This window comes from Castanea sativa, chromosome 5 (assembly GCF_040712315.1).
Source record: "Castanea sativa cultivar Marrone di Chiusa Pesio chromosome 5, ASM4071231v1".
Lineage (NCBI taxonomy): Eukaryota > Viridiplantae > Streptophyta > Magnoliopsida > Fagales > Fagaceae > Castanea > Castanea sativa.
Window position 1 is genome coordinate 79819089 of NC_134017.1, and position 61983 is coordinate 79881071.

General features: G+C 34.3%; 2 protein-coding genes and 1 long non-coding RNA gene across 5 annotated transcripts in view; 2 read left to right on the plus strand and 1 right to left on the minus strand.

The window, feature by feature from the left end:
- LOC142636230 (cuscuta receptor 1-like) overlaps nucleotides 1-513 on the plus strand; it is a 10279-nt gene extending 9766 nt beyond the window's left edge. Inside the window, exon 6 of the mRNA XM_075810374.1 lies at nucleotides 1-513. This exon is cut by the window's left edge and continues 379 nt beyond it. Within this exon, the coding sequence (XP_075666489.1) occupies nucleotides 1-413 (413 nt within the window). The 3' untranslated portion in view covers nucleotides 414-513.
- Nucleotides 514-13072: 12559 nt separating this feature from the next.
- On the minus strand, nucleotides 13073-16581 carry LOC142634175 (uncharacterized). Its single transcript, XR_012844067.1, has 3 exons — nucleotides 16341-16581; nucleotides 15292-15923; nucleotides 13073-13390 (listed from the first exon to the last, which is right to left on the minus strand). It is a non-coding gene; the product is annotated as an uncharacterized LOC142634175 (long non-coding RNA).
- Nucleotides 16582-33928: 17347 nt separating this feature from the next.
- Nucleotides 33929-57877, plus strand: LOC142636231 (receptor-like protein 14). 3 transcript variants are annotated; one of them, XM_075810375.1, is made up of 8 exons: nucleotides 33929-34428; nucleotides 37861-38016; nucleotides 38095-38169; nucleotides 50168-50323; nucleotides 50405-50479; nucleotides 50866-51012; nucleotides 53023-53094; nucleotides 55603-57877. In XM_075810375.1, the coding sequence occupies exons 1-8, from the start codon at nucleotides 34005-34007 to the stop codon at nucleotides 57750-57752; spliced, it is 3255 nt and encodes a 1084-aa protein (XP_075666490.1). In that variant the 5' UTR covers nucleotides 33929-34004; the 3' UTR covers nucleotides 57753-57877. The 3 variants fall into 3 exon arrangements, with proteins under 3 accessions (XP_075666490.1, XP_075666492.1, XP_075666491.1); XM_075810377.1 differs by lacking the exons at nucleotides 50168-50323; nucleotides 50405-50479 and having other exon boundaries at nucleotides 33930-34428; XM_075810376.1 differs by lacking the exons at nucleotides 37861-38016; nucleotides 38095-38169 and having other exon boundaries at nucleotides 33931-34428.
- The last annotated feature ends 4106 nt before the right edge of the window (nucleotides 57878-61983 follow it).

Consider the following 61983-nt stretch of genomic DNA (forward strand, 5'->3'; position numbering starts at 1 on the left):
TTATTGCTCTTCATTTTTTGGAGGTGTTCAGTGTTGCTCATAACAACTTATCAGGTAGGACACTAGATATGAAAGCACAATTTGGAACTTTTAATGCAAGCAGCTATGAAGGAAATCAATTTCTTTGTGGATTGCCATTGGAGAAAAACTGCACCATTAAAGATGATTCACCTCCAACACTAACAAAATCCTCAGATGTAAATGACGGGAAATGGTACAAAGTAGATCAAACAGTTTTCTTCACTAGCTTTTCGGTAACTTACATCATGTTTTGCCTAGGAGTAATTACTGTTCTTTATATCAACCCTCATTGGCGATTGCGATGTTTCAATTTGGTTGAGGATTGCATGTATTCTTGTTATTTTTTTGTGGTCATTACTCTTCGTAAGTTAGCAATCCGTTTGTATAATTAGCTATGGTTGCTTTCTCAATATCTGGGAACTCTCATTGTAGCAAACTTTATATCTATGCTTATCAATAATGGACCAAATAAGTTTTCTTTCCCTGTTTTCATCCTCATTGTAGTCTCATTTATCCACTAAAAATGTATGAAACTGCTATTATGTGAATTCTCTTTGTTGTGCTGAAACAACCTTACCAATAGTTATCCAAATATTGCGTGGGTGATAGGCTAGTTTTTAAGAAATCGAAGAGCATTACAAGATTTACACAATGATAGAATATCAGTTGAAGTAAAGCTTCTGAGTAGAACAAAGAAATTAATCGAAGAAGAAGATGAAAACAAAGAGTGATAAAGTGGGAGAAAGAGAGAAACTAAGAGCTTTAGAAGTAGAATTAATTACTGTGATTGATAATTTATATGAGGCTTGGATGAAGATCTTTTAGGCTATTAAAGATTGTAGTCTCTTTCTCACAAACTCATAATTGCCTAAAGCTTGTAGTCTCCTTAACAAGTTTCACCACATATATTGACAAAGATCTATAATTACAGTTTAGAAAATGCAAACGAAAAAGGAATAAGAAAACTAGACATAGAAACCACAAAAAACCAAAGATTAGAATCCAATCAGATTGTGTCACCCGCAAGAAAGAAACTCTATTCAACACCATCAAAAGTGTGACAACCAAAGTTATTGACTTATATATGTAGGTAATGCAACACTAATACAATCACTCTGCTCTTAAGCATAAATGGTCACAATTTTTTCCCCTTCTCTTCTTTTCATTTTTGTTCATATTCAATCCTTGTTCGTTGAATTATTACTTGGGACTTGAAAATGCAATTTGGAGTACGATAAACAGCATGTCTCCATCATAGTTTAAATTATGGATTGACATGATATGGATTGATTAGTCTAATCAATCAGTATCATGTTTTACAATTCAATAGTTGGGGGAGGTTTTATCCTTATATACCTCCATTAAAAATGACATCATGTGTCAATGCTAGAAGAATAGAAGCATAAGAAGTAAATTTTGCTTCAAAATCCTCTAAAATTCTTATCATAATCTACTGTAATGTTTTACAAAGAGACCATTCCGTTCCGCAATATGGTCACATTATCCAAGATGCTAAGCCATTGACAAGCTCGCTTAGTCCATATTTACACCCTAAATTAAACAAATGCAAATATTTTCTTTTCTTTTTTCCAAATAAAAGAATATATACTAATGCACACAATGTCAATCTCATTAAAATCTTATTCAACTAGAATGCCTTTAAGTCTAATAACCACTCTTGAGTGTAATGGTTGAGCTTAATAACGTAAGCTTGTAACCAATTTCTCACCACGTAAGCTTGTAACCAAGTTGGGACATTAAAGTGGTCAAATGTATGTTATGATTAGTTAGGTAGCATGTGGTTAGTATGTTTGATTTCTCCCACCGTAGAGCCAATATTCAACATGCGACTTGCTCTTGGATTAAAGGGCAACCCACCCAAAATGATGGCTAGCCCACTTCTCAAAAGAAAGAGAATGAATAATTAGGCCTTTTGGATGTTCCATAAAGGTCAAATCAAGAGCAACCAAAGATTACATTAAATTCCATAAAGCCAACAATAATCAGAGAGCAACAGAGAATAGAATTAATTAATTTACCAATGAAGAATGCTGGGTCCTATGTTTTGTCAAACTCTCATCATCCCAACGGACGAAAACGTCAAAATTGAATTCGTTAGAGTTGGTTCCCATTATAAAAGATCACCATAGTCCCTAATGCTCATCTTCCTCCCTAAAGGAGCAAAAGATGTGCATCATCCAGCCCCCACTTGCAACAAATGAGGTAACATCAAAACCAAATATCAATCGGATTGCTAAAGTATGTCCACTCTATCACTGGGAAAGGAAAAGACAATCCAAGAAAGCATCCTATTTCAACACAGCCCTATCCACACCTTCTCTTCTCAACCCTACAACAGTGCGTGTATTTCAAGCGGTGTCTTGGAAAGAAACTTGAATTTCCAGACGGGATGGCGTTTTAACAATTGAAGGTTGGGGCACTATTGTTCCATCATAATCCAAAAATATTGCTCTTCTATTCGTCCTCCTATATGTGGAGATAATGTGATCAAGATAAAACTCTAAAACTCAGACCAAATCCAAGGTCCCAGCAGTGATCTTTGCATGCTCGATCCAAATCCTGCACAAAAGTGCGGGACCAATAAGCCACACCATGAGTGCTAATATAGCGAAAGTGTTTCTCATGCCGCAACTGCTTCTTTAAATCAGGAATTGTGATTGCCAAATACAGTGCATTGGCTACAACATCAATATCCTATGAACTCTGAAACAACAGATGTACTAGCACGACAAGAAGCAGAGGCAATTCCCAGAGCTAATAAGATACTTGCTACGGAACATAGCCAGGGGAATCCGAACAGTGCCAACCACCCTCACTAGCTTGTGAGACAAACCAAACTACGAAACAAGATTTTGATTAAAAAAAATCAAAATCAAACACACAAAATTAACCAACAGAACAATCATAATTAAACTAGTTAGACTCTGAGAAATTAATTATAAAATTATTCAGACTCTACACAACAACAGAATATATATATATATAAAATAAATCAATGAAAGAATCCTCACCCCACATTTCCCCACATCCCTCAAAACCTTCAAATCCCACCCACCCATCATCATCATCATCATCATCCCCATCCTCCCAAAAACCAATTTTGTCACTAATTGAGAGTAATTTCTCCCACAGACCAATCATCAAACACCTTTTGTGCAATGGAGAACCACAACAACATTAAAAAATAATGGAAGAATAGCTTGTGAAATCTCTCGCCAACCCGCCCAATTCCCACATCATTCCAAACACATTTGGGCTGGGCTAAGGTCATATTAGATATTCATACCCACTGACTTCATTCTTAATTTGTGCTGGGCTAAGATCATATCAAATTTTTTTTTTTTTTTTTTTTCATTTGAGAAGAATAGCTTGTTATGTTAAAGTGTGGTTTTGGTGTCAATAGGGTCTATTCTATTTATAGGCTTATTGGGCTTCCCAAGTCCCAAGTGTAATGGCCTCCAATTAACAAAATATTGGTTCAGTTTGCTATGTTTAATGAGGCCCATGATTCTAAGTTGTTGGAATTTCTAATAACTACTACTATTATTTAATCAAATGGGCTAGAGTTTCATGTACAATCAGATAAAAGAGTTTCAAAGAGAGTTCATGGGCCCAATATCTAAGTCCATTTCTCCCTTTCTTCTTCTTCTTTTTTATTTATTTTATTTATTTTTTATAACAAACTCAAGCGTTTTTTTTTTAGGAACACTTTAAAAGTGATGAGGTGGATAAGTTGAATAACAAAGTCAAGCTTGAATGAGTAAAGTTACACTTTTCAATCCATAAGTAGACAATGTTAAAATTGCCAAATCCATAGTGGTTAAAACATAATTAACCCAAGTTAAAAGAACAAGCACTAGAATTTTAATGGCTTAGAGTTACCAATTCATGTTCTCTTTAAGACCATATTTGTCTCAACACAAGAATCGCTGAAAGGTTATTGTAAATTTGTATTCATGATATAACCAAGACAAGAATTCTTCAATCTACAGATGAAATTGCATGCCTTGCTCCAACATTTCCAGCCATCGAGCGCGCCTATACAACATGCATTACTGATATTGCCCTTGGGAGAACCAGTCTACATACCAATTTATCTGGTTCATCCAGTGAGCTTAAAGGGACTGCTTTAACAATAGCCGTATCGATTGAGTCAAATATTTCATCCATCAGCTCTTCCTTGGGTCTATTTGGATAGAAAGACATTGATTTCAATTAATTTTTACTTTAAATCAATCATATAAAAGACATAGAGTATTAAACACTAAAGCCTTGTAGCTCAATTCATTGACACATTTTGATATTTTAAAATGTCCAACATGACACACACACACACACACACACACACACACACATATATATAGATAGATAGACACATATAGTTTAATAGGCAAAACTAAAAGAAAATCCAATTAGATTTTAAATTGGAATTCAATTAGAATCTAATTTTGTGTCATGTATTTTATCTAATCTAAATTTTTAAAATTTTGTGCCAAGTTAGTTAATTCAGTGTAAAAATTGAAATTCAATTAGAGTTTAATTTTGCATCACATGTCTCATAGTGTAAGTTTTTTAACTTTTGTGTCAAATGAGTTAATTCAATGTATAAAACAAAGAGTTTAATTTATATAAACCATAAAAAACCTAATCATATATATAACACTAATGCTTAGAGAAAATTTAATTAGATTCAAAATTGAATTTTGCTTTTGTTAGCTTTTCATACAAATTAAATTGTTTAGATTTTTGCTGTTATTTTTTCTCTGAACTAATGAGCATATTTGTTGTATTGTTTTTACTTAGATATTTTGTATGCTAAGATCTTGAACGTAACAAATTGTAATTGAGTTGAACGATCCCATGCACCTATCTCCATTCAATTTAGGAGATACTATCGGACCAATTTATTGTTTTATTTTGTGTTGTATTTAATAGAATTTTACGAACAGCGATTGTAAATTGATATTATTAATTATATATTTAGTATCCGATAGTGATTTTCAAAATTATATACATAATAGCCGTGTAATGAGAAATGTGGCATAACCAATATCATAAAAATTGCAAGAAAAAACTATTTTAGTACTTTCAAATGTCTTGGTCGAACTAATATCCTATATGTTTTATAACCCAAGTTAACATCAATAGCACTACTATAATTCATTATTCTTGTGCCTAAGCACGGGGTACATACTAGTATATATATTAATAGCCCAAACTCAGAGAAAATCTAATAGATTGAAGAGTTTGTTTCCAAAAATCATTAGTGAGAATTAGAGTGCATTCATGTCTGAGCGTCTTATTACTGATAATGTGTTGGTTGCTTTTCAAACAATACATCATATTAATCAAAAGCAAACGGGGAAGGTGGGTGAGATGACTGTCAAACTTGATATGAGTAAAGCCTATGATCAGGTGGAATGGGGTTGTTTGGAGAAAATTATGCTCAAGATGGGTTTTCATGTCAAATGGGTTGATATTTTGGCGAGGTGTGTGTGGTTTGTCTCATATTCGATCAAAATTAATAGGAGGCCAAGAGGGCACATTACTCTTACTCCAGGTTTGCGCCAAGGGTACCCTCTATTGACGTATCTATTTTTGATCTGTGCAGAGGGTCTTTCTGCAATGTTAAAGAAATTTGTGGGGGATGGCCAAATGAAAGGAGTAGCATTTTGTTCAAGGGGACTGGAAATTTCACACTTGTTCTTTGCTGATGATAGCCTTATTTTTTTGCCAAGCCACAAGGGAGGACTACTTTAGTCTTGAGAAAACTTTGGAGGCATATGAGAATGCATTAGGCCAACAATTGAACCAAGAGAAGACAACCTTATTCTTCAGTAGTAATACACCACAAGATATTCAGGATGACAGCAAACACAAGTTTGGGGCATAGGTGATCCATCAACATGAGACTTACTTAGGTTTACCATCCTTAGTAGGTAAATACATGAGTAATACCTTTTGGCAATTAAAAGAGAGGTAGGATAATAAGCTATCAAGGTGGAAGGAAAAAATGTTGTCACAGGCGGGAAAGGAGATTCTTATTAAAGCGGTGGCTCAAGTAATTCCTACATACACTATGAGTGTTTTTAAACTTCCAAATATTCTATGCAATGAGATGACTGGCATGGTTCGAAAATTTTGGTGGGGACAAACAAATGAAAAAACTAAGATGGCTTGGCTTAGTTGGGATAAAGTTTGTATTGGGTTAAAATAGATTGGTCTAAGTTAATTAATTCAATTACCTGAGTTGATTAATTAGGTCAAATTACATAAAAATCGTGGAGGCATAAAAAAATCACCAACTAAACTACATGTAGCGGAAAATGAATTAACATGGTAATTTGTTGAGAAATGGGGAAAACCCCTTGCAAGGCAAAAACCCCATGGGATGAATTTAAGGTCAACACTTCCAAGAATCCACTAATCAATAATCAAGTGGTTACAAGTATGATAAATCTAGCACTACTCTAGCCTATCCCAAAATACCAATTGGACTTGATATTGCATCGGCATTCTTTCCTTTGTTGAAAAAATCTTCAATCTATGACTAACTTTTTTGCACGGATCCTAATACGTGAGTAATTCTAGCAACTTGATTGATTGTTGTTGGTTGCAAAGTTCTTCACTTTGTAAACAATGAAGATCAGGAAACATTTAGTTACAAAGTCATAAGGCGTACAAACGCAGTAGCTTCACACAAAGTATATGAGTTATAGGTCTTTGTTTCTGTACTTGATGACTTTTAAAATAAGCCTTACATATGACTAAGGTTGTGAGAAAAGAAACTCTAATCATCCAAGTCATCATGGGCCGAATTTCAGATTTGGAAATTATCAAATTGTAGATCTCGATAGATCAAGCTTGTGTCGAGCTTGTGTCGAGCTTCTCCATTAAACTTTGATAGAAGCATTTGTCGAGCTTCTGTCGAGACTTAATGAAACAACTTTTCTTCACTTGTTTCTTGGATCAAGATTCATATCTTTAAAAGATACCACTTGATATGTTTGAACTACATACTTCTTGTTATATTAAGCCTAACTTAAATCTACCTAATTACAAGTAAAGTGCGTTTTGTCAAAGGATCAGCCAATTACATAGATAATATGACTCTAACAGTTTGTACCCCAAAGGAGGAGGGCGACTTAGGCTTCCATGACCTTAAATCTTTTAATCTTGCACTTTTAGCCAAACAAGGATGGAGTCTTCAAACCAATACATCATCTTTGGTTTATAGAGTTTTAAAGGCTAAATACTTTCTAGATAGTGATTTTCTTGGGGCAGAATTGAGGTCTCATCCATCCTATGCATGGAGGAGCATTTTGGCGGAACATAATATTGTTTGGAAAGGGTGTAAATGGCAAGTGGGTAATGGAGCTACAATTGATATTTGGGCAGATAAATGGCTCAATGGGCCAGCCACATTCAGCGTGCTTACTAGACCGAATACCTTAATAGATTAGGCCTCAGTTAGCCAACTCATTGTCTCGATGACTGGTGGATGGCGTGATGAACTAGGGAGATAGGTTTCTCTTCTGGCCGATGTTCAGTCCATCTTGAGCATCCCTTTGACTGTTCGCATGCCATGGGACAAGTTGGTATGGGCTTTCACCTCAAATAGAAACTTTACAGTTCGTAGTGCACAAGATTACAGTGCCTAATTCTATGGTGACACGCATGGAGGGAACTTTGAATGGTGAGGATCACAAAACATTTTGGAGGAGACTTTGGAGTTTAAATGTACCAAACAAAATTATGCCCTTTGCCTGGCAGGTGTGCCGAAATATTATTCCAACGAAGGTGAGTTTGTGTCATAGGCAAGTTATTGATGATGATATGTGTGAAGCATGTGGGTTGGGTAAAGAAACCAGTGGGCATATTTTTTGAGAGTGTGAGGCAGCTCATGAAGTATGGGTCTAGTTTGGCATTAGCTTCGAAGTACAAGGAGTAAGGTACAATGAATTTGTTGATCTGGTTTGGTATCCCATTTTTATCTAGTATGTGGGGAATGAATTTTTTAGAGATGCTATTTATGATTGCATTGAGTATGTCGTATAATCGAATGCAGCTTGACATGGGAGCCCAAGACAATCTGCAAATCTGGTAGTGTAGAAAGCTCGGGTGTTGTTAGATGAATTTCAAATAGTAAACCACTCACCAAAGGAAGACGTGCAGGAATTTTGGGCAGCTCCAATTGCACCTAGCTACAAGGTGAATGTGGATGAGGTAGTTTTTAGTTAATCTTGCCAAGCTGGGGTGGGTGTTGTGATCCAAGACTATGAAGGAGAGGTAATAGCAGCTTTATGCAAACAAATTCACTACCCGTTGGGACCTTTGGAATTTGAAGCATAAGCTATGGAGATTGGGGTTTTGTTTTCATGGGATGTGGGTATAAGGGAAGTGATCTTTGAATGTAACTCCAAGATTGTATCTGATGCTCTTTTGCTGATAGGTACACTGCCTATGACTATCTCAAATATCTTGGCCGGGTATATTTTAAGTTTCATGATTTTTGATTACCTCAAGTGTCTCATGTTAGGCATCAAAGCAATAGGCTAGCACATATATTGGCAAAACATGACAAAAATATAATCAATAGTAATAATTTTGTAACATTAATAGAAGAAAATTCATCGCTGATTGAGTCAATTATTGCTTATGATCTACTGAATTTATCTTCGTCTTAATAAAGTTACAAGTTTCTTATCAGAAAAAAAGGTGTAAATGCATTTTTGGTCCCTACATTTTAGGCCATTTCTCGATTTGGTTCCTAAACTGATTTTGCTCCTAGGTTAGTCCTTGACTTTTTAAAATAGTTCCTACTGTCAACCTAGTTACGAAAATAGCTGAGGTGGCAAACAGTGTGTCCTACTAACTAACATGGCAATGACGTGGATTTTAAAATATTATTAAAAAACTTATTTAGCATTTTTGAAAATGCCACGTCAGATTTAAATTAATAAAAAATTAAAACAAAAATTCAGGTCAGAAATTTTAAAATAAATAAATAAACATTAATTTAATTAAATTAAGAAAAAAAAATCTTTTTCAGTTTAAAAATTTGAGTTCCTATAACAAAAAATCCCACGAACCCCAACCCAAATCAAAATCTCTCTGCCCATTCTATCTCTCTGATTTCTTTTTCATCTGCTCCAAACCTAGACAACCAATTAAATTAGCAGCATCACGACCCTTAGCCTTGCGGTTGAGAAGCGACTTGCGGTCCTTGTCGAGGCGGAGCTTGGTGACGACCTTGGAAGGGTTGACACTGACGTTGACGGTGGAGCCATTCACTTTCTCTCGGGTGACCCGCTCCATGTGGATGACCCCCTTGCGACAGTACACCTGGACAACCTTGCCCTTGCGACCCTTGAAGGTGCCGCGCACGACCTGGACCTCATCGTCTTTACGCACCGGCATGGATCGAACGTTGTATTTGGATCTGAGCTCGGTGGAGACAAGCGTGCTCAAGAGGACTCGCCTCACGTTTGATGGGGCAGTGAAGTGAGCCTTCCTGTTCTTGCAGCAAGAGCTCGTGACTCTTGGGTTGTACTTCATCTTTCATAGCTTCGAAAGCTTTTTTTCTCTCTCTAAGGTTGATTTGGAAGTTTTTAGCTTAGGATTTTTGTGGATTTGATGTTAAGGCTTTGCTGGTTGCTGGGAAATTTTGGAAGATTTAGGAAGATTTGATTCGGTGGTGGTGCTTTGCTGGTTGCTTGGGTTTATGGATTTGATTGCTGGAGATATGGGTTTGGGGTTTGGTTGAGATTTGGGTTTGGAGTTTGGTTCTTTGCTCTGGAGATTGATTACGGGGAAGAACACAAACAACAAGAACATGTTTAGAAAAAATAATGAAAGGAATTAAAAAAAAAAAAAAAAAAAAGACAAGAAAGACATTCAATTAATTATTTTGTTTTGATGTATTTAGTTATAAAGAAAGCACCAGAAAGATGCAGAAAATGATAAGAAAATAAATATTAATTTGCTAAGAATATGAATCATACTATGAGCAAGAACACAAAAAACATAAATATATTCTTCTTAAAAAAAAAGATTTAATTTTTTTTTTTGGGATAGAAACTCAATTTTTTAAGCTGAAAAAGCTTTTTTTTTTCTTAATTTAATTAAATTAATGTTTATTTATTTATTTATTTTAAAATTTCTGACCTGGATTTTTGTTTTAATTTCTTATTAATTTAAATCTGATGTGTTATTTCAAAAATGCTAAATAAGTTTTTTTAATAATACTTTAATATCCATGTCAGTGCCATGTTAGCAAGTAGGACACTCCGTTTGCCACCTCAGCTTTTTCCGTAATCGGGTTGACAGTAGGGACTACGTTAAAAATGATTTTAAAAAGTCAGGGACTGACTTAGGAGCAAAATCAATTTAGGGGCCAAATCGAGAAATGACCTAACATAGAGGGACCAAAAATGAATTTACGCCAAAAAAAAAAAAAAAAATTCCAAACGCAAACATTACTCAAACGTAAGAGTAAACTAAATTGAAATGGAAGGAAAGTAGTACTCCAATCCTACCATACTTCCATTCTTTCTCCATACATTGTTCTTTTTACTTTTTCGGCTTGGCTTGACTCAATATTAAACTCCAAATGAAGTCCTACCTAATACCTTTGTTGCTCTTATTAATCATAACTTTTGTTAACCTCTTTCCACTATTGACTAGACTTAATATTTAACTTCCTTTATTTAGCTTTTTGTAAGACTAAAATATATTTTTTATTATAAAAAGTTCAATGAAAAATAATCTTTAAAAATAAGTTATATATATTTTTTTTTTGACAAAATAATTTTGACACATTTTTTGATGCTATCAAACATTAAAAAACACAAAAAACTATATTTACATCTTATTTTCCAATGAAAGACGACGAATGTTTATATACTGAACAATAAACAAGTAGGTGTATTGATTCTCAAAAAAAAAAAAAAAAACTAGTAGGTCTATTCAAATATAATAAGTGCAATAAAACCCGCACACAATAATGCTAATATATGTTGGTGGCGCCGACATTCTCTCTGTTGGGCTGTGTGGTTCGGCCGAAGCCCATCAAAATTTTTTTTTTATTATTATTTTTTTGTCTCTCATAACTATTTAAAAATAATAAAATATGAGGAATGTATAAATGGTACAAGAAAAGGAGCAACGTTCAACCAAGCATAAATTGACATATGTACGGCCACAAGGGTCAATAGGAGGGCATGATTAAATGTTAACAAAAATTAAAGAGTAAATATGGTTTTTACAGTTTAGCCCTTCTTTTATATATATATATATATATATATATATATATATATATATATATATATATATATAGATGGGTTCAAATTGGCAAGAGTTACACCATTTGTAGATCGTAAATTTGTAATTGATCTAATGGTTAAAAAAATAGTATTAAATATTAATTGACTTACACTTCATTTACTTAATTAATAGTAATATTGTTTCTCTCTTTTTATTTATTATTTAAAATCTTTTACATATATTCATTTTTTTGCCAATGACTTTACAAATATATTTGTAATACTTTTTTTTTTTTGGTTGAGTTTGTACTACTTTTTTTTTTTTCTTCTTTTTCTTCTTTTAAGCCGGTCATACTCTTATAGTTTTATCAATTGTGACTATATATCTTGTCTCCTTAAAAATAAATAAATGACCAAGTGTTGTTTAATGACTAGCCAAGCTTGTAATTTTTTTATCTGAGATAGAATTTAATCTTCACAGAGACAATGCGAGACCAAGGTACTCTGTATTTCCCTTAGCAGTTTTTAATCTAGTGACTGACCAAGCTTGTAGTTTATCCGATGCCACTAGTGCTAATCTAATTTCTGTTAGATTTTTGGTGCCTTCAGAAGATGTGTTAGATTTTTTGTCCCTAGTGTTAGATTTTTATCCGATGCCACTAGTGCTAACCTTTCTATATTTAAGTGAATATCAGACGCATGATAGAAAACTTGATAAAATGTTGGTTATGAATTTTCTTTGTATGTCATCACCAAGTCATTTATCAAAACATTTTGACTGTACAACATTTAACAAAGCTTTAGGAGCACTGTCATGAGCTTCTTTTAGCAACAGACTTATTCACTTTAATAATTCTAAAAACTTAAAAACTATGTACCAATGTAGAAATATCATACAAAAGAGGAGCAATTTCATTTCTAGTGTTTTCTCTGAATTCCAAAAGCTAAATCAAAGCCAATGAGTATGTACAAAAGAAAATGTCTTTACATCTCACTTGCAGCAAGTTTTCTTAAAGCAAGCATCATTGGCCAATTTTTTGACATCATCAATAGAAAGGAAAGAAAATGCAATGACAACCAAATTGAACCCTGCCTACACACAAAAACCAACTATAAACCATAACATCCAGAACATTGCAGCATCACAAAGTGTATCAAGAACCCATGTACCTCCGTAAACGCAATGCACAGACTATCAATTTTTGGTAACAAAAGACCTTTACATTTTAAAATTTTAGCAATTGAACCCATGTATCTTCTTTTTTTTTTTGGTGGGTGGGGTGTTTTCAATGGACATGCTATGCTTCAGTTAAATCCCTCTCCACACATTAGGTTAAGGAAGGATGGATTATCTAAGGTCTTTGTTACAACCCTAACAGTGTATAGATACTGGCACCTTCTACAAAATATCCATATCTATCAATAAACATACTCAAGCTCTTATAGCCAAGAGTCTTGTAGCCAAGAGTCTTGTAACTCAACAACACTGCCTGCTCTTTTTTGAGAAAATCAGGTTCAAATCCCACCCTAACTATCAAGTAATTAATATATATATATATATATATATTTGAGATTTTATAACTTATTCATACATTCCTATGAAAATCACCAACAATATTCATGTCTAGCGTGTGGATCATCATATGTGACGTGATTAAGTGAGCAGACACACACAATGTCTTCCTTTAGTTCATGTGTTTTGAACAAAAAACAGATGCATAATTGCGAAGTAAAGCTGCAAAACCATTTAGTTCGTAAGCATTCAGTAAACACCAGAAGGCTAAAGTTAAATGCCTTTGTATAACAGAGGGGCTGAGCATGAATTTTCTGTGGTTAATTCATGCTGATTCAGCAATAAGTTTTGGACTAGATACAGTTTCACTCAATTCACAGCCCTTGGTTTCAAAATTGAATGGCAGTATACAAATACCTAAAAAGATTACAATCTCAAAAAGAACAATAGTTGCTGTTTGATGACAATCATGTACAGAACCCACTGCCACAAGAGGACATAACATTCCATCAATTATTCCAGCTGAGCTTGCAATTCTGATGCCTGTTGTTCGAACTTAGGTTTGGAATATCTACATTTCAGTGAAATAAATAAGCATTAAATTCTTGCCACTAATTGAAACACTTTCAAGGATAAACATGAAAAGTAACACTAACAAACAAGAGTAAAGAAACAAACAATCCAACATATTTTTCAACTGCTCATGACTCAATTTTCATAAGAATGTCACTTCCATAGGTTAAAACAATGAGATAAGACAAATTAAAAGTTAACAAGTTGTGAAGACCTTAAAGGCTAAAGCATCTGGATGATATTGGATCAAAATGAAGATTTCAAATGCAATCATCAGAATTCCACAAACAAAAGTAGATTAAAAGAGGTAACTTAATGAGATCCATAACAAAAAGTGATGTAAGGGCTACTTGATTTAGGAAATGGTAATATGCAGTTTTATGTAGGTAGAGACAACATAAAAGATAAACATTTGTTATTCCATATAGCAAGGAAAGCAAAGATAAACATTTCCCATTAGTGTTAATATCTTTAAAGATTGTTATTATAAAAATAAAAATAAAGACATAAGCGAAAAGTCAGTGTCTTTTTTCAGTGAAAGTCAGTGTGTGTACACTGTGCAATGAAGAGTTTGTAACAACAATTAGCCTATTTTAACTTCTCCTGCACCCACTCAATGCCACATATGACATAACTCACAAAAAAAAAGACATTCCATATATACGTGTCACTCTCCAATGAAAGCATACCATGACAACCTCATCCCTAGCATGACTATTCACTACAAAACTATATATGTATATATAATGCTAAGTGGTGATAATACTGCCTTGGTCCTTCCATTGCCTTCTAAAGACACAAAAATCACATCAAACATTGGAATTAAGACAACCCCATCTCTGACAAGGACTCAAAACAAAGACCTTGACAAAATCAGTTCAAGCAAAAAAATTAGACAGTCACATAGATAGATAAATCCCATGGGAGAAAACACAACCATTAATAATAAGAGTACTAGCAATAACAAGAACACCACTACCAACAAAAACAAAGATGGTAATTCAACTTCAACGTTAGTGGACCAGCAAGAGCCAAAAAGAAAAAGGAAAAGCAGCAAGGTATATCAGAAGGGAATACTAGTGATATGGGTGTGACTATTGATATAAGAGAAAATTAAAATTATTTCCAAGACTTAAAGCGATCGATTTAGTCCCTACCTAAGTTAAACTGATGTAATTTAGTCATAATGAAGCCATAACATGTTAGTTTTTAGTTTGACCAAGTTATTTCAGGGACTAAAAGCCATCAATTTGAACTTATGGGACTAAACTCTCACTCATGAACTAAACTGTAAGGTTTTTTTTTTTTTTTTTTTTTTCTCCAAGCAGATTGTATACATTTATCTGGTTTTGCTTTTGCACAGATGTTCAGCTAAAACAGAAAATTTCTAAATTCATCAATAGGATTTAGAAAGTAGGATGAGATAATGTAAATGGATAAACAGAAAAGACTGAAATGCTAAAGGCGAGGTGACTCGCCTTTCCCATAATGAAATTTATAAATTGGCCTGCATTACTTTAGTACTTTAAAAATTACTAACACGTTAAGAATACAAAGAATCTAACATATTTTCAACTGCACATGACTCAATTTTCATATGAATTGTCTCTTCCATAGGTTAAAACAATGAGTTAAGTCAAATTAGGAGTTAAAAAGTTGAGAAGACGTTAAAGCATCTAGATGATATTGGATCCAAATAAAGAGTTCAGATGCAACCATCAGAATTTTCCACAAACAAAAGTTGATGAAAAGAGGTAACTTAATGAGATCCATAAGAAAAAGTGATGTAAGGGCTACCGGATATTATAGGAAATGGTAATATGCAGTTTTATGTAGGCAGAGAGAACATAAAAGCATAAAGTATAGAAAAGAAACATCATATAGCAGGTAAACATCTACCAAGCACTAGCAGGCACTTGTCTCCATCTTCTCTCGGATTTCTGCAAACATGCGAGAGTATTTCTTCTGTAGCTCTTTCCGAGCTATTTCTTCTGGATCTTTCTCTAGCTGTTCCAGATGTAGCGCTGCAATGCTCTCTACTCCTTCAAATCTTTCATTGCTATAATCCGCTCTTTCAACACCAAAGAGATTTTCTGCTTTAGCCCTTCATCTATTTCTTCTAGATCCAGCTCTTCCATATCTACCCAGATGATTGATCCCTCCACATCCAATGCTCTCTTCCAGTCTTCCCCATAATATCTTTCATTGTACTAATCTGATCTTCCAACACAAGATATTCTCTGCTTAGCCTTTCAAAATCTATTTCTTCTAGATCCAGCTCTTCCATATCTACCCGGATTGATCCCTTCTTCAACAATCCCTGCCCCTTCAAAGATTTCACTAGTTCCTCTGGCAGGGCTTTCTCCAATGCAGGCAAATGCAGAACCTGAGTCCACCAAAACGTTCGACCGTCTTGACGAAATTTTTTGTGGGCTTATCCTCTTATGATTTTGCTGTTTCCATGGAAATAAGATACCAAGCAGAGTACAAGTGGCGCCAACAACCCCCACAAGTTTGTAAGGCAAATGAAACTACAAAACAATAATTCAAAGAAACACATAAATTAACCAACCAACAGAACAGCCCTAAAAAAATCTAACAAGAATATAAGAAATTAATTAATAAATATTAACATTATATATATATATATATATATATATATATATATATATATATATATATATATATATATAAAATTCAGATTCTACACAGCAATATAAGAAATTAATTAATTATAATTCAGATTCTAATTCACAAACAGAACAGCTCTAATTAATTAAGTAATTAATCAAACTAACTAGTTAGACTCTAAGAAAGAAATTAATTAATTAAATAAAAAATTACTCAGTCTCCACGCAAAATAAATAAATAATTGAGACTCAGCGCTAATTAAACAAAAATTTATTGGCGAAAGAACAAAAAGAAAAGAAAGAAGAATGAAATTTTACCTTCTTATTCCAAGTGAATTGAGCCACAATTTGAATCTTTGGGTGGATAATAGCCCCAAATGTCCGATCACCTTTAATCACATTCCCATCCCCATAATATGTCTCCAATATTTTGCGACCTTCGTCGTCAACCGTGCCTATCGGCATCAGCCGACCTTCGTCTTTAACCGTGACCATCAGTATCGTCCACATATTCTCTCTCCGATTCTCTTAAAACCCTAATCTGTCAAATTCTCCCTAATATTCTACGAGTATCTGTTTATATAATAGTAGTATATGATTTCGCGGTATTATAAGTCGGTTCGGTTCGGTTCGGCTGGGCTTTTGTCTTTTCGAACCAATTTTTTTTTTCGAACCAATTTTTTAATTGGGCTGGATTGGGCTTTTTCTTTTTAAAAAAAAAAAAAAGATGAATGTAGCTGTCCATTGAATTTCTTGTTCTATCAATATGTTTGTAATTTGTAAATTCCATTATTCTAAATATGTTTTCATAGACCTGTAATACCTGCTTGATTTCAGAGCACTCCTTCACTGTTGCCCTCCCAAAAATCAAACTGTCATCGGCAAAAAATAAATGTGAGATTCTAGGCCCCCTTGTCGATGCCGCAACATCCTTTAACTTCTTATTTCGAACAGCCTTGTGTAGCAGCGTTGACAGTCCTTCAGCACAAATCAGTAATAGATATGGCGACAAAGTGTCCCCTTGGCGTAGCCCTCGCGTCGGAACAATTTGTCCACATGCATGTCCATTGACCCGTATTGCATAAGTGACTGAGGAGACACATCTCATGACCAGGCTGATCCAGTTCTCATGAAATCCCAGTTTGGCCTTGATTTGTTTCGAGCAACCCCATTCCATGTGGTCGTAAGCTTTGCTTATGTCCAGCTTCAATGCCATCTACCCACACTTTCCTTTCTTCAACCTGTTGATGTGATTCATCATCTCATGAGCCACTAGCACATTATCAATGATGAGCCTTTCAGAAATGAAGGCATTTTGATTTTCACAAATTGCATCCTGCAACACCAGCTTCAACCTGTTTGCCACCGCTTTGGATGCTAACTTGTATGCCACATTGCACAGATTGATTGGTATATAGTTAGTCACTCTTTCTGGATTCTTACTTTTTGGGATAAGGACAATATGTGTTTCATGAAAGTTAGGAGGAGCTGCACCATGGTTAAGAAAATCCAAAACAGTACGTGTAACAATAGAATTTACAGTAGGCCAAAAGTGTTGATAGAATCAGGGAGGCATACCATTGGGTCTTGCGCCTTTATGGGATGCATCTATTTTAAAGCTTTCTTTACCTTTGGGGCCTGAAATTCCTGTAACAGTCTGGCATTCATTCTATCAGTCACTTTGGTCTGGATGGCATCTAACATTTCTGCACTGACCTCTGGTTGAGAAGTTGTGAACAGGTTCTCGAAATATTCCACAAAAGCTCTGCCAATCACTTCCTCATCCTCTTGCCAATTATCTTCTGAATCCTTGATCCTGAGAATAGTGTTTTGTTGGTGTCGGTTGGATGCTTTCGCATGAAAGAAAGAAGTATTACGGTCACCCGACTACAGCCAACAGTGCCTAGATTGTTGATGCCACATATCTTCTTCCACCGCCAGCATTCGATTCAACTTCACCCTTGTTTCTTCACCTCCTCCATATTCACAAGACCATCCTGTTGCCCTTCCAAATAATGAAGCTTTTTCTGGAGTGTTGATATCTTTCGACCTACGTGTCCAAACGTATTTTTATTCCAAGAGGATAGTGACCTTCTACATTCTTCCATACATTGCGTAAATAGGTGGTGAGTACCCATGCTTTTACCTCTCTCCCAAGCTTCGGACACCACTTCCTCACATTGTTCATCCTTAAGCCACATTGATTCAAACCTAAACATTTTAGATCTCTAACGCAATCTTCGCCTTGTCTGTGGAGCTTTGAGTACCAGCATGCAATGGTCTAACATTGATGCTGCCACATGGTGTAATCTCAAACTTGGGAACATTGCCACCTAGGATGATGATACTAAGGCCCTGTCCAGACATTCTCTAACCCAGCCTCGTTTGCCCAGCCTCCTACTCCAAGTAAAGTCAGATCCTATATATCCCATATTTCAGAGGTTGCATCGGTCGTCTCCCTAAAGCTCCTCATCTGCCCTTCAGGCCTTAAGTTACCTCCCACCTTTTCTCCTAGATGTAATATTTCATTAAAGTCTCCCATGCAAATCCATGGAAGAGTACTTCTCTTACCCAACTCTTCCAATAATCTCCAGGACTCCTCTCTTTTACTAGTTTCTGGGTGGCCGTAGAAACCGGTAAATCTGCATGTCCTGTTACCATGTTCTTCAATAACTATAGCATCGATATTACGAGGCGAACTTCTCCATAAGAGTGACAAACCTCCACCCCGCCTTATACTATGGACTACCAGACCCTGTTGCTGATCTAGTTTACTTTTGATACCTTCCATTTCTGACACTATGAACTTGGTCTCAATGATGTAGACCAAAATAGGATCTTCCTCCAAAACCGCCTTATGGAGAGCTTTGACTGTACAGGGGTTCCCAAGCCCCTGACAGTTCCAACATATGACACTCATTGCTCCTGGCGGGGCTGTCTAGCAGCTGTTGCCGATCCAAGTTGTGTTGCCATTATTTTACTAAGCGCCAGAACCTCTCTTTCTATTTTCTATTTTTCCCCACTTCCTCTCCCATCAGAATCTCTTCTAGAGGAACATGTATCTTTCGCTTTAGCCCTACTTTGTTGTCTTCAAAACTCATCACCTTATCAGTGAGCTCTTCATCCCGTTTGTTCATAACCTGAGCCCCCTTCCATGCATTCTCCTTCCCCGTCACATTACTTTCTTTTTTATTCTTTTTCTAAGTCGGGCTCCTTAACTTCCTTATTTTTGTCTCACATGGTGGACTTGGATTATGAGGTCCTATAGAAAATAGGACTTGGGCCTGACTTAAAACTTGGCCCAGTGAAGTATTATTAGGAGTGGGTAAGGCTGGGTCCAAATCTATAAATGCCTTGTCCACTTTAGACGTGGGCCCAACCCAATAGTCCACTTACTTCTTCAGCTCATCCTCCTTTACATTTAATTTTTAAAACTCCAACAATCTCTCCTTGTTTTCCTCACAATCTGGTGTATGATCTGGTAATGGAAAATCTGCCAGCTTCGTATCAGTTTCTGAGATTGTAGCGCCAATTTCTCTCAGCTTTTCTTCGAAATTAGAGAGCGCTGGATTTCTTGGGATCTTCTCCTCCCCACGTGGGCGCATGGCAGCTGTACTTGCCGTTTCAGTCCTAGTGGGGTCCATGTCATCTCGCACTTGCGCCTGACCCTGGTCGGCCACTTTCAGATCTATCGCATGGGCAATCCGTGCAAAACCCTCACTAGAACCATTTTCACTGATTGGACCCTCTTTACCTTCATCACTCCGCTTTGCTGCAAGAACCAGCTGTGGTCTTTGAAGTCGATCCTGTGATGCGTGCAACCAAGCCCCGAACTGTTTATCCTCCGCCATTAAGGATTCTTTACTCCGTAGCCATTGAGTGCAGTTGCGTTTGTCGTGATCAACCTTCCCATACCAGTAGCAGAAGATGGGTAGCCGCTCGTATCTGAAATCTACCCACTTAGGCGGTGCTCCTACTATGCGAACCATCCTTCCCCGACACAATGGTTGAGTTATGTCTATTGTTACTTGGATGCGTAAGTACCTCGCCAAACAGAATCCTTTCGCATCCACGTCAACTTTCTCAACCTTACCCAGTATGCTCCTTATACGTATTCCTGCTTCCCTAGTTTGGCTCATGGTGGGCAGCCTGTGAATCTGAACCCAAAACGACGCCCGGTTGAACTGGACTTTGTTTACCGCTTTGCCTGCACCGAGTTTATGGAGGAGAACCAAATACTTATCGAAAGCCCAGGGACTTAGCAAAAGCACTCTGTCAAGGTTGTTCTCATCCTCAAACTGAAACAAGACTTTGTTTTTGCCCATATCACTGACCTCGAACTTCTTTGCAGTCCGCCAAATCGACCTTAGCACTCACGCCACCGATTCAAGGCTAACTTGGCGTTTCTTACAAAATTGGCCCACCAGAATGTGTCCTGTTTCCGTCACCGGTGGCATCAGGTCCACCTCACTTTCTTATTTTTCTGTCAACTGTAAACCCACACACTTCGTTGCAATCTCATCCATGACAGTCACAGAGGGTGAGATGCGTTGGAATTGTTTTCCATTGCCGAAATGGAGAGAACTTTTTGCCAGGAGGCAACCCTTTTTTCACCTCTATGGTTCCGTGAGAAACCTAGAGAGAAAACTCTGCCATGGACACTAATATTGATTAGGTATAACTTAAAATTTTGAGGGTAGAATTAAGAAATGGGTAGATTGATCTTATACTTCAACTATTCACTGGTTTTTGCTTTTGGATTTGGAAATCATTGGTCTTCTGTTATCTCCGTTCATAGTTCTAGTCTTTCTACAGCGAAAGACTAAAACCCAGTTTTTTCTTTCCCGATTCAATGAAACATATTTTGTTTTTTTCTTTATTTATTTGTGCATTCACGTGAGCAAGTTAGTGAATCTAACGGTAGACTAACGAAAGTCTTAATTTGGCAGACGTGAATAGTTCATGGAGTGAATCAGCTGAAATAAAAGGTCGATGAGTGTAATAACCACCACTTGAAAGTTCATGGGGGTGTCATAGCATTTTTCCCAATTATTAACCTTTACCCAAAAAAAATAGAAGAGCCTCTGAGCATGCGTGCTAGCACATGCTCAGAGGCTATTCCTATATATAAGAGAATTTTGCTCTTTGAATTAGACTTTTATAAGGTTCAAAAATATCCTCATTATGTTATCAAAAAAAAAAAAAAAAACCTCATTAATAAAGGGTAACTTCTTTAAAAAGCAGGGTCATAAATATCAAATAACAAAATTAATTTTAAATTAAAAAAGAGAACTCCTAAAATTAGGATTTTTCCCCACATTTATCTTTTTATTCCCAAAAATTTAGCTTTTAATTTTTTTTATTTTTATAATAGATGCAGATTATTAAACTTTACCAAAAAAAAAAGAAGAGCCTCAAAGTACACGCAACGCGTGTGCTTAGAGGCTAGTACTATATATAAGAGGATTCGTCTCTTTGAATTAGACTTTTATGTGATTCAAAAATACCTTTACTAATGAAGGGTAACTACATTTAAAAATAGGGTCATAAATGTCAAATAAAAATTTTCATTTTGAATTCAAAAAGAGAACTCCTAAAACAAAACAAATTCGTATTAACCCAAAGCAGAGTTTTAAAGAAAATAAAAAAATTTCAACCTAAAGCAGATATGCAAGAAAAATTAAAAAAAAAAACCCCGCCAAAAATGAGAGAGAGAGAGAGAACATTTTTGTTATGAGGAAAAACTATGCATAGAATGGAAGAGATAGTGAAAAATTTATAGTAAGAGGGTGTGAATAAGGAGAGACAAAAATAAAGGAAGATGAAGGGAAAGAGGAAGAAGATATTAATTTAGAGGGTAATGGGGAGATGAAAAGGTAAGGAAGGGAGAAAGGTTGGAGTACTGGGGAGATGAAAATGTAAGGGAGGGAGAAAGGTTGGAAAAGTGTAAATATTAAAGAAAAATGTTAAAAACAATTATAGGAAAATTGGAAAGAAAAAAGATAATGACGTAGACGCTAATGTGGCTCAATTGGAGCGTAACAACAATAAATACTATGCTTTAGCTTTTAGAAATATATAGATATAGATGTGAACCGATGTCGTGAACATTAAGTGGCACAATATTATTTTGTTGCTTGAAGTTTGAACTCTTGAGCAATGGTCACTACTCACTAGCTGTGGAGCAGTGCCGTTTCTATGTAAATATTACAGTATGTTCTATCGCACTGTTGATGTGGATGATCACACTAGATATTACTAGCTATCATAGTTCTTTTAAGTACTTTTGAGCTAATAAAGTCTAAAACATTGGCATGGATACCTAAAATTCAAGCAATTTACTAGTCACAGATCAGTAAACACGAAATGTGACCCTACTAATTCTTTTGTGCTCCTCCTTAATCACCCTTCCCATTTGTGTGCATGGAGCATGAGTTCATTTGTCAACTTTTAAAAATCATTTTTAAGGTAAGTAAGAAATTTTTATTCAACAACACCTACTGTGTCTAACAGGACACTAATATTGTCACCGCTCTCCTAGGCATAAACAGTTAGTCTAATATTACAAAAGCATTTTAAATTACAACAATGTTTCTAGATAGAACGTTATGTTTAAAGTAAAATATGCACATGTTTCTTCTTCCTCATTTTTGTGTGTAGTAAAAGTGCAAATTACACTCCTAAAGTTTGAGAGTTTTTGAATTTTACACCCTAAATATTTCAGAATTTGAATTTTACCCCTTAACGTTACATTCTATTTGCATTAGTAGTCCATCTGCCCATATTTTCAGTTTCATGACACACAAGCTAGCTTGTCATGCGTATTTAATTCGTCCAATAAAATAATGCCATGTAATATAATGAAAATGACGTGACAATATTTATTGGACGAACTAAACACATGCGACAAGTTTATGTGGCACTTAACAGAAAATTTGAATAAAATGACTATTGATGTAATGTAACCTCAAGAAATAAAATTCAAATTCCAATTATTCATTCGTTGAATTATTGAGATGCAATTCTTTTTCATTGAATTATTAGTTTTTTTGAGGGGCCATTGAATTATTAGTTGAGACTTAAATTTGCAATGTGGAGTATGCTAAACGGCATGTCTCCATCAAAGTTTAAATTATACAAACCATGCATGTGAATGCGGAGATTTAGAAATTTTCCTAGTTACCTCTAATAATGCATCGGTTGCTTTCAACAAGGCAATGCATGCAATAAAGGCCTAATTAATCCATATCATGTCATTGTGGAAATAGAGTCCTAACATTAAATTCATGCGCTAAACGCTAAGTCAAGTTTTGCATTTTCCTCTTCTTAAAAAAAAAAAAAAATTACATTTTCCTTCAAGTTTTCACGCGCATTCGTTCTCTAGTCTGCAAGTATTCTATTGTATTGTGCAAACTATGTTGGGGTACTGATGCACTCTCTTTACTGCACAAGTGCATAGGATTAGTGTTTTCAGTATCGTATTGCAAAAGAGATAAAGGGTCTAATCAAAATATGAAATTGGATCGGTGTTTTTGAACTATCACGTCAATGTGGAAATTTAAGGCATCCATATTATTTAGGACGTTTTTCGCAAGTTGTAGGCCAAATCAGTCTTTGTCATTACAGAAATTTAAGTGAGTGGGTTATCTTCTTCTTTATTGTCCTATAGCATATAGCCTCTGGTCAATGGTGTGTTGTATGGTCTTTTTCGCAAGTTGAAGGAAAATTAAAAAGGATGTAGGCCAAATCAGTCTTTGTCATTACAGAAATTTAAGTGAGTGGGTCATCTTTTCTTTATTGTCCTATAGCATATACCCTCTGGTCAATGGTGTGTTGTATGGTCTTTTTCGCAAGTTGAAGGAAAATTAAAAAGGATGTAGGCCAACTCAGTCTTTGTCATTACAGAAATTTAAGTGAGTGGGTTATCTTCTTCTTTATTGGCCTATAGCATATACCCTCTGGTCAATGATACCCTCTGGTCAATGGTGTGTTGTATGGTCTTTTTCGCAAGTTGAAGGAAAATTAAAAAGGATGTAGGCCAAATCAGTCTTTGTCATTATAGAAATTTAAGTGAGTGGGTCATCTTCTTCTTTATTGTCCTATAGCATATACCCTCTGGTCAATGGTGTGTTGTATGGTCTATAATGGGTAATCCTACATAGGGTTATGGATATGCTTGTAGCTTGGCAGGGTGTCCTTGACGGAAAATTCTTAGGTAGTCTCGGAGTATAGTGAAATGGTGTTCCTTCCTCTCACATTCATGGTGGACCCCATCATAAATTTAATGAGTGGACTCCACCATGAATGTGTAAGAGAGCACCATTCTCCGTGCTCTGGGAGTACCTAAGAATTACTCACCCTTGATAGGCATTAAACTACAGATTTTTGGAAGGTTGTGCAACATTTTCAACATGTGATGGCTTTGGAGGGAATAAAATACTACGCGTTTTGAGGGAAGTGAACGGCCTATCCTTCAAATTAAGTCCCTTTTCTGCCCTACTTTGCTAGCTAGGCCTTGTAGATGTTGCATAAGGGTAAAATCAAGAGCAACCAAAGATTATATTAAATTCCTTAAACCAACAATCAGAGAGCAACAGAGTTAACTTTGGTATTACAAAATAAAAATCTACTGTACTATCTGAGTAAAACCAATAGGATGAATATTCTTGTAACAAAATATGGTCCCAATTTTGTTCATTTAAATCCTTGGCCTCTAATGAATTATGGAATTGCTTATTATTACTGATGTTCATGATAATTTACTACTATCGGTGTTAACTGTTAAGTGAAATTTCACAACTCATCATATTCTCAGAAGTCACTCTATCTTGATAATTCAAAAGGAAAACAAACTTAATTGATAGAACCAAAATGAGCAATAAATCCAAGAGACATGGTATCATCTAAATCCCCCTAGCTAATACTAGCCACTATAATAATATCTCAGTCAGTTTTATATGAGTGTAAAAGTTAGCATTTAGCAATTCTAAATTAATTATAAAACGGTGTAGCATGGGCAGCGAAATTTAATAAGCTTATGTGAAACGACGTCGTGTATATAGTAAGTAGCACGACATCGTTTTCTTGTTTGAATTCTTTTTAAGTCTTCCTAAACTGAAGCTTGCCTAACGAGTTTCACAATATACATAGACAGAGATCTGGAATTAACCCAGACATGGAAACCACAAAAATCAAAGATCAGAATAATTTGTATCTTCTCATCAAAAAAAAGAAAGAATAATGTGTATCTCTTAACTACAAAATATGACTCTCTCCTACTAATCTTTGTTTTTAACGCAAACTCATCCAAAATTTTTAAAAAAAAACTTCTCAGTCCACTTTCAAAAATTGTTTTATTTATTTATTTCTATCTAAATAGTTTAATCTCTCTAAATGAGAGCTCTAAGGTTTTTATTTTTGGATTGTGTCATAATCTAAAAACTAAAATGAATGGAAAATCATGACGCTAGACTAAGGGTTTGTTTGGGATTCACTTATTTTGTTGAAATTGAAAACTTTTTGTAGAAAGTACTGTAGATAAATGTAAAAGTTAGCTGAAATAGTACAGTGAGACCTATGAATAGTACAAAAAAGTGCAGTGTGACTCATGAATAGTAGCAAAAATAAAATTTGAATAGCGAAAATAAAATTTGAATAAGAAAATGTAGCAAATTTCATCCATGCCAAAGGCACACTAAGCATTTGAAATTAGACCATGTCACCAATTATAAAATCCAAATATAATATTATATTTTAAGTAAAATTAAAATATGCAGATTTTTTTTTTTTTTACTTCATTTCTCATTCATTTTTGTTGAGATTCAATAATTCTTGTTCATTGACTTATTACTTGAGAATTGAATATGCAATTTGGAGTAAGCTAAACGGCATGTCTCCATCAAAGTTTAAAAAATTACACCAATTCATGTGAATGTGGAAATTTAGAAAATTTCTTAGTTATTTTTAATAATGCATTGGTCGCTTTCAGCAAGGCAATATATGCAAACGATATAGCTCTCTGATCAATCCATATCATGTCAATGTGGAAATAGAGTCCTAACATTAAATTCATGTGCCGAATGCTAAGTCTAGTTTTGCGTTTAACTTTTTAAGTCTTTCACGCACATTTGTTCTCCACTATGCAAGTATTCCATCACTGTGATGCGAAACTATGCTTTTGTATATAATTTTTCAGATATTATTGACACAAGGGAGAAGTCATTTTTGGGGGAGAAACTAGAAATGGATTGAGAATTTATAGTGTGACCCTGCCGTATCATCTAGCAATTCATTCACCCTGTCATTTTCTCAATTCCTACTGAAAATTAAGAAAAAAAAAAAACTTAAAACACTTATAAATTATAATAAATACTCTTTCTCTGGATCAATGCAATTTTTTATACACAAACTCTCACTTCTTCTCTTTAAATAAAAAATTCATTTAGATCATTTTTATTTTATTTTTTTAAAATTGATAATTGAGAGGGAGAATTTGAACTCTCGAACATCTTTTTTACAAACACCAAAAAGTGCCATCAGAAAGTGCTTGTTGAACTATAATATTCTTGACATTTAGGAAAAAAAAATTTAAATGCCCCATCAAAAAATTTAAATACCCAAAACGAATTATGCTTTATTAGTGTACATTGGTTGTGCACAGATTATGCCATATTAGTGTACTTTACTTTTTAATTGCAGGAAAAAAAATTTGTTTTGATTAAGCATAATATATATTTCAGGTTGCATTTTATAAATTTCTCTCTTTTAATTTTAGATATAATGGAGTTATTACGGAAGTTTTTCTGGACTTATATCAAATATAGAATGGGATAATATTTATCCTTTACAATCACAATAATTAGTATCTATACTAATTCATTGCTTTTGAATGACATTTTTGTTGAATATTTCGTTCTTTTGTGGTTCTTACTCCTATATATAGGTGATACGAGGTGAAATCACTCAGTACGTTCTTGAGCGATAACCTCAATGTGGAAAATTAAGGCATTGACTGAGTCATATTAATTGTTTAGGTCGTTGTTTGCCAAGTTGAAGGAAATAATAAGGATGTTGGCCCGCTCAGTCTTTGCCTTTAAAGAAATTAGAGTCTCTAATTTGAAAGTTTATTTCTTTACATTGCAATTTTCAAACTAGATCACTTTCAAGTTCTTGTATTTATCTTTTTCTTCTATACTATCTATAACAAGATTCCTCTCCTTATGGCAAAAAGACTTTGACAACCTGTATTTTTGAAACACTTTAAACAAAACTCATCAAGGCATCTTAGTGTGAAACATAAATAATATATTGCATACATTATATAAGAAACATGTGCATAAAGGGAGAAAAGAAACAACACATGTAAAGATAGGTGAAAGAACTGTAATAACAACCTTCAATGTATAGATCAACAAGTACAAGGTTTGCTATCACAACATGATTACAAGATCTAAGGTACGTGAACAATGCATCTAAAAAGAGAGAAAAGAAAAAGATACATAAAGTCCTCACTACATCGCTCAAAATATGAACACTCCCCCTAACAAAAATCTCTTATACTAACCCTCCCCCTATGAGTATGACTACTCTCATATCCAAAACTACTTCCCTCTGTTTGTCACGAGTGACAAAGGGTAAGTACATCAAGTAGACATCTCATCAGCACTAGAAGAGCTAGCATCATCATCCTCACTAGCATCAAAAGCATCACCATCACCATCACCATCATTGTCCTCATCCTCAGAAGCCTCTGGAGTAGGAGGAGGAGAAGCAACGAAGCCACCTATGACAGCCTGTTGTTGTGCAATACGACCAACACGAGTGTTCACCTGACACAACTCATCACTAAGAGTGTGAGGCAAGCATCCATGCGCACAAGCTGTGCCATGATGTCCTCGAGAGTCACACCGCCCATAGAAGAAGAAGGAGCAGATGTGGATAGGGCTGTAGAAGTTGGAGGAATCGTCGTCCTGGACCGCCTCGAACGTAGTTGCGCCTCGCTTCATTTAACTGTAGCGGCGTCTATGGCACACATGACATGGAAGTGTTCGAAAACGGGAAAGGGGACAGAAAAATGGCGTAGAATCCTCGTGATAGCCGAAGGGAAGATGAGCTTATTACGGGTCGCCGTATCCCTATATACATCTATGAGGAAAAGAATGAAATGAGAGGGAAAATCTATAGTAAGATGCTCTAAAAGGGAAAGCAAAAATCGAGCACGAGGCTCTGTAATGGAGTTATAATGAGATAAAGGATGCAAAACAAAAGTCATAACCATGTTAATAAACCTAGGACCTTTAGCAAAGGCCGAACAAGGAGTGAAGTGATGATCACCCCAATCAGAGGGATGCTTACAAAAAGAGGATATAAGCTCGTCTTTAGACACGGTCTTAAGACAATCACGACGAGTAGTTAGGATGCGCTACCCTAGGGACATGGAGCACGTCAGATACAATATTCGGAGTGACCATAATGCGCGTACCTCGGACTCGAGTGACGAAGAGAGGTACTGAATAATCAAATCCATGCATGTTGGAGTAGAATTCCTGTATAAGCACGAATGGACAAGTAATCGGGACGTCACACAGTGACTCCCAACCCCTACTGTGAATGACAGTGGGTAGGTTAGTATCGGAGAAGTTTAACAAAATGACTTGGCGTTTCGAATGAATGCCTCGTCCAGAAAAGTTCTCCGAAAAGTCTTGTTGGGCTTTATCATCAAAGAACCGAATATGAGAGGGAGTAGGATCAGAAGAAGAGGATGCCCCGGAACGAAGAGGGTTCTGGGACGGAGTAGATTTTCATTTAGATGCCATAGAGCAACTAACCGAAAGAGAGAGAGAGAGAGAGAGAGAGAGAGAGAGAGAGAGAGACGTAGAAAAGCACCAATCACAATCAATATATAAGAATATAGAGAATGTAAGGTACGTATGCATGAAAATGCATGAGCATGTGATATGCAATAGCAAAAACATCATGGGCTTAGCCCAATCCAATCCTACCAGCACATAATCATTTCAACAAAGTAAACACGCATCTAAAATGCATGAAACATTGTTATTATGCAAATGTGATGCAATGCATGATGATTTAAAACCATTTTTACAAAGCCCATCCCAAAAATTTCACTAAAATTCCATCAATTTTGAAAAAAAAACTCAATATTTTTCAAAAATCCCAAAAAGTTAGGTCAAATGCATGAAGAATGAGTGAAAAGGATCATACCAGATGAAAGAAGATGATCTTTAGGTCGAAAAACTCTTGGGAAAGGTGTTTGAAGTGAGAGAGAGGTTTTGGGAGGTGAAGAGTCAACAAGAGTCGAGAGAGATTGAGAGAAATGAACCCGAAATCACAATCTTGGGTTCAGGAACGGTTTTCCCAAGATTAAAAGCTGAGTTCACTATGTCCTTGAGCTTGGCATAAAACTCATCAAATGACTCATCCTCCTCTATCTTGATCTCTTCAAAGCTTGTAGTGTGCCTCCGAAGCTTTGAATCCTTGATAGCCTTGGTTCCTTCATAGATTGTTTGGAGAATGGTCCATGCTTCCTTAGTAGTTTCAGTAGAGGATATCTTTTTGAACTCCTCATTTGTGACATCACTGAATAGAGCATTCAATGCCCTGATGTTGAAGTTTGCCGCCTTGATCTTGGCATCATCCTAGTAAGTCGGCGCTTCCGTAGGCTTGGTCCAGCCTATCTCCACAGCTTGCCACACTTTCTCATCTAAAGATTGCAAGAAAGCTCTCATGCGTATTTTCCAATATGCATAGTTAGTGTCATCAAATAAAGGAGGTATAATAAAATACTGTCCTTTATCCATGACAAACAAGGGTCAATGGATCACACAATAATGATTAAAACCTAATCAGAGTGTGCCTGCTCTGATACCACTTGATAGGCCAAAAATGTATTGACCCCTTGTGATATATTAGTTGATTAATTAGTAAAGTTTAATTAATTAATCAATTTAATATGCAATGTACGTGACAGCACGAACAAATAACCAATTAAATAAATATGCAGCAGAAAATAAATTGACATGATGATTTGTTTACCAATGGGGAAAACCTCTGAGGCAAAAACCCCACTGGATGATTTTAAGGTCACCACTCCCAAGAATCTACTATTATCAAAACAAGTGGTTACAAGTAAAGGAATCCCAATACCTTATATCAATCTACAGCTGAACCCTTACTCCAATACCCAATTGGACTTGTTCTGTAGTGACAATCTCTCCTTTCAATGCACGGCTTCCAGTACATGACTAACCAATAGATGCGCGGATCCTAGTACGCGACTTAATCACCAACTTGAGAAGGATGTTGGCTGCAAAGTTCTTTTGTTCATCACACGATGAAGATCATGAAGTTGCTTGGTCACAAAACCCTATAGTGTATAAACACAATAGCTTGTTAAAGAGAAAGAAGAACTAGGGCAAATTAGGTTTCCGGTCACACTTTTCTTCACACTTGTGGAATTGTGCTCTTGTGCAACCTGTGATGGCCCTTAAAATAATCCTTTTATATGTTTAGGGTTGTGAGAAAAGAAAGCCCAAACATACATTCACGAATTAGATGAAAATCAAGCGGTTACAAGTAAAGGAATCCCAGTACCTTATACCAATCTATAGTTGAACCCTTACCCCAATACCCAATTGGACTTGTTCTGTAGTGACAATCTCTCCTTTCAATGCACGGCTCTCAGTACATGACTAACCAATAGATGCGCGGATCCCAGTACGTGACTTAATCACCAACTTGAGAAGGATGCTGGCTGCAAAGTTATTTTGTTTATCACACGATGAAGATCATGAAGTTGCTTGGTCACAGAATCCTATGGTGTACAAACACAACAGCTTGTTAAAGAGAAAGAAGAACTAGGGCAAATTAGGTTTCCGGTCACACTTTTCTTCACACTTGTGGAATTGTGCTCTTGTGCAATCGTGCAAGCTGTGCAATCTGTGATAGCCCTTAAAATAATCCTTTTATATGTTTAGGGTTGTGAGAAAAGAAAGCCTAAACATACATTCGCGAATTGGATGAAAATTAGCTCTGAAAAGCTGAACTTCATAAATCTCGATAGATACCCTATCTGTCGAACAGCTGTCGAGCCTCGGGCTGAAACAACTCTTTTAAACCTCGATAGATACCAACTGTTGAGCTAGCTATCGAGCTTTAATGAACAACACTTCTTCACTTGATTCTTGGACAAACTTGCATGACTTTAACACTTGAACTTGAAACCATGTTTCTTGAAGCATTAAACACATCCTAGATCTACCATATTACAAGTAATATGCGTTTTGTCAAATGATTAGCCAATTACATAAAATGTTGACATACGTTCCTAATGTGAATCACATATGTCCTAACACTTTCCAATCACAAAAATTAGTATCTATACTAATTCATTGCTTTTGAATGACATTTTTGTTGAATATTTTGTTCTTTTGTTGTTCTTACTCCTACATATAGATGATACGAGGTACAATCACTCAATACATTCTTGAGTGATAACCTCAATGTGTTAAATTAAGGCATTGACTAACTCATATTAATAATTTAGGTCGTTGTTTGCCAAGTTGAAGGAAATAATAAGGATGTTGGCCTGCTCAGTTTTTGTCTTTGCAGAAATTAGAGTCCCTAATTTGAAAGTTTATTTCTTTACGTTTCAATTTTCAAACTAGATCACTTTCAAGTTCTTGTATTTCTTTTTCTTCTATACTATCTATAACAAAATTCCTTTCTTTAATCTGTACTTTTCTACAGGACAAAAATACCCCATCCAGTAACTAATGACTTTTCCTACAAATGTTTTAGGAATATAGTGAATAACGTCTAAAATTTCCCCATAAAATTCTATTTCTTGAACTGAACTTTTATGTGTTTCAAAAATACCCCTATACCCTAAGTTTAAGCATGACAAAACTTGAGGTCAACATGGAAAAAATACACCTCTAATTCCACCTAAAACTTTGCCTACAAATTGGACCACTCTCCCAACACTGTGAACCTCTCATATCATCTAGCATATTACCGAAAGTACATCAATTTGTTCACCCTATCATTCCAATAAGGATGTACGCCTGCTTAGTCTTTGTCTTTGCAAAAATTAGAATTCCTACTTTGAAAAAGTATATATTTCTTTACGTTTCAATTTTCAAACGAGATCACTTTCAAGTTCTTGTATTACCGACTGGTATCTTCTATTAAGAAACACATATAATTTATCAGATATTATTGGCACTAGGGGAATATTGGATTGAGAGGTTCAACTTGTTAGGTTATTTGGTACACTTGTTCCTCAATTCATAGCATGGCACTGCCGTATCACCAAGACACCAAGCAATTTGTTCGCCCTATCATTCCCTCAATTCCTACTGAAAAAAAAAATTTGTACAACACTTGTAAATTATAAAAACTAATAAGGACTCTTTCTCCCTATCAATGCAGTTTTTTTATACACAAACGCTCACTTCTTCTTGTTTATTGCTTTTTTTTTTTATAATTAATTCATTTAAATAATTTTATTTCATTTCATTTTTTCATTAAAGAAAATGATAGTTGGGGAGGAAAAATTTGAACCATGTTATCTTCACTAGAAGCAGTAAGAAGTATTATCAGAAAGTGCCCATTAAACTATAAGGATCTTGACATTTAAAAAATAATAATGATTCCCCAGAAGATGCCTCTGAATTATCCCTAGTCAATAGGAATAACATGTACAACTAAGTGTATTATCATATGTTGTGTGAAATTCAGGAAGGAAAAAAACTATCAGAATATATACTTGGTCTAAAATAGTAGGGAAGTGATACTTGTGGCCGTGGGGCAGCCACCTTTACTCCCAATCTTCATTCTCCATCTTTACGCCGCCATTGACTTGACTCAATGTCACTGGGTTTTCTAGAATTTAATTCAATTTAGACAATGTAATTTAGACTTTTGGCTAATACTTAATTTTGCATAAGAATTAGCAATTAGTAGGTTGGATATTTACTTAAATCCACCAAAAATTGTTGCAAATCATTACTCAAAGGCCACAACTCTTATTAGTCTATCTAAGTAATTATTTAATATTCACGAATTACAAAGATGTGATATTTCTTCCACTCGCATAATAGAGGATTTGACTCATTAAATTCTTGATGAGAGTCATCAATCATGTGGGAAATGGGAGTTTTCATATACTTTTGAGTACAAAATAATTTTTCCTCCAGGAAAGACTTTGGGAAAAATACATAATAATATAAATTGAATGCATTTACATTAAGTTGTGCTTAGTTTTCATCAACAATAAAAAAAATTTCATATATAAATAGTATTTGAGTTTAAATTAAAAAAGATTCTGAAAAAATTTTATTCATGTGTGTATGTTTGGGCTAATCTTGTTGTTTGGGCTAATTTTTATTATTGTTATTTGGGTTTTTACTTTTTATTTCTAGTTTTTGTTTAAGAATTTACGGAATATGTTTAGGGGGGTCAAGATTATTTTTGTTGAGCCCAAATTGCTGAGATCCTTAGTCAGGTTGTTCAATATTATTTTTTAGAGTAGACAAGACATATTAGTTTAAAAGTAATTATATATATTTTACAAGTATAATTTTTTTTAATTTATAATTCAATACGTGGAGGAGAGTGGATTTAAATTTTAAGCACTAAATGTGTTTTTTAAAAATACCAAGAGGTTTCAGTTAAACTTCAAAGCTAGTGACAATTGAAAAAAGAAAAGAAGAGATTAAAATGCTCCAAAACATGCCTGTGAATAATCCTTAAGCAATAAGCATATATAGTAAAACTCAGCATAAAGACAAAAATGCTATATGAATACTTGGACTAAAATGCCACCGCCCAGCTTTACTAGTCAAACCCATAATGAATCTTCGCTCTCCTTTTTTCCACAGCCATTGACTTGACTTGAATCTCCTAACTAATATATAAACTAGTGTAGCAAAAAAATTAGAGTATTACTACATATTCACAATGGGACGGTCCTTGGTGAAGTGCTTATTGTGGGGTTTGATAGTTCTAGTTCATCTTCATGGCCACAGAGGTTGCTTTGAAGAAGAGAGGATGGGTCTGTTAGAAATCAAGGAGGAGTTTGTGAGGTCCAACCCCAATGCGACCATCAAAGATCATCTTTCCCCTTCATGGGTTCTCCCTTCATGGGTTTATGACCATAAGAGTGAGTGTTGTGAGTGGGAGAGAGTCACCTGCAACTCCACCACCGGTCACGTGACCCATCTCTCTCTCCACAATATCTGGGAATTCGATGTTCATTTCTATTACACTTTCGGTTTCAAAGATATGGTCTGGTTTCTAAACGTTTCTTTATTTGAGAGTTTCAAGGAGTTAAGAAGTCTTGATTTATCTTTTAATGCAATTGGTGGTTGGATTGAGCATAAAGGTATGTGAATATATATTATCTCTCTGTTTCTAATTATCTGTAATGACTGTAATTTATCCTATGTTAATATCAGTTTCGGCCAACAAATAGATCGATACCGAAGAAAAAAAAAATAAAACACTCAGAAAACTGTAATTTTTCTCCCAAATTTCAGGATTCACCTCCACTCTCTTACAGCGGTCTCTCCTCTTCTTCTATTTCTTCAGTTCGTTGGCCTCTGTTAATACGGCCTCTTTATCTTGTTATTTACTTATAACGTGTGGAGGTAAGAGAGAAATGAAATTTTTTTTTTAAAAAAAACCCTTATAATTAAAGATTAATGGATTATTATTATTATTATTTGGCTGAATGCTAAAGTCATTTCAAATTTTCCATTGTACGGGCATTAGTTAGTATATTTTTTAGCTAAAATATATATTGGTATGGTAGAAGAGATATAAGTAAAAATTATACATTAATATTTGTTTTCGTAATTTATTAAAATATAATTGTAATTTCGAAAGGATATATTGGTATTGATTAGTATCAAAATATATCGTTAAAAATTTAAAACAGGCTCTAGTACAAAATTGACCCCTTCTAATTAACTACTCATAGATAATGGTGTTAAAGAAATTAACACTCCACAAGTATAAGTGCTTGTGGGGGTGTGGTAAAAGAGATATAAGTAAAAATTATACATTAATATTTTTTTTTTGTAATTTATTAAAATATAATTGTAATTTCGAAAGGATATATTGGTATTGATTAGTATCAAAATATATCGTTTGTTTGTTAAAAATTTAAAACAGGCTCTACTACTCATAGATAATGGTGTTAAAGAAATTAACACTCCACAAGTATAATTGCTTGTGGGGTATGGGGGGCAAGGGCTGGGGTTCAAGTCAAGAGAAAGTTTCACATACATATACAATTATATTAGGCTAGAGTAGAAATTCTATCTTGTATCAAAAAAAGATAAAAAATAATAATAATAATAAAAACTAGCCTCTGAGCACGCGCTCACGCACGTGCTCAAAGGCTCTTATATTTTTTGGGTAAAAATTAATAATTTTACGTTTATTATCATTTGGGATTTCACTTTTGCCAATCACAAAAAAAAAAAAAAAAAAAAAAAAAAAAATCTTAGGGTGTGATGAATACGCGGGGTGAGTTTTGTAGCTTGGAGGAGTTTTAAAACTAACAAAGAGTGATCCTATTTTATAGGGAGTTAGTGAGTAGATGTAGGAATTTAAATTAACGTAAAAGTAGGAGTTTATTAGAAACAGGAATACATTTTAACGTAGAAGTAGGAATTTATTATTTTTGTCAATTTACTATTTTAACCCCATTTTAAAGTTTTAGGTAGGGGTATTTTTTACAGTAAAAAAAGTAATAACTAAATTTCTTTTGCCAATTTACTATTTTAACCCTATTTTTTAATTTGTTGGTTAATTAAATTAGGGGTATTTTTGACAGGAAAAAAAAGCAATAACTAACTTTTTGAATCCTTTTAATATATACAGATAACAACAACAACAATAATAATAACAAACCATAGGTGCCTAGGATTTAGTGGTCAAAATTATGCTAATTTTAAATTCACCTCCTCTTGTAACTACCGCACACTTTTGGTGCGATGGTCACTCCACAAGTATAAGTGCTTCTGGGATGTGAAGGGTAAGAGCCGGGGTTCAAGTCTTCAGGAGGGAGCTTCACACACATATACAATTAGATTAAGTTAGAGTAGAATTTCTATCTTGTATAAAAAAAAAAAAAAATTCACCTCTTTTGATACAATAACTTTTCATTCGAATCGTTGATTTAGAATATTATCTACTTAAGTCATTATATCATCATCCATACTAGCGTTATACTATCATAGGACTGGCTCAAGGCTTAGGCTTAGTTCCCACATTACAAAAAGTTTTCAGCCCTTCATAAAAAAAAGGCTTCCACGATATTATAAATGTGGGGACGAGGACCCCTAACCCAGTTTAATTAATCGGTGGGGACGAGGACCCCTAACCCAGTTTAATTAATCGGTGGGGACGAGGACCCCTATCCCAATTTAACTAATCGGTTAAGACTAATTCTGAGGACACACCTCGGACCTTAGGGACGAGCACCAACTGAGTGAGGTATATGGAGTTAAAACTCCAAAAGGGAGAGGCAGTAGACCGAGCATGGAACACGAGGAGAAGGAAGGAAGAGTGTAGAAGTCGTCCCCTCCGCATTAAATGCATGATAACCACTCATCTGGCTGCATTAATGAGGAAATGACCGTGAACAGTGATGACACAGCTAAGATAACATGGCAAATCAAGTTAGCATGCTTTGGATGGGACAGGAACTCAGGGACTGCAATCTCGGCCCTCTAGGTGTAAGACTCAGATGAATTGTAGCTAGATATAAAGGCAAGAGGAAGATGCAGATTTGGGGGGGGGGGGGGGGGGGACACAAAAAAAATAGAGAGAGAGAATAGAGAAAAAAGGTCCAATCCATTTGTAATTTCATCCTCGCACTAGACCCGAGGACCAACATTTGTGTTTTCATTTTGAACCAATTCTTGAACTGTGGATTAATAGGAGTTTGGTTTTTCCTTCCATGTCTATGTCATAACCTTCTCATCCTTGAATACTGGATATCATAAACAGATTTGATATCCCATCTCTAAACAAGTTTATTGTTATAGCAAACAGTAACAACCTTCATTAAGTTGATAAGTTGTATTTTTCACCATTACAATAAATATGCCCAAATTTTAAGAAAATAATTTTATTAAATGATTGTGCATTATTTTACTCATGAGTGATGTAGGGACGAGTAGTTCTAGGGCCACAGACTCATAATCTTTACTACACAATTTCCCCAACTATCTTATGAACCAAACTATAATTTATTGTCTATTACTTTCATATGAACCTACTATGTTTTCTCCCCCTTTCACAATCTAGCGCATTAAAGATGTGGCACAAAACATCGTGGTTTTGTACCTAAATTTTCATACTATAAAAGGTCTCAACTCTCTACCCCTTGCATGGTTTTGTACCTAAATTTTCATACTATAAAAGGTCTCAACTCTCTACCCCTTGCATGGTTTTGTTAAATGCACAACCATGGAAAGGGGTTCTATGACATTACAACTATTTTACTAGCGATATTTCTGTGAACAATTTTAGGTCTATCTTTTTGTTTTTAAGAAAAAAATGTACTCTTTTATTAATTAACTGATGGATCACATAGACATATATCTTACTAATTCTTTTTCTAATTCATCCAACGATTTTTTAGTTCCATTAATTCATGAGGGGTGCTATGACATAACAATTGTACTTGCTATATTTTAAGGTGGTGGTGGTCCATGTTCCCTATTGCTATCAAGAATAAATTTGTTTAATTTTGAATACAAAATATAATTATTTTTATTTCTTACAATCTTATCATATACAGGTTCTGAAAGTTTATTGAGATTGAACAAGCTGGAGAGTTTAGATCTTGATTGTAACATTTTCAATCGGAGTATCATACACTCATTGAGGTTACTTACGTCACTTAAAAGTCTGAATCTTTCTTACAATGCATTGGAAGGATCCCTGCCTACCAAAGGTATGCATTCCCCATAATATATTATTTTATTAATTACGTAATATATTCAATCAAAGTACTTTTTTTTTTTTTGTGTAGAACTTTCGGTTTTTGAAGACTTGGAAATTTTGGATTTAAGAAACAACAGGCTCAATGGCTCTGAAACAGTTCAAGGTACAGATATAGAGAACCCTTGATTTCGATTTAACAAGCATTATTAGTTAATACTAGTTCATCCTTCCACATCAACAAAATCAAAATTTAGCATTTATGTCAATGACTCAATATATTAATTAATTGTCATATTTTAATGGAAATTGTTTTTTGAGAGAAATGTTTTAATGGAGATAAATGCATTGATTTTCATGTATTTTACATGGTGCACTAATTTTTATATATATATATATATAAATTATTTATATGATTATTTTAATAAACTTTAAATAATAATAATTATTAAATTAAAATAGCACATTTTATAAAAAGAATGGTATGCTTAAATAAATAAAAATAACTAATTATGATTGAATTCACTAAAGTAATATATTTATATTTATAATTATTTTAATCTTAAAAATTTATATTTTTTAAATTCTTTTAATGACATATAATAATTATGTACACTATAGTGTTCTAAATTTGTCATGTAATTATATAGAGATTATAGGGTAAACCTATTTATTTTCATGTTTCAGATATTTATAGGCCATCCAATAATTATTTATGTAAAATGGATTCTTATGATTATTATTTTTTAAAGTATATAAGAAACAATTGATTTGGAAAATGACATTATTGCTCAAAGATTTGCTTTGATAGCAATTGTAACAAATTACAGCAAAGATATAATATATAATTTAACAATCTTTTTTTTTTGTTGAGAAAATTACCCACAATCAAGAACCTAAAAGATAGTTATACATTTAAATGAATGAAAATAATTAAATATTTTTCAATTAAGTAATTGGTTCATACTCTTGATTACTCGTTCTTTTTAATAACAAGTAGTATAATTGAAACTGATTTCATATATATTATGACACATAATAAGTGTTATATGTGAGATATCATATAATTTCTTATAAAATGTTTCAAAATGTATTGCACATTAGACTAGTTCTGGCTAGCTATTCAACAGTGAAAGTCCCCTGCATGACTAACAATTATTTGATGCTCATTGAAAATGAATGAGCCTTATGACATTCACGTTAGTTGAAATGTACAAATATTCTTTTATCATACACTATTTTATTGCAAATATATATATATATATATATAGAGAGAGAGAGAGAGAGAGAGAGAGAGAGAGAGAGAGAGAGAGAGAGAGAGAGAGAGAGAGAGAGAGAATTCAATTAGGTTTTAAATTGGATTTTAATTGTTGTTTAATTTTGCTGACATTCACGTTAGTTGAAATGTACAAATATTTTTTTATCATACACTATTTTATTGCAAATATATATATATATATATATATATATATATATATATATATAGAGAGAGAGAGAGAGAGAGAGAGAGAGAGAGAGAGAGAGAGAGAGAGAGAGCGAGAGAGAGAATTCAATTAGGTTTTAAATTGGATTTTAATTGTTGTTTAATTTTGCGCCACATATCCTATTTAAGTTTTTTTTTTAATTTTTTTTTAGTGAGTTAATGAGTTGCAAAAAAACGAAAAGTCTAATATAAATAAATCATAAAAAACTCAATAAAAAAAAAGAGAGTAAACTCATGTGAATATTCAAAAGAAATTAAAATAAATAAATAAATAAAAGAGAGAGAGAGAGAGAGAGAGAGAGAGAGAGAGAGAGAGAGAGAGAGTATAATCTGAATACATTTATGTGTGTAATTGTAATTTTTTTAATTGTAATGTGCATATGCACGAGTTATACACTAGTTATCTATATATATATATATATATATATATATATATTAATAGGTAAAGCTGAGAGAAAATCTAATTAAAATTCAAGTTGGAATTCAATTAAAGTCTAATTTTGTACCTAGTGTCTCATCTAATCTAAGTTTTAAATTTTTGAGTCAAGTGAACCTAGTGTCTCTTTCTTTAGCTCAATATGCTTTAAGAATTTTGGATTTTGTAGTGTGGATCGAAGATGTTCCACCACCTTTGTCTTCTGTTGTCCAAGGTGACATTCTTGGTTTACATTAATAAAAAGTTTGATATTTGTTTCCTCAAAAAAAAAAAAAAATTAGAGTTTAATCTTGCGCCACGTGTCCTATCTTATCTAAGCTAAAAAAAAAAAAAAATTGTGCCAAATGAGTTAATTTAGTGTAGAAAACGATGAGTTAAATATAAATAAACTACAAAACACTTAATCATAAAATTAAAAACAATTCAAATTTATAAATCATTTATGTAACATACTATGACTATGTATGGTCCATTACTAACTAAAATGCCACCACCCACCTTTACTAGCCAACCATAATGAATCTTTGTTCTCCTTTTTTCCACAGCCATTGACTTGACTTGATTCTCCTAACTAATATATAAATTAGTCTAGCAAAAAATTAGAGGAGTACTACTATTACTACGCATTCACAATGGGACGGTCCTTGGTGATCTGGTTATTGTGGGGTTTGATGGTTCTAGTTCATCTTCATGGGCACAGAGGTTGCTTTGAAGAAGAGAGGATGGATCTGTTAGAAATCAAGGAGGAGTTTGTGTTAAAACATAAGAGCTTGTTTAGACCCCAAATTAAAAGATTACGGCTCGATTGATTTTACTCTAACTTATACTAAGTGCGGAATAGAGTAAATGCGAGCGAACAAACAATAAAACTACTCTAAGCTATATTCAACAAATCATAGCAATAAAATGAAAGCTAAAAGAGTAGGGAAGAGAAATGCAAACACAAGATAATACGTCGATGTGTTATCGAAGAGGAAATTGAAGAACTCGGCGAAAAACCTCTTTGCCGCCCTCTAAGTGGTAAATCAATCCACTAGACAATAAGTTGGGATACACAAATAACAAGAGACCCTCCAAGCCTAATCTACCTAGTGCACCTAAGCCCTCCAAGCTCCTACTCCAACAAGGCTTTTCGGGACCGTGTCTTGTCTAGCTTTCTGAATCCCGCAATGCACCCGATTGTATCCGCCAAAGCTTGGCTTCTTCCAATGCTTCCCAGCAGCACCAAAATTTCACTTGACACTTAGAATGAGTGTGGTAAGTATTTGGGCTATCAACCTCTCAAGGATGTGGATATGGAGAGGTAGGAGTTGAGGAAAACTACAATGAATTGTGTAGAGGATTGTGGGTATGACAATCTCTATCTCTCAAAGGTTGTGGCTAGGGTTTTCTCTCTGTAAAGCACTCATCTCAATATGTGCGTAATGATGGTATATATAGTGTGGGTGAGGATGTAATGGAGAAAATATGACAAAATAGCAAAACTTAATGTTTCGCAGGTATCTCGCGGAAAGGCCTTACCCACGAGCTACTCACGAAAACTAGCTGTCACCATTTGTCATGATTCTTCGCATTCCAGTCATGTGCTGAGCACATGGCATCACTTTGTGGGAAGGCTACTTGCGAGCTACTCGCGAAAACTTCTTTGGTCTTCAATTTGCCTTGAGTCTTCACACACACTCTCTCTCACACGCAACCTTTACAGAGAAATCCCACATAAAATATAGAGTACATAAGATTGAACAAAATTACAATCAAATTTGGCACGAAATTAAAGCCAACATAAAATAGTTGTAAGTCACAACTTTACAATCTCCCCCTTTGGCTATTCCGTGACAAAACACCCTACAACAGACTCTAATCTTAGACATGAGTTTGGGAACAATGGCAAACTCAGTCACACCTAATTTAGAAGCTGTGAAGAGCTTGCACGTATACACCTGTATCCTAAAACACTCGCACACAAAAAAAACTTTCATTAAGCTTATGACAAGTTGAATACAAGGTACGTATAGGAACAAGTGAAATGCGATCAAGGAAATAAGCAATATATAAACTATGAAGCATAACTTGATCATACAGGAACAGTCATTAAAGAACGACTACAATGAACATTTAACTAATAAATGATCATCCAGACACGTAATGCAATTAAGAGCAATGCAAAAATCAATTGCATGTCCAAACACACCGAATGCAAAATACCAAAATATTTGCATTAAGGATACAAGATCCAACAAGGGCACAAGTGTGTAGTACTCAAGATAATGCAAAAAAATATAAAAGTACTTTAAAAATGCTACAAAGCAAGGATAAATAAATAAAGTACTGAATATAAACTAAAAGTTTTAAACCAAAGTACTTTAAATGTTTTAAAAGAAAGCAATGTAAAAATCCAATAGTTATAAAAACTATAAGGTAAAAGGAAAATAGATTACTAAAACCAAAAGTAAGCTACTAAACCACAAAAATAAACCAATATCTATGCTTTGCTATGCTATGCTCCCCCTCAAAACTTTCTCCCCCTTTTTGACCGGAATGGCCAAAGGAGCTAGAATTGCTCGGATTCTGATTTGGATCCCTCTTGTAGCTGCCGCTGCTCCATCATCATGTCTTCAATCTGAGATGATAACGTAATTATCTGGTCTTCGACATAGGTAAACTGATCCGTGGTGTGCAACACATGGGATTCTAGCATACCATACATCTGCTCAACCCTGGCAATGAGTCTATCAAGACGATCGGGTCCCCTTGCTTGTGCTTGGGAAGATAGTTGTACAGAACCCTCCAGGGCTGAGGTGAACCTATCAATTTCCCTCCGTGTCGCCACCTTCTTCCTCAATATTTTCCCTTGGGATTTGAGAGATGCCGGTTCTTGATTTGATGATGTGGGCTTGGCTTTGAGTCACCGTATGACCACCAATGGGATAGTCTCTTTGCACAATGGTAAGACCGCTTGGAATCTTCAGCCTTGTCTTTGCTATGAGTCCCATAATGAGGCTTGGGAATGGCAAAATTGTCCTTGAGTTCCTCTTTTTGATGCTTTTGGTGAGGAGGTTGTATATATGACCGCATATGTCGATTTCTTTATGTGTGAAGAGATCATATAGAAAAATAGTTCTTGGTGTGAACAATGTTGTCAAGTTCGTCATCAGATAGAGCCGTAGGGGTGTTCGCGGTACGGTGCAGTGCGGTTTTGGGTCATTTTTAGCACCGCACTTTGCGGTGCGGTTTAACTAAAACCATAACTGCACCGCACCTTATTTTTGCGGTCACATGTGCGGTGCGGTTTAAAGTTTAGCCAAAACCATAAACACACCGCACCTCATTTTTGCGGTCACATATATGGTGCGGTGAATAAGATGCGGTTTGAATGATTTGAAGTTGATATATTTTTTGAATTTTTGCTTTTTTCTACCCAGCCCAAAACTAATTTTTCCCTTTGTTTTAGTCCAAGTTTTAAACTATTGAGCTAGTTTTTCTTTATTTTGGGCTGGCTTTCCTAATTAAAACTTGCTAGAATTATGAAACTTTTTTTTTAACTAGGGTTATTAAACTATTAATAATATATTTACTATTAAAAATAATTAAAAATATTAATATATAGAGAAGGTGCGGTGTGGTTATGTCATTTTGGGGGCGGTTTTGGTGCGGTTTTTGCAGTTTGTGCGGTTTATGCGGTTTGGTGAACACCCCTAGATAGAGGTTATGGATCATTACATGAGCTAATGTCCTCATCTCCGTGTTGAAAGGAATGGTGTTCATGGACCTCTTATTGAGAGAGTCATGAGGAAGTCCGCCATTGTCTCAAGGGAGTCCAATCTATCATCGTATTATATGGAGATTGGTTGAGATGGTAGATGAACTTCTAAGAATTCTTGAATGGAATCTCTTGTGATAATGAATTCTTTTTGTCTCACCCAACATTTGATGTGATCTCCTTCCATAGTGGCATTAGTGAAGAATTCCTTTATGAGTTCAGAATAGACAATTCCACTTGGATTTAGCAACTTTGTCCAAGTTGTCTCCTTCAGCACTTCAGGTATGACAGTGTTTTCAAGGGTCTCCATTCTTACAACCCTTTCCATGATGATTGTTGCCCTTTTGTAGCAGTCATTGTAGGCCATATCTGCCTCAATGGTTTGGAAATTCTCTGAGTCCATGCATGGACGCTTTGAGGATTTCTTGGTGGCAGAGTGCTTAGTAGGAGACATCTGCAAAAACAGACATAAAGCAAAGAAACAAGTGCAAAAAAAAAAAAACAAAAAAAAAAAAAAAACAAAAATAAAAACAAAACAAGAACACAAACTTGATTATAATGTCCATAAAAATAAATACAAAGTCCTAAATAGAACATAAACAATGTCACAAAATCATGTTGTAAGTGCTAAATGTAAAAACAGTTATCTAGCATGAGTGATATGCAAAACATGACAAATGAACTAGTGTGTGCATCAAGTGTGCATGTGTGATGCTTGAACAAGGCATGACTAAGCACATTTGGGTCAAAGTGTGTAAAACACTCAACCAATGATCAAAACATGATAAACATGCATAATCATGGTAATCCCCAAAGTTTGGTACTCATTGGAGTCCAAAACAACACCAAAATGCCATTTGAGCATTTTATCAAACACTTGGTATTGCACTTATAGAACTAACAGGTAGGCAATGCATGAACATGAGTGAATCTTGCCTAAATACATGTCGAAATTTCCACAAGGGGCCAACACAAACACAAAAAAATCAAATGGGACAGAGCCCAATCAAGAAAATGAAAAAAATTTCACAAAATTTAAAGTTCCCAACCCTTTTTCAAAAATGAACCCAACTCAAGTAAAATCTAGAATTTTCGCAAAATCTAAGGAAATAAAGGGAAAAGATTGTATCAACATACCTTAGAAATGATTTGAAGAAGATTTCTCTTGAGATTTGGTTGGGTTTTTTAGTGAAAATAGGCTTAGGGTTGAGAGAGGCTCGAGGGAGGCAAAATGAGGTAAGACAAGTGATTTTGAAAAACTGTCTGCATCAGCCTTATAAAACTGAAAACATTCGTTTTTTGCGGGTTAGCTTCTCACGAAGTTACTCGCGAAAAATGCATCTGAAGCACAAAATTTTTCACTGAAAGACTTTAGTCGCAAGACAGTCGCAAAAGTTTCTGTCTGAAATTTGTATTTTCAATATTTTTCCTTAACACATTTTCGAGGGAAGAGCTTAGTTGCGAGCTTCTCGCGAAAATGCCTCTAAAGAAGTTTTTGATAAAAAACATGAAAAATGCAATTTTGAACAAAAACTCAAAACACAAAAGCATAAAAACACTTTCAAAAACATATAAAATACTCAAAAATCTTTTGGGTTTGATCGACAAGCAATTGAGTGTACACATCACATTTGAACATGTACAATCACACAAATGAAATAAGTATTCATTGAACAATAGACTTATATGTTGTGTGTGTGTATATCAAATGTGGAATAGTCCTTAGTCTAGAGTGAAGCTTCAATTATCAATTCAATCAAGTTATACACAACTAGTACTAAGTCAAGTGGTCTATCTCAATTATAGACATGAACATATATGACCTCCCACAAGATGATGATTACATATCTTTGAAGCTTTTCATTTGGCTTCTTTACAATTCATAGCATTAGATCCTTTTTGAACAATACATCTCATTTTGAGATCGATGCCTGAAATTTTTGATATTTCAACTTTTTGAGTGAGCCTTTGGCTTTATGAGGCACCATACATTCAATACAAGTCGCTTTCCCTTTTTGCTAGTCAAATACTAGTATGTGTGATGGCTTTTGCAGCTCATTATCTCTTTTCGAGATTTGACATTTGTTAAGCTATAAAACAAAAACATAAAAACGTGGGAAGATATATAGGCACAAGTCTATGCATGTATCAAAATCAACAAGACTATTGACTAATCATTCATGACAAGTTTGAAGATCAATTTACAACAATCACACATAGATTTCACGATTTTTCCCATAAAGATAGATGTGCATATAAAACAAGCTAGGCTCATAAATGCACTACGCTATTAGTACGAAGGTACTAGGCCAAACTCCCATGTGATAAATACAACACAAGCGATCAAACTTTTTGGAGATTTTTCAATATTTATGGGTTCTTGAATTTTTTAACACACTCAAAAACATAAAAAGTAAAGTAATATTAACAAAAACAATAAGAACAAAATAAAACTTGTAAAAGAAACATGTTATGAACCGGAAGCAGTGACACAAGAAGATTATGCATGTCATGATGCATGAATCTATGACCCTAAACATTGGAAGTATTAATGTATGGGCATAGAGAGTAATCATGCATGAGTACCCTTCTTCACCCACACTTTACGAGTGTTTTGGGTGATGCCCTTAGATGGAGGGGTACGACTAACATAAATTTCCAACCTCGGAGTAAAGCTAGCAAGACATAGAGAGATGTTCTTCAACATTTCCATGACGTCTCCAATGAAATGTCCTTCATTTTCTCCCTTAGGTTGTGCTCCCTTTGGCCTTTTCTTTGAATTTTCATGGCCACACATAGAGTCAGCCTTCGTGAGTGCATGAAGCTTGAAACAATTTGGCCTAGTGTGCCCTTGAAAGCCACAATGATGACACACATGCTTCACTTAAGGCCCTCTTTCATTTTTGGATAATGACTTCCCTTTATCCTTTGGTTTTGCACCAATGGTTCTCTTTATAGTAGCAAGAGTCTCAATTTCAAGCTTCACTTCTTTAAGATTTTTTACATTCTTGGCTGATACGAACCTCACTTCCTTCTTGGGTTTGCTGCTGGAGCTTCCTTTTCTAGTATAACCCAAACTGGTCTTATCATGTGAAGATTTTTGTGAGGACAGCACATTGTTAAGTTTCTTGGTGGAGATACAATCAACCTTGACATTAACTTGGATTATTTCAAGTTCAAGAAACTTGATCTTAGAATAAGCTTCAACCAGCTCTCCCTTGAGTCCTTCTATTTCACATTTAGTCTCCTTAAGTTGCACAAGATTACACCTATGCTCTTTTTCAATCTTCTTCATCTTTCTCACAGCATGGTTTGCAACCTTGGCGTATTTTCCACAATCTTCTATCAAAGAATCATATGGTTCTTGAAGGTTGTTCTCACCTTCATTTTGGCATATATCTTCATCTTTCGATTCTTCAACTTCTTCACTCTCGGAATGCTCACCAAGTTCATCAACCAAATTGCTCAAATCATCCTTACAGTCAACAGAGGTAATTTCCATGAAGGCCTTATAATTTCTGTCACTATCACACTCTTCTTTCGTGTCTGAATTTGAGCTTTTGGAGTTGTAAAGAGTAGTGGCAAACACTTTACCCTTCCCTCTCAAATAGTTGGGACATTCCTTCTTGAGGTGTTCATGGCCATTGCATTCGTAGCACACTATTCCTTGAGGGGGTTGAGAGTCATTCCCATCTTTCTTCTTGAACTCCTTCCTACCACCTTTAGAGGATGAAAACTGTCCTTTGCTGAAAGACTTCCCATTGTTTTTCATCTTCAGAAATTTTCGGAAGTTCTTTGCAAGGAATGCTACTTCCTTCTCCACATCATCTTTTTCGGAGGAGTCATCCATTCTCTCGTCGATGGTTTTGAAAGCTAGAGATTTGCTTGGCTTATGGGAAGGCAGTCCCAGCTCATATGTTTGGAGAGATCCAATGAGCTCTTGAATCTTGATCTCATCCAAATCTTTGCTCTCTTCTATAGTTGTGACATTTGCACGGTAGCTCTCCGGTAAAGACCTCAAAATCTTTCTCACCACCTTAGCATCCTCAATCTTTTCTCCGAGATTGAGCTTGGCAATCATGATTTCATTGAGCTTCCCATAAAATGAATCAAATGACTCATCATCACTCATCTTGAGCTCTTCAAATCGAATGGCAAGCATTTGGAGCTTTGTGTTCGTGACTTTCTTGGTACCTTCATAGGTAGTCTCGAGAATCATCCAAGCTTCCTTGGCGGTCTTCACATGCAATATCCTATGAAATTCATCACAAAATATAGCACTAATTGCTTTACTATTGTCCTATTTGGACTTGGCTGTCGTGGGTCTAACATACCTATTCTCAATGGAATCCCATACGGACTCATCTATAGCATAAAGGAATGCCCTTATACGAACTTTCCAAAATACATAATTGCTCCCATCAAAGAATGGTGGAGAATTAAATGATTTTGACCGATCCATCACAAAAGGGGTCTAGGATCGCACTTAGGTAATGAAACCACAGCAAGTGCACCCGCTCTGATACCAATTGAAAGCTCGAATTTGTGTTAAAATACAAGAACTTGTTTAGACCCCAAATTAAAATATTACGGCTCGGTTGATTTTACTCTAACTTATACTAAGTGTGGAATAGAGTAAATGCGAGCTAGCGAACAAACAATAAAACTACTTTAAGCTATATTCAACAAATCATAGCAGTAAAATGAAAGCTACAAGAGTAGGGAAGAGAAATGCAAATACAAGATAACACGCCGATGTTTTATCCGAGAGGAAACCAAAGAACTCGGTGAAAAACCTCTCCGCCGCCCTCCAAGCGGTAAATCAATCAATTAGACAATAAGTTGGGATACACGAATAGCAAGAGACCCTCCAAGCCTAATCTATCCAGTGCACCTAAGCCCTCCAAGCTCCTACTCCAACAATGCTTCTCGAAACCGTGTTTTGTCTAGCTTTCCGGATCTCGCAATGCGCCCAATTGCATTTGCCAAAGCTTGGCTTCTTCCAATGCTTCCCAGCAGCATCAAAACCTCACTTGGCACTCAGAATGGGCGTGGTAAGTGTTTGGGCTATTAACCTTTCAAGGATGTGGATATGGAGAGGTTGGAGTTGAGGAAAACCACAATGGATTGTGGGTATGATAATCTCTATCTCTCAAAAGTTGTGGTTAGGGTTTTCTCTCTAAAAAGCACTCATTTCAATATGTGGGTAATGATGGTATATATAGCGTGGGTGAGGATGTAGTCGAGCAGATATGACAAAATAGCAAAACAGAATGTTTCACAGGTATCTCGCGGGAAGGCCTTACTTACGAGCTACTCGCGAAACCAGCTATCACCATCTATAATGACTCTTCGCATTCCAGTCATGTGCTGAGCACATGACTTTACTTTGTGGGAAGGCTACTCTTGAGCTACCAGCGAAAAATTCTTTGGTCTTCAATTTGCCTTGAGTCTTCACACACTCTCTCTCACACACAACCCTTAGAGAGAAATCCTACATGAAATACAGGGTACCTAAGATTGAACAAAATTACAATCAAAATTGGCACGGAAATAAAGCCAATACAAAATAGTTGTAAATCACAACTTTACAATTAGAAATCAAGGAATTTGTGAGATCTAGCTCCAATGTTACAAATCATCTTCTTCCTTCTTGGGTCGATGAACATGAGAGTGAGTGTTGTGAGTAGGAGCGAGTTACCTGCAACTCCACCACTGGTCACTTGACCCAACTCTCTCTCCACAACATCAGGGATTTAGATATTGAATGTCATTATTATAACTATTATTATCACAAAGACATCATTTGGTTTCTAAATGTTTCTCTATTTGAAACATTTTAAGAGCTCAAAAGCCTTAATTTATCTTGTAATAGAATTGGTGGTTGGATTGAGAATGAAGGTATGCATTTATTTTTTTGGAAATAGTAGAATGAAGGTATGTTAATCGTGCCCCCTATTTATATTTATTTGTTTCTCATTTTAATTTCAAAATATTAAAAAAATGGCTTTACACAGAATTGGTTTTATTATACGGCTTTCAATATATCTACTATGATAATTACAAGTTTTACTTTTATCACATGAATTATACTTGCTTTTCTTTGATATATTTGATTAGTATTTAGTCTTAAATAATTTTGAATCTTTAATGATATTTAAGTTTTTTCTTATTATTTAACAATTTTTAATTAATTAACCCATGCATCATATACGTGCATATAGGTCATTATATTAAGTATTTTATCATATTCACTATAAAACAGTTGAATTTTGCTTACATGTTAATTTCACATTTCTTCAGCGATTTTTTCCCATTTAATTTATGTATCAAATAAAATAGAAAAAGCATATGTAATATACTAAAAATTGGTCTTTGAATTCTCTTCAATTGACTATATCAATAAAACTACTTATTGGTGTTTGATATTGTTGTTATTGTGAATAAAAAATATAATTACTCTATTTCTTACCATTTCATTATAGGTTCAATAAGTTTGTTGAGGTTGAAGAAGCTAGGGAGGTTAGATCTTGGTTCTAACATGTTCAATCGGAGTATTATACAATCATTGAGATTACTTAAATCACTCAAAACTTTGAGTCTTTCTGATAATCATTGCGAAGGATCCTTTCCTGCTAAAGGTATGCCTATACATCATAATACCTACAAAGTATATAAACAATTCCTACTTTCACTTCTTTTTTTTTTTTTTTTTTGGGTAGAACTTTCGGTTTTTGAAGACTTGGAGATGTTGGATTTAAGCTTCAATCAACTCAATGGCTCCCTAACATTTCAAGGTAGAGAGACAGAGAAGATCATATTTTGATTTAATCAAACATACTAGTTTATAATAAAGTAGTGATCTAATTAAATTGACAGCTTTATGATCAATATGCATCTCCATCCGTTTTTGCCTTATTGCTCCAAAGTGAAATGGCCCCATATTATGAGCGATTATTTGATTATTAGTTGGGAACACATTGTTTGGGTAGAGCACGTTGCTTCTAAATTTTCTTTTTTAAATATTCTTTTGTATTATACTTGATTTAATTGCATAACATCACTTTATTAATTACTTTAATTTTAGTGAAAATGGTTTTTTGCCCTGCTTATCACCATACAAAAGTGTAGTTAATTTAATTGCATACAATAAAGAGTTATTGTTTCCATTGTGTACTTTCAGATTTCAAATGTTTGTCGAAGCTGAAACACCTAGACCTAGGTGGCAATTATTTCAAAAGAGAGATTTTAAGATCTTTGGGCACACTGTCAGCGCTTAAATCCTTGAAATTGGATTATAATCAAATGGAGGGCCCCCTTTATGACCAAGGTAATGCAAGGTTCTTTTGGTTCTTACACCCAAAATAAAGAATTAATAAACAAATAATATATATGAAAAGAGTGGTTGATGGAGAGTGGGACTACTAAAACGTTACTCAAAATGGTCATCTTCAAATTACTTCTTCTTCTTCTCCTCCTCTCTCCCTCCTAAATTCTATGGTTGAATTAGCTTTGGGTAAATGTCTATATAATGGTCATGTTCAAATTACACTACTTAATAATTTTGTATTTGATGAGGTTTTTTTTTTTTTTTGACAAATCCACACTTTGAATAAATTATATAATATATATATATATATATATATAGATATATATATATATATATATATATATATATATCTAAGAAAAGAGTTGTTGATCGGAGAGTGGGACTACTAAAACGTTACTCTAAGTTGTTTGGTCTCCCAAACCACTACATGATAATCTAGAAATCGATCTTGTTTTCATGGAACATATTCTCATTGAAATGTCTATTTTAAAATCTAAAGCATGCTCGTCTTCGCTTCTTAAATATAAAATTAAATCATCAATTGTATCTATTGACAAACAAATCACAAGAGATATCTAATTTTAAAATCAAGAAATAATAAACCAAGCTTTCAATCAATTAAGATAAATCCTAAATCATGAGAAAAACATGATTGAACTCATATTGAGAATCCTATCTTAGTCAATTAATATGAAGTAAGAATAGTTTAATCATTAAAGAACAATCATTATGGGAAAAATCAAATCTCAAAATAAATACCGATAATCCTTAAGAAAGTTTAATCCTCAACCTTACTTGAAAATTTAGCTACTCATGGTAATTGAAATAAATAAATAAAAATACTAAACATTAAACTCAACAAATATAATAAAATAGAGAAAGACATAGTCACTATGCATGGAAGAAAGCCACAGAGGCAGCCACCATCTACGGCTCCCCTGCCTCTCTATCCTTCTCTTCTTTTTTCTTCTTACCCACAAACTGACATAAAGCCTTCATATAAGAAAACACACTACTAATACAAGTTGCACAAGGAGTAACACCCCCCCCCCCCCCCCCCCCCAAAAAAAAGGAAATTCGGATCGAGAAATTCGTCAAATTTGCAGGCCCATGTTGCAAAAGGTGTAGCCCTTTGAGTTAAACTTCATATCCAACTTGAATCATTGCAATTCGATATCTGAACTGAGAGTTACTCAAAATACTGAGACCTATGCAGAAAATTTCTGATTTTGGGTTTTGAATTTTTTTTTTTCTCCAATTGGCTTCTTTTCTTAATCGGTTAAAATTTTCCACATCTTGTAGGTTTTTGAGTTTAAGTTGGGTTCAGCCCACTTGAGTTAGAGTCTATCCTTATGCCTTAAATAAAGTCCATTAGCATGTAAATTCTCAGTTACTAATAAAACATAGATAATTCAAAATTAGTCACTAATCATCATAAAAATAAAGATGAAGATACAAATATAAGAGTACTTTATTATATTTATTTCATATATATCGAAACACAGAACACAACATATATGTTGGTTTAATTGTGGGCTACTAAATATCTTTTTATTAATCTCTTTACTTCTTCTTCTTCTCCTCTCTCTCTCCTAAATTATGGTTGAATTAGCTTTGGGTACATGTCGATATAATGGTCATGTTCAAATTACAGTACTTAATGACCAAGGTAATGCAAGTTTCTTTTGGTTCACTCAAAATAAAGAATTAATAAACAAATAAAATCTTGTCTGGATAATGTTTATTAAGATCTAATCTAGCTTGTAAGTACAAAGAAAATAAAAGAATAAATTTGGATATATATTAAAGAAAAGAGTGGTTGATGCAAGAGTGGGACTGCGAAAACGTTACTGAAAGTTGTTTGGTCTTCCAAAAATAAACACATAAGGACTTGTTTGGGAAGTTGTTGACTGCTGCCTTGCTTTTCAATATATAATTATATATATTATTTAACGTTGCAATACATGATGCTCTGTTTCTTCTAAATATATTATATTCATATTGCTACAGATTTTGCTAGTCTAAGAAGCTTGGAGGTCCTCAATTTAGGAAGCAATAATTTCAATGGTTCCTTGCCAAAATGTAATGTTTTTTTCTTTATTCTCTTTACTTCTTCTTCTTCTTCTTCTTCTTCTCTCTCTCCTCTAAATTCTATGGTTGAATTAGCTTTGGGTGCATGTCTATATAATGGCCATGTTCAAATTACTCTACTTAATAATTTTGTATTTGATGAGTTTTATTTTATTTTATTTTAACAAATCCTCACTTTGAATACATTATTTAATATATATATACAGTTCATAGTTTAGAAATATATATTAAGATCATTAATAATTAAAAAAATATTATGTCAGAGCCTTGTAGCTCAATCGATTGGTACCTCCTAATATATCTGAAATCTGGGGTTCCAAACCTCCCTCCCCTTCTTGATTTTCAATATATAATTATATATATTATTTAACGTTGCAATACATAATGTTCTGTTTCTTCTAAAAATTTAATGGCTTTTTCTTTATTCTCTTTGCTTCTTCTTCTTCTCTTCTCTCTCTCTCTCTCTCTCTCTCTCTCTCTCTCTCTCTCTCTCTCTCTCCCCCCCCCCTCCCCCCTAAATTCTATGGTTGAGTTAGCTTTGGGTGCATGTCTATATAATGGTCATGTTCAAATTGCACTACTTAATGACCAAGGTAATGCAAGTTTCTTTTGGTTCACTCAAAATAAAGAATTAATAAACAAATAAAATCTTGTCTGGATAATGTTTATTAAGATCTAATCTAGCTTGTAAGTACAAAGAAAATAAAAGAATAAATTTGGATATATATATATGTATATATATATATATATATATATATATATATATATATATATATATATATATATATAAAAGAAAAGAGTGGTTGATGCGAGAGTGGGACTGCGAAAACGTTACTGAAAGTTGTTTGGTCTTCCAAAAATAAACACATAAGGACTTGTTTGGGAAGTTGTTGACTGCTGCCTTGCTTTTCAATATATAATTATATATATTATTTAACATTGCAATACATGATGCTCTGTTTCTTCTAAATATGCTATATTCATATTGCTACAGATTTTTCTAGTCTAAGAAGCTTGGAGGTCCTCAATTTAGGAGACAATAATTTCAGTGGTTCCTTGCCAAAATGAAATGTTTTTTTCTTTATTCTCTTTACTTCTTCTTCTTCTTCTTCTTCTTCTTCTTCTTCTTCTTCTCTCTCTCTCCTCTAAATTCTATGGTTGAATTAGCTTTGGGTGCATGTCTATATAATGGTCATGTTCAAATTACTCTACTTAATAATTTTGTATTTGATGAGTTTTTATTTTTTTATTTTAACAAATCCTCACTTTGAATACATTATTTAATATATATACAGTTCATAGTTTAGAAATATATATTAAGATCATCAATAATTAAAAAAATATTATGTCAGAGCCTTGTAGCTCAATCGATTGGTATCTCCTAATATATCTGAAATCTGGGGTTCCAAACCTCCCTCCCCTTCTTGCTTTTCAATATATAATTATATATATTATTTAACGTTGCAATACATAATGTTCTGTTTCTTCTAAAAATTTAATGGATTTTTCTTTATTCTCTTTGCTTCTTCTTCTTCTTCTTCTCTTCTTCTTCTCTTCTCTCTCTCTCTCTCTCTCTCCCCTAAATTCTATGGTTGAGTTAGCTTTGGGTGCATGTCTATATAATGGTCATGTTCAAATTGCACTACTTAATAATTTTGTATTTTATGAGTTTTTTTTTTTTTGATAAATCCACACTATGAATACATTATTTAATACATACATACATACATATACATATATATATATATATATGTATATATATATAGGTCATAATTTAGAAATATATATAATGATAATCAATAATTAAAAAAAATATTATGCCAGAGCCTTGCAGCTCAATCAATTGGTACCTCCTGATATGTCTATAACATCTGGGGTTCCAAACCTCCCTCTCCTATTATAATTACAGAGTAATCAAAAATTATTTCATCAATTATTGATATTGAAATATAAAATAATAATAAAATCATGCATAGAACATGCCTTTAATGATCACAAGGAAAATAAAATTCTACTGGCATAAATTTGGTGTATGTGTTAAGATTGTATATTTTAGTGAGATTTTTAAAATATTAATCTAATTAAATGTTATAAAATTGTGTAATACATATAACAAAGAGTAATATTAGATGTAATTCTCATACACATAATTTGAGCAGTGATTTTTCCACACCACAAATGATTTTCTTTTTCTATGGAGATTGGGCAGCTTTGGGTAGGTTGGAGCTTTTAGATCTTAGTAACAATCACTTCACTGGAATTGTTCCTCCTTCCATAGGAGTATTATTTTCTCTCAAATCTTTATCTTAATTTGACATGAAATTATTTTGATGGCTCCTTACCATGTATTTAATCAAAACTTGACGTCAATAGTTTTTGATGAAATTGAAAAAAAAAAAAAAAACTAAAATATAACAACTCTACTCTAGATCCTATGTATTCTTATGAATAAGATATAATAAAGTTGAAGATTTTCAAACGTTTAGTCATTTTCTACAGGTTTATGTGGACTCAAAAAACTTGAAGAGTTAGATCTTGGCTGGAATTCTTTTGAAGGGACCCTTCCATCTTGCCTATACAATTTGACATCTCTTCAACAATTAGATCTCAATGGGAATCATTTCCGAGGAAACATTTCATCTTTGATAGTTGACCTTACATCCCTTAAGTATATTGATCTCAGTTATAACCTTTTTGAGGGTTTATCATTCAGCTTATTTGCTAATCATTCCAAGCTTGAGTCATTTCACTTTAGATGTGATAACAAGAAGGTTGAGATAGAAATGGAAAATTCAAATTGGGTACCCTTATTTAAGTTGGAGTCTTTAGTGATATCTAACTGTTCTCTGAATAAGCTATCCCATCAACTTATGACATTTCTCTTTCACCAGCATAGCTTGAGAAACCTTGATCTTTCACACAATGGGTTGAAAGGACCGTTTCCTAATTGGTTGTTTAGAAACAATACTAGCCTAAAATCTGCCACTCTTAACCATAACTCTTTCACGGGTCATTTTCATTTGTCGCTCTGTCTTAACTCTACTTATGTGATAGATGTGTCAAACAATCAGCTCAATGGAAAGCTTCAACAAAATATTGGGGAGATCCTACCAAATATACGGTACCTACAGTTATCCGATAATTCTTTCACAGGTTCTCTCCCATCCTCATTTGGTAATATGAGTCTCTTGGAGACACTTGACGTGTCCCTTAACAACTTCTCCGGAGAAGTACCAAAGGACTTATTTGTAGGTTGCTCCATGCTGTCGATCTTGGTATTATCCAATAATTATTTTGATGGCCATTTAGATTGGGTACCTATATCTAACTTAACTTGGCTATTTGTTTTTAAAATAAATCATAATCAGTTCTCCGGAGCTATGCCAAACGAATTACCCAATTTCGTGAATATTGCTCACTTGTCTATCTTGGATGTTAGCAACAACAAAATGTCGGGTAGGATTCCTACTTGGATATGCAATTTCACATTTATTAATGGTATTCTCATGCAAAATAATAATTTTGAAGGTCAAATTCCATGTGAAACAGCTACATTTGAGTTATTGGACCTTTCTCATAACCTCCTTGATGGATCTTTACCTTTGTGGTCAAGCACTCAGTTAAAACATTTACATTTGGAAGAGAACAACTTTTCAGGATCAATACCAGAACCATTTCTCAATATGTCGGAGCTTAGGACATTGGATATCAGTGATAATAAATTGTCAGGCAGCATTCCCAGTGCAATCAGTAAAGCTTCCAACTTAAGAATTTTGTTGCTGGGAGGAAATCAATTGAGTGGCAATATTTCAACACAGTTATGTCAACTGACCAATATAACTTTAATGGATCTTTCAAGAAACTTATTTTTCGGGACAATACCTCGTTGTTTTGGACACACATTGTCTTTTGGTATTTTTGATGCACAATATTGTACTTATGGATTTGGTCGTGGCGATTCTGTGTATTACCTAGATGTTGAAATTAACTTTGTTACCAAATATAGGCTTAGCTCTTACAAGGATGACATTCTTACTTACATGTCAGGTTTGGATTTATCTTGTAACAATCTAACAGGTGAAATCCCACTTGAACTTGGACAGCTACAAGGAATTCATGCACTAAACTTATCTCACAATCAATTAATAGGTTCCATTCCAAAATCTTTCTCAGACTTGACTAAAGTAGAGAGCTTGGATCTTTCTCACAATCGATTGAGTGGAGAAATTCCTCCACAATTGATTGAGCTTACCTTTTTGGAGGTGTTCAGTGTTGCTTATAACAACTTATCAGGTAGGACCCCAGATATGAAAGCCCAATTCGGAACTTTTGATGCAAGTAGCTATGATGGAAATCCATTTCTTTGTGGACTGCCATTGGAGAAAAATTGCACCAAGAGAGATGATTCTCCAACGCCAATGCATTCCTCAGAGGTAAGTGATGAGAAATGGTACAAAGTTGATCAAACGGTGTTCTTCACTAGCTTTTTGGTAACTTACATCATGTTTTGCGTGGGAGTAATTACTGTTCTTTATATCAACACTCAATGGCGACTGCGGTGCTACAATTTGGTTGAGGATTGCATGTATTCTTGTTATTTTTCTATTTCAATTACTCTACGTAAGTTATCAGCCTATCTGTATAATTAGCTAAGGTTGCTTCCTCAATATCTGGGAACTTTTATTGTTATGAATTTTATATCTATGTTGATGAATGATGGACTGAGAGCTTAAGAAGCAGAATCAATTGCACTGTTAAATTACTCTCTATAGAACTCATAATTGCCTAAACAGATTTTATTACAATTTTTTTACGGTCTAACAGCTATAAGTGAAAAGGCATTGTTTAACTATGCTTCATTAATACAATTATAAAATGTTGTCACATGCATCGTGAACTTTAACAGGTATATGTGAAATGATGTCGTGTACATTAAGTATCACGATATCATTTTTTTGTTTGAACTGTGACCAATGGTCACTACTCACTGGCTGTGGAATGGTGCCATTTCTACGTAAATATTACGGTACGTTCTAGTGCATTGTTGATGCGGATGATCACACTAGATATTACTATCATAATTCTTTTAAGTACTTTAAAGCTAATTAAGGGTCAATTTGGGAACAACATTTTTAACTTTGTGCTAAATAGGTTGATAGCTCATTACTGTCGTTGATCAATTCACATGTTGTTACGTTCCACAGGTTGATAGCTCATTTTAGCATTTGTGAACCTCTTTAACTAATCTTCTTAGTAAATTAATAAAACTCTTTGGGCTGTCTTTTAGATTATGTGTAGGAATCATTTATGGTATCATTTATGGTCCGTTTGGATTGAAGAGGAGAGAGGAAGAGTAGAGTAAAGCACAGTAAATTTGGTCCAAAATTAACTTATTTTCAGCCAACACTACACTACTCTACTCCCCTCCACTCTTCCTCCTTTCTCCCCTCAATCCAAACGGGCCCTTAGTCTACACCCTTATATATACTATGCTGAAAACTAATTCAAACTACTTGTAACTCTTGCTTGATCACAAGAAATTCCGGCTTAATGGCAAAATACATGAAATGTGCCCCTACTAATTCCGTAGTGCTCCCCCTTAGTCACCCTTCCCGTTTGTGTATGAAGCGTGAGTTCATTTAGGTAGTTTCTCAGCTAGGATAAACTCACTTTAGAATTATTTACCACATTAAACTCTCACTTCTTCTGATTCTCAAAAAAAAAAAAAAAAATTATCAACCTTTTTTTAATTAATTCATTTAAACGACATGAACAACTTGTAGAACAGAATCAAATGCTGTCTGAATGCCAACTAAATTACCTGAGAGTAAATTGGACCAAAATGCTCCAACAGGATGCCTTGAATTAGTGTAATTTTCTTCCCTGCCATCGACTTGACTTGCAATTCTCCAAAGTACCACCTTTACAGCTTACTCCCCATAATATATTTCCGACATTGATTGGATTTCTGAGGTTAATTAGGAGTGAATTGGACTAAAATGAAAGAGAAAGTAGAATTTCTGAGGTTGCCACCTATACCAGCGGCCACAGGACATAATAAAGGTTCGCCTCTTTTCCACTACCGACATGATAAAATTTACTATATATTCCTTTTTTCCACATTTCACTTGACCAAATTGATTCACCTAATTTGTATACACCTGGTCTTGCAACGAACAGAGGAGTACTACCATTACTGCATTTTTTTCACAATGGGAGGGTCCTTGATGAAGAGCTTATTGTGGGGTTTGATAGTTCTGGTTCAACTGCATGGGTACAGAGGCTGCTTTGACGAAGAGAGGGTGGGTCTGTTAGAAATAAAGGAGTTTGTGAGGTCCGGCCCCAATGTCACAGATTATCTTCTCCCTTCATGGGTTGATGACCATGAGAGTGATTGTTGTCATTGAAAGCGAGTCACCTGCGACTCTACCACTGGTCCCGTGACCCACTTCTCTCTTTACAACTTAGGAAATTAAAGGATCCTTTTTCTAAAACATGGTTTCTAAACGTTTCTCTATTTGAGACTTTCAAAGAGTTACGAAGTCTTGATTTATCTTATAGTGGAATCACTGGTTGGATTGAGAATAATGACGGTATGCTAGCCTTATATCTTATTTTTTTTACGAAAAACCCATTTTAGTTCCTACATTTTTACGCGATTCCCACTGTGGTCCCTAACTTTTTTTTTTTCACTGATTTTAGTCCCTATCCTGAAAAAACGCCTCTCGTTTTCGTCCCTGACGTTACATCAGAGACAGAAATTGCACAACTGGCAAACGGTATACACTGTTCACTTGACGTGATCATTAAAATAATAATAAAAAATACCAGTTCAGCATTTAAATTAAAAAAAATTAATTTATTAATTTTAACTAAATAAAAAAAATAATAAAAACAGAATTAAAAACTAATAGAATTAAAATTTAACTAACACACTTCTTCATCATCAAACCCAGATCTAACACACTTCTTCATCATCAAATTCAACCATGCCGTGTGTTTGAATCTGTGTGTTAAAGAGTGCATGGAGGAGAATAATCATCCTCATCATCTGAGACATCATCATCATCAATGTAACTACTAATAATTTTTTTATTTATACGTGGAAATTTGAATATGAAAAAAAAAAAAAAACACATCTTAAACCGGTTTATTCATCATGTAAGAAACAATTAAAAAAAAATCTTAACAGTTAAAAAAAATGATAGATATTATATCTTTTTGAGTTTTCTTACAAAAAATATATAACTCATGAATTTTATTTTATTTTATAGTACATAAACTTCGATATTGAGGCAAATAGACCCGTTAACTTTTTAGTTTGCCAATTTAGTATATAAACTTTGATATAGTAGCAATAAGACCTCCTTACCTATTTTTCCCCGCCACTTTAACTTCTTTTTGCACCAAATCATTAAAAAAGAAATGAAAATGAAGGACTCTTTTTGCAATTGTATGAAAGTTTAGGGGGGTCTATTTGTTAGAGTACCAAAGTTTATGTATTAAATTGGCTAAAATTAAAGTTCAGGGAGTGTAAGTATAACTAGTAAAGTTTAGGAGATTTCAAGGAATTTTACCTATGTGTGTGTGTGTGTACAAGCATATGTTTATGAAAAATTTATCCCCTGCTAATATCAAATAGTAGCTCCGTCAGCATATAAAAACACTTTAAATCGTGTAAATCAATATTCCAAGTAGAACTCTATATGAGATATGGTGAGTGTATATGTGTGTGAAGTTCCCTCCTTGAGAGTTGAACTCTAGCCCTTATCTCCCACACTTTACACTTTAACTTCTTTTTGAATCAAATCATTAAAAAAGAAATGAAAATGAAGGGCTCTTATTGTAACTGCATGAAAGTCTAGGGGAGGTCTATTTGTTTGAGTACCAAAGTTTATGTATTAAATTGGCTAAAATTAAAATTCAGGGAGTGTAAGTATATCTAGTAAAGTTTAGGAGATGTCAAATAATTTTACCTGTGTGTGTGTGTGTGTGTGTGTGTGTGTTAGAGTGCAAGCATATGTTTATGAAAAATTTATCCCCTGCTAAAATCAAATAGTAGCTCCGTCAGCATATAAAAACACTTTAAATCGTGCAAATCAATATTCCAAGTAGAACACTATACGAGATATGGTGAATGTATATGTGTGTGAAGTTCCTTCTTAGAGAGTTGAATCCTAACCCTTATTTTCCACACCCCACAAGTACTTATACTTGTGGAGTGACCATCGCACCAAAAGTGTCCGATAATTTTCCTCACTTCTGAATATTCATTTCTTAACGAAAATGACATGTTCATTTAATTATTACTTGAGACACAGAATTTGGAAATGCGATCTGGGGTAACCTACACCTACACGACATGTCTCCATCAAGTTGAAATTAAAGCCATCAACCCATGTGAATGTTGAAATTAAAGCCATCAGCCCATGTGAATGTTGAAATTAAGAAATTCTCTTAGTCACCTTTAATGCATTATTCCATATCACGTCAACGTTGAAATACAGCCTTGAACGCTAAGTTCATTTTTGTGATTTTTTTTTTTTTTTAAGATGCAATATGAAGCTAATTTCTATATATATGCAACGAAATTGAAAGTAGATAGAGGACAAATATCTATAAAAAAAATTATTATTTTCTTTCAAAAATGAAATAAAAAGGATAAATAGGGATATATTTTAAAATTGTTTGGTAAAATTTTTTTTCTCCTACATAAAATTTTTATATAAGTAATAAAATTAAGGAATAATTACATAATATTTTAGAAAAATATTTTCTTCACTAGCCAAGTTTTCTTCCATTTTAACAGTTTGAATGGAAGAAATTCCACTAGACAATGAAGTGGTAGTTCATGTTGATTTGGTAGTTTAAGCTTTAATA

Excerpts from the sequence above, each read along its gene's own strand:
- LOC142636231 (XM_075810375.1), top strand. The coding sequence starts at position 34,005 with ATGGGACGGTCCTTGGTGAAGTGCTTATTGTGGGGTTTGATAGTTCTA. Across the intron at positions 38,170-50,167 it reads TGGCTCTGAAACAGTTCAAG|GTTCAATAAGTTTGTTGAGG; the intron begins GTACAGATATAG and ends ATTTCATTATAG. Across the intron at positions 50,324-50,404 it reads AGGATCCTTTCCTGCTAAAG|AACTTTCGGTTTTTGAAGAC; the intron begins GTATGCCTATAC and ends TTTTTTGGGTAG.